This window comes from Oryctolagus cuniculus, chromosome 14, assembly GCF_051225735.1.
Source record: "Oryctolagus cuniculus isolate XC-2025 breed Fujian yellow rabbit chromosome 14, ASM5122573v1, whole genome shotgun sequence".
Taxonomy (NCBI): domain Eukaryota; kingdom Metazoa; phylum Chordata; class Mammalia; order Lagomorpha; family Leporidae; genus Oryctolagus; species Oryctolagus cuniculus.
This window is the reverse complement of record NC_142880.1, coordinates 12,223,940-12,296,028: the sequence shown is the minus strand read 5'-3', so window position 1 is coordinate 12,296,028 and position 72,089 is coordinate 12,223,940. Positions and strand designations below refer to the sequence as shown.

General features: G+C 39.2%; 1 long non-coding RNA gene across 2 annotated transcripts; it reads right to left on the bottom strand.

Annotated features, from left to right (window-relative positions):
- Window positions 1-23,911: 23,911 nt before the first annotated feature.
- LOC149122239 (uncharacterized) lies at window positions 23,912-67,398 on the bottom strand. 2 transcript variants are annotated; one of them, XR_016220483.1, is made up of 5 exons: window positions 67,134-67,398; window positions 59,414-59,456; window positions 55,738-55,792; window positions 37,235-37,346; window positions 23,912-24,633 (listed from the first exon to the last, which is right to left on the bottom strand). It is a non-coding gene; the product is annotated as an uncharacterized LOC149122239 (long non-coding RNA). The 2 variants fall into 2 exon arrangements; XR_016220482.1 differs by lacking the exon at window positions 59,414-59,456 and having other exon boundaries at window positions 67,134-67,396.
- Between the last annotated feature and the right edge of the window lie 4,691 nt (window positions 67,399-72,089).

The following is a 72,089-nucleotide window of genomic DNA, read 5'->3' as shown; positions in this document are numbered from 1 at the left end:
AACTTGCTCCTGGTTTAGTGTTCTTCATGGGTGCCGTCATTTTTCTTGTACATCACATGTTCAAATGAGCAGCACTGTGCCCGGAGAAGGTTGCATATCAATTGCATTGGTTTATTCTAGGCATGCAGGCAGGCAGTGGGGAGTTTTGGTGGTGAGGGTATGGGTATGCCTTGCTTCCAGTCGGTTAGGAGATTGTTGGAATCAAAGACAGATGCATGTTCAGGTGCAAGATGGATATAGATTAGCATGGGAAAGGATTGATATTTTGAGCTCCTCTATCTTGTCTCAAGTTCAAAAGTATGATTTTAGTTCACATTCAGTTTTAAGCTTTTTCAAAGTGTAATTTAATTCAAAAACTAAAATCAGGTGAGGATTTGGCCTAAGGGATTGAGACACCCCTTGGGATGCCTGCATTTCATATTGGAGTGCCTGAGTTTGATTCCCAATTATGGCTCAACCTTCCAGCTTCCTACCAATGTGGACCCTGGGAGGCAGAAGTGCTGGCACAAACAGTTGGATCCCTATCTCCCATGTGGTAGACCTGGATTGAGTTTCTCACCCCTGGCTGCAACCTCAGCCCAGTCCTGTGTAGGCATTTGGGATGTTAATAAGAAACTTGGAGTGTTCTTTGCCTCTCAAATAAACTCAAAAGGCTTCCATAGCCTTGGAAACTCATGACTAGAGCCTAGGAGATTACTGACACCATAAAAAAGAGTGTCAAATTGTTAAGTCAACAACAGGAGTCACTGTGTACTTACTCCTCATGTGGGACCTGTCCTTAATGTGTTGTCCAATGTGAAGTAATGCTATAACTAGTACTGAAACAGTATTTTACACTTTGTGTTTCTGTGTGAGTGCAAACTGATGAAATCTTTACTTAATATATACTAAATCGATCTTCTGTATATAAAGATAATTGAAAATGAATCTTGATGTGAATGGAATGGGAGAGGGAGCGGGAGATGGGAGGGTTGCGGGTGGGAGGGAAGTTATGGGGGGGGGAAGCCATTGTAATCCATAAACTGTACTTTGGAAATTTATATTTACTAAATAAAAGTTAAAAAAAAAGAAATAAAAAAGTAACAATTAGGGTCACCTTTTACAAAACGCATAGCTCTACTTCAAACTTTTTTCAGGAGAAGTTAGCTTTCAATACTGACTGAACTTCTCCATATTTGGTTTCAGAGTGTTCACATAGCCTGAGAACTTGGAATGCTTAGGAACCAGGAAAACTGAATATTATTCAAGGACACCAGAATTTTAGTTATCATCAAAATAAGGAACTCACCAGTACCACATTTGTTGTGTCAAGAGAATCATAACCAAAAATCTGAATCTGACAGTCAATATTTATGAACTGCACTTCTATGATGTAAATCATAATATATGTTTGTTTGAAGATTTATTTACCTATTTGAAAGTCAGAATTACAAGGAGAGAAAGAGAGGCAGAGAGAGAGAGAGGTCTTCCATCCACTGGTTCACTCCCCAACTAGCTGCAATGGCCAGAGCTGTGTGGATCCTAAGCTGGGAACCAGGAGCCTCATCAGGGTCTCCGAGGCAGATGCAGGGGCCCAAGGACTTGGACCATCTTTTACTGCTTTCCCAGGCCATAGCAGAGAGATGTATTGGAAGTGGAGCAGGCGGGACTCAAACCGGCACCCATATGGGATGCCGGCACTGCAGGTGGCGGCTTTACCTGCTATGCCACAGCGTTGGCCCTGATATACATATACATATACATATACATATACATATACATATACATATACATATGTGTGTATATGTCTATACATATTCTATGTATATTATATGTGTTCTAAAGAACAATACGAAAATAAATCTTAAAAAAATGAAATAGAAGGGGCTGGCACTGTGTTGTAGCAGATTAAGCTACCACCTGCAGTGCAAGCATCCCAAATGGGTGTTGGTTTATGACCTGGGTGCCCTACGTCCAATCCAGCTCCTTGCTAATGTCCCTGGGAAAGGAGAAGAACATGGCCCAAGTGCCTGTGCCCCTGCATCCATGTGGGAGACTCTGAATAAAGATCCCAGCTCCTGGCTTCATCCTGGTCCAGTCTCTGCTATTGCAGCCATTTGAGAGAGTGAACCAACAGATGGAAGACCAACCCCCTGTTTATCCCTCTTTCTCTCTGTAATTCTGCCTTTCAAATAAATAAAATTAGTTTTTAAAAAAGAACAGTACAGAAGATTTTTTAAAAGAAATAATAGAGAGGCATAAGGAAGAATACTTCATTTGGAGAGATTCAAATTTACAATGAAAGACAGAATTCCATAATATTGTTAATAAAAGAATCAGAGGGAAATTGTATGGTACTCAGAATTTTTCATATATTACCTGCTTGTTTTAAATTATTCTATAGAACACGTCTATTTCTTAAATCCTTACAATTATATAATGAAACACAAATTGTTTTCAAATTTTGTATGTAACATAGAAAAAAGCTAACCTTTCCCTCCAATCTTAGGGCCAATCTCAGAATATATTGGGACTGGTGCTGTGGTGTGGCAGCTAAAGTTGCTGTCTGCAGTGCTGGCATCCCATATGAGTTTAAGTCCCAGCCACTCTACTCTCAATCCAACTCTGTGCTAATATGCCTTAGAAGCAGCAGCGAATGGTCCAAATCCTTAAGCCCCTGCATCCAAGTGTAACACTTGGAAGCTCCTGGCTCCTGGATTCAGACTGGCCCAGCCCCAGCCATTGTGGCCATTTGGGTAGTGAACCAGCAGATGAAAGACCTCTCTCTCTTTCTCTTTCTCTATAACTCTACCTTTCAAATAAATAAAATAAATCTCTTTTAGAAAAAAAGATGGAATACATTGAAAAGACTTCAAGTCTAGGATATATTCCTGTCCACCATCTTTTAAGGAGGCAGGGACTCAGTCCCACTGTGTCAACACTAGGAAAGATCTGCTGTGCCTTTGTTGAGCATTTGTTCTAGCTTTTCTCCTTTTAAAAAATACCAGATTCGATTTCAACCAAGATGGTGGAAACCATCCACTGGTTTACTCCCCAAATGGTTGCAACAGCCAGGGCTGAGCTAAGCAAAAGCCTGGAACCAGGAACTCCATCTGGGTCTCCCACGTGGGTGGTAGCAACTATTCTAGCCATCTGCTGCTGCTTTCCCAGATGCATTAGCAGGGGTTGGATTGGAATTAGAGTAGCCAGGACTTGAACTGAGTCGTCCCTCAGATGTGGGACAACACCGTCACAAGTGGCAACTTAATCCACTGCACCAGAACACTGGGCCTCCACAAACTTTTTTTTTAAGATTTTTATTTATTTGAGAGGTAGAGTTAGAGACAGAAAGGAAGAGACAGAGACCATCCATTGGTTCACTCTCCAAATGGCTGCAACAGCCAGAGCTGAGCCAACCCAAAGCCAGGAATGAGAAGCTTCTTCTGGGTCTCCACTTGGGTGTGAGACTTCCACTGCTTTCCCAGGCTATAAGCAGAGAACTGGATGGGAAGAGGATCATCCAGGACACAACTGGACATTCATACGGGATACTGGCACCACAGGCAGAGGTTTAACCTATTACACCCTCATGATTTTTATTTTTTAAGTGAACTTCAATTTCAGAATGAGTTTAGATTTCACAAATATTGCAAAGATAATAGAGTGGGCTCTCCCAAGCCCCTTGTCCAGTTTCCCAAATGCTGAAATCTTACAGTGTGTGGCACATTGTGAACAATAAGAAGCTGCCATTGGTGCCTTCCTATGAATCAAACTTCATTTAGATTTCATTTTTTTATGATAATGTTATTATTCTATCACACAGTTGTGTCCAGGATACCATCTTGCATTTGATCATCATGTCTTTTTTTTTTTTTTTTAACAGGCAGAGTAGACAGTGAGAGAGAGAGAGACAGACAGAAAGGTCTTCCTTTGCCGTTGGTTCACCCTCCAATGGCCACCACGGCCGGCACACCACGCTGATCTGAAGGCAGGAGCCAGGTGCTTCTCCTGGTCTCCCATGGGGTGCAGGGCCCAAGCATTTTGGGCCATCCTCCACTGCACTCCCGGGCCACAGCAGAGAGCTGGCCTGGAAGAGGCGCAACCGGGACAGAATCCAGCGCCCCGAACGGGACTAGAACCCGGTGTGCCGGCGCCGCAGGGTGGAGGATTAGCCTAGTGAGCCGCGGTGCCTGCTGTTCATCATGTCTTCTTCCATGGTCTTCTCCAATCTGCTTTAGTTTTTGAGTCTTTCTTGATTTTTATAGCTGTGGCACTCTTGAGCACAAACCAGGTATTCTTCAAGGCAGCTTTGATATTTTTCTGATGTTCAGACTGGGGTTTTATAGAGGAGACTAGCCCATAGGTAAATTTTCTTCCTCTCATCTCATATGCTGTATCACATGAAACCACCAGGATTGTTGACCTTGATCATGTGAATAAGGTTATGTCTGCTTGGCTGCACCACTATACCATGTCTTTCTCTTCCAAATATTGTATTCTTCGTACAGGAGCCACCAAATCCAGCACACACTCAAAGAGTGTGTAAGTACATATGTTGGGAATGGGGATTTGTGGAATGAAGATCCCTCTCCTATAGGAGTAACATCTACCTACCCACCCATCCATCTATCTCTATATATTTGGGATTATTTTATAAGCAAGATTTGTTCCTTCTACCACATTTATTTATTTAAGTATTTGTTTCACTGGTATGTACTCATATACATGTTTTGTGCTTTGATCTGACTAGGTTTAGTAGCACCTACCAACTATCCATGTCCACAGGGAAGATGTGACTATGATTTTATTTGGAACGAGGGTCTTTTCAGATTTAATCCAGTTAAGGCAGGGTTATGTTGCATTAGGATGAGTCCTGAGTCCAGCATGATTTTGTTCTTATGAAAAGAGAAGCTTGAAAACAGAGACTGACCCATTCACTGGGGAGAATGCCATGTCAGTGCAGAGGCAGAGAACAAAATGACGTAACTGCAAGACAAGAAATACCAGAGATTGCTGGCAACCACGGAAAGCTAGGAAGAGACAGGAAGGATTCTCTCCTGGCCTTCAGAGACAGCATCACAGACTTCTGCACTCCAGAGCTGGTAGAGAATAAATTCCTGTTGTCTGAAGTCACCCAGTTTGTGGTCACTTGCTCAAGCATCCAAAGCAAATAATGCAATCATGCTGTTCATTTTGTGGTGTGGCCTGTGGAGACATCTTTCAGTTTGGCTACTGTATCTCTTTGACATGCTCCATCACTTCAAGTGTGGGATTTTTATGGGTATCTTTCTGATTACTACATATTTAATCCATATTTATTCACTTATTTATCAATTTTTTATTTATCAATATTTATAATAAATATTTATCAATATGTATTCACTTTTCAGTGCTTATCACAAATACTTCTCAGATGTCCACAAATATCACACAAACAGCTATTACAACTAGTACACAATTTGGAGGCTTACAGATTTCAAAATTATACTATAACCTGAAAACGAACAATAGCAAAACAGGAAAATTACTGAGACGTACATAAAGTTAGAAAAAGAAATCAATTGAAATAAAATCTTCCTTTTTATAAAACTATTATCTTATTCAAGATTTCCTTTCATCAATTTATTATGAAATTTTATGAGCACAATTATTCTGTGGCAAAAAGAATAGATAAAATATTTACTTCTTTTTGTATTGCTGTCCAATTAACAACACAATAGATTTCATTCAGTTGGTAGGAAATTAGCAAATTAAGTGCCATAGGAATAATCCACAAACTAGGTAATTACATAAATTGACTTAAAAACTCTCCAACCTGAGATTCATCTTGACAAGTGGAAAAGTAAACAATTTTCCAAATTTCACCTTCCCAAGAAAGGAACTAAATGTCATAATAGCAGTTTCACTCCAAAGCTCCTATACATGTCATCAGTATTTTAGGGCTTCTGAAAAGATCAGTGTGGCAATGATAAACAGATTTGAAAAAGAGAAGCAATACATTATGAGAAACAAATTAGAAATTATGGAAAAAGAAAAGCTTCACTTCTCATGAGTCCATGCAACTCCTTTATTTAACGATTACTTCTCATATTTTAGCTCCATTGGGCTCATTGTAGACTCTTTCTAATCCACTCTTAGTTAAATTTCTTGAGTACTTGTAGCCTAGGAAACTCAGCTTGTCTGGTGTCTGAATGCCTAAACTTGCAAATGAAAATCTTCTGTATGAATCCCTAAATATGAAAGTGAAAGTCAAATATTTAATAGATATCAAAAAATTTTATTAAACTCTCAGGATCTTTAAAAGTTCACACAAATCTATATTGTCAATCTGCCCTGAATCAAAAAGTAATGTACTGGGGCTGATCTGGTGGCGCTGTGGATTAAGCCACTGCCTGCAATGCTAAGATCCCATATGGGTGCTCACTGGAGTCCCAACTACTCTATTTCCAATCCAGCTCTCTGTTAAGTTCCTGGGAAGGCAGCAGAGGATGGTCTAAGTCCTTGAAATCTGCACACACATGGTAGACCTGGATGGAGTTCCTGGCCCCTGGATTCCACCTGGCCCAGCACTAGTTGCAACCATTTGGGGACTGAACCAGTGGATGAAAGATATCTCTCTCTTTGTGTCTCTTCTACCTGTAACCGTGCTTTTCTAATAAATGAATAAGGATCAAGAAAAAATAATATACTTTGGAGTAGTTTGAAATTTTAGATATAAAATATTATCTTTACCTCAAATCTATGTTAATAATGTCATTAATATAATATATACAAATAATTTATAGATCATCATGTAAAATATTTATAAACTATGACATTAACTTAGAAGCACAAGGAACTTTTAAATAATATGTAAAAGAAATATATTGCTCAGAGTTTGTTACATTCACCATTCTATGCACTGGCAACCTTGCATTCAAAGAAAAAGGAAGGACAAGTGGTATTTGCATACATTCTAATGCCAGAAAAATGAAGAAGCATGCAATAAACCAATTTTCAGAGTAGAAAAACAAGAATTGCATTATATATGCTATGTAGATATCTGGAGTTTATATTATGATTCAATGATCCAAGTACAAATATAATCAATGCATATTAATAGTTATAAAAAATCAGTACATCTTGCCTACAAGCTGTAATTCATTATCTTATGGCTTATGATGTCATATTAAGCCTGAGCCCAGGTGACACCAGATATTCAAATCCCCCCCCACCAAACAAAGCTGCCAGCACTTGGCATCTTAGTTAAATGACGAATTCCATATGACAGGGAAGAACCACAAGGTACAGGGTATTGATTATGACAAGTATTCTGAATTATCCACCGTCTTGGCCTCTAATAGTATGATTATTCACTCTCCCTCTCACCATGCATCTGGACAAGTAGAGAGCTACTTCTCTGCTCCATTGCCAGGGTTTATCATGTGACTTGCTTTTGCCAGTGGGTGATATATGCAGTCTCTGAGAAGAGTGTTTGCAGGGTTTGGGTGGGCATCTCACTTCTTTCCTCTGCCAAAAGAATAGCGTATCACAGAGAGGGGCTGTTCCTCCAGCCTGGATTCTGGGATAAGACTTGTGGAGGAAGCAGAGCTAACCCGCAGCTCTCCAAGCAAGAAGTAAATGTGTACTGTTGTGTCACTAGGATCTTAGGTTTGCTTGTTAAAGAAAGGCTATTTGACTAAAAGGAATGCAAGAGATACTTTCATACTTACTATTGATCTTTTAATCATCCATAGTCTATCAAAGTACTGTTAACTTAAATAGAAAGAAGTTCGTTACTTTTAGATTCAAGTTGCTAACATGTCTATACTTGCACTCAGAACTTCAGCAATTGGACTCTCTATTGCCATTGGTTACCTCAGCTGTCAAACCATGCAAGATTTTCATTTCTTTATACCGTCCTTTCTCAGATGTGGTGACAAGTGAGGCTGAAATACTTGGTTTTGGGACTCCCTGTTTGAATTTTCTGTATTTATCCACTGTTCTGGAAGGATAGCAACACCACTGACATTTAAATGTGTTAAACCTCTGCTTTTGCCAGAGGCAAAACCAAAATTCTACCTGGTTCTGTGTTTCTCTTTATTGAAAGTGCAGGAGAGCTACTTGGACTGTAGGTAAGACCATCTGTCTAATCATAGTTTGAGGCAGAATTCAAGGCCATCATACATGCAACTCAAAAGTTCTGATACTCAAATACGAGAGTCTTTAAGGAAGGGAGTGACATCATCATGTATGTTGTTTAAATCCATAATTGTAGTAGTGAATGGGGCAAAAAGTGTGGTAAGATGAAAATGATGACAAGAAAATTAAATAGAAAGCCCTTGCAACGCTAAAACTAGGCAAGTGAGAGTTTGTCGAGGTATGGAGGAAGACAGTAATAGTAATGGAGACAGAAAGACACGCACTGCCCTGGGGACTGTGTTGTCACCTCAACAAATGGATCAGGTACTATCTGATGGCAGCAGTGGTTTGGTTTTAATTAAAGATATTACACACTTGACAATGCAGTAAATGACAGGGATTCAAGAGAGACAGTAGAGATGATGTTGTTCATCAACCATTTGTAATGTGTGCGAGGTAACCCAGTGAGAGAAGAATGGGAAAATAACTTCAATCACCGAGGAAGAGAAAGTACACAAAAGGCAAGCAAAAGCAGCTGAAAGTTGACTAGAACGGCAAATGACATGTGTGTGACAGGGGTACAGGCAGTCCTCAACGAGGAGCTATTGTTTGAACTATTGAGTGTTTCCTTCACTCATAAAGGAATTTACCTTAATTTGACTTATTCATTATGGGCACTGTGAAAAATAAGTTCATCCTCCCTCATAAAATTGGATGACACATCCAGTTCTGACTCAGTAAAATTGTCATTTCCAACATTTTATGACTGAGTGGTTACACATGAATAGAGCACTTCAGTAACTCAGCCAACAAAGGTTAGTAGCATTTGGGAAAAGGGTGTTCTTATTTCTCTTTAGAGGCCTACAGCTCTTGGAGAGGCTGGTATCGAAGTGTTCAGTGAGAGTCAGATTCTGTGGGCTCAACATTTGTGATATGAACACTAATACTAAAGAGCGAGTTCTTAAGGAGGATGAGAAAACAGCGAGACAGAATGCAGAGGTTTTCAGACTAATAATCACAGTCAGCAAAGGTTAACATCCTGAATCTCTGCTTAAGGGAGAGGATGACTCATTAATTATACAGAGCAACTCTGAATACAGTTTTCACACATTTCTTCATTCCAACCCATTTTCCCCCTAAGTGAGGAATGAACACAAAATGTAGACATAAATCTTTTTTCTTGTAAAAAAAGAGACCCTGCCTCCATAATTAACATTGTACATATTAATAATCTTATGTGGAACGTGGCTTTTTGATCACTTTATTAGTTGAGATATCCTTTTTCTCAAAATCAAAATGAAAATCTTAAGTTTAACTGAGCAGCAAAATGAGAGAACTATTTAATACAAAATAAGGTTGATATTCAAAATTGTATTCTGGGCACTCTTTTCAATTAACTATTTGTTGATAATTCTGATGCATGCCCTAAAGAAAAGAGGTAAAATTTACCACAGAAAGCACTGTCTTGATGTTATGAGACCCCTGCTGTTCTCTAAGACTTCATGAGGTAGCAGCCTGCCTTCATGGAAGAAAAAGGCATTTTCTTGTATCATGGTCTCAAAAGGAATTACATTACCAAACTAGGATGGGGAATACAGAAAGGAGTATTGTAGAACTAGCTATACTGCACTATTATATAAAGGTAAGATAATTATAATGGGTGTGGCAAGAAATGAATAGATTTTCATTATAAGCATAGTGGTTTTCTCCAAAGACACAAACATAACTAAATCTCCTTTTTCGTATTTCTCTCTAATATCCATGAAAAGACATGCTAAAAAGGAAAAAAAAAAGCCTCAACAATTGCTTAAAATAATGAGAGAAACAAGCAAATTCCTAGTTCTCACAAGAATTTCTGCAATCTGTCACCTAATGAACTAGGACCCAGAACGCTGTCTTTGGTAAAGAATGCCCCTCGGCAGTCTCGCCAGAGGCATCCTGCCAGCAGTCAGGGCGTGCCATAAAGGGGAGGGCTGAGCAGCAACAACGCAGCTACCGCATGGATTTACAGAAATGGGATCAATAGGATCACTCTATTGTGTGCAGCATAGAAAAGTTACGTTGATGGCTTTACCATTCTAGCCCTGCTGTGGCCAACAATGTCAGGGCTCAAAAAAGAAAAGAAAAATGCAGAAATCAACCTGATTACAAAACTCAATCTGAAGTTCTAAAAAGAGGGCAGGAGTCCCATGCTCATCTCCAGCTTCAAATAGGGAAGATATACTATGTGATTAAGTTGAGGAGTCTTTATTCCAGAGAATGGGCAGAGAAAAGAAAACATTTTTCCAAGATAGTACATCCCCAATCCCAAATCCTTTTGCTACATCATGCTGATTCTCTTTCTCTTTCTCTCTCTTTCTTTCTCTCTTTCTCTCTTTCTTTCTCTCTTTCTTTCTCTCTCTCTCTTTCTTTCTTTCTTTTTATTTGACAGGTAGAGTTATAGACAGTGAGAGAGAGACAGAGACAGAGAGACAGAGAGAAAGGTCTTCCTTCGTTGGTTCACTCCCCAAATGGCAGCCACGGATGGCGCTGCGCTGATCCGAAGTCAGGAGCCAGGTGCTTCCTCCTGGTCTCCCATGCAGGTACAGGGCCCAAGCACTTGGGCCATCCTCCACTGCACTCCCGGCCAGAGCAGAGAGCCTGGAAGAGGGGCAACCGGGAGTAGAACCCAGCACCCACATGGGATGCCAGTGCCGCAGGTGGAGGATTAACCTAATGAGCCACGGTGCCGGCCCCATGCTGATTATTTCATGATGAATATAGAATCAGCACATAAGGACAAAATTTTAGGACATAGAAATAAACGTCATTCTAAGGTCCCCACACTAAGTCATGCCTTGAGTTTATAGCTAAATCTCGGAACTTTCCAATTTATAATGGCACTAGTGGAACTTCTTGCAACACAAAACACAACCATAAATGAGTATTTTCCACAAAATCTCAAATCTGCCCACTGCTGGACTTAATTCCTAAGGACTAGTTAAATAATCAAAGAGCTTAATTCAGCAAAATTTTGGAGACCAAATTAAAAGAAAAAGATGAGGAGAGCAAATGTCTGTGTTTTCCAAGTTCTATAACACCCATGTGAAAGTAGATTTGTAAACAAGTACTACTCTTTTGTAAGGAAGAAAAGAAAGCATGATAGTTGTGAAACAAAATTGATTTGCTTACATCTTTTTAAAGAACAAGAAGTAAAACTCATTGGTTCAGAGAGCTAATGAAATAGGAAATAATATTGAGAAACATGCGAAATGTGGCGGAGTCATTAATTTTCTGAGGTAAAAAAAGTGACAGTGGTATATAATGGAAATGTATCACCATCTTTAAAATTTGATATTGAAATTAGATAATCAAGCAATGATTGCCAGTGTGAACTGACATTACAGATTGAGATACCTACAAATGTCATGCCTCGTGCAGGAAGCACACATTCCAGCCATGGAGAACTACTGAAGCCAAGAATTCAGACTTGAATTTAGAGGAACTTTATATGATCTAATTTCCAATGTGTTGAATAAGAGGCGCATATACCATAGAGATGCAGAACGAAAAAGTGGATTATAGAAAATGCTACAGGAGAAGGATTTCACTTTATGCAACAGGTCAATGAGAGGGAATAAACAAGAGAAGCAAAGTATAGATGGAAAAGATGAGGGACACAGAAAGCAGATATAAATCTAAAATGAGCCTTAAGACAGTATAAATTCAATGTCAGAATACAATGGGGTCTAGATTCAGAATGTTTAAAGCATAATGTTAAGATGTAAATGTCATGCAAAGCCAAATTTTCTCTCTTGTGTCACTGGTGTGAGGACAGGGTGAGAATTATTGCTGTTCTATAGGGCTGTGATCCATTTGCCTTAAACTCCTAGCCTCTTTCCATTCTCCGGCTAATAAACAAGAGGATCTGAAGCAAAGATTTCATTTGGAGATAAAAAAAAAGTCACTAAGGGTGAACCTCGAAGTCTTTATAGCCATAGGATATGAACATCAATGTTTTTAAACAAAAAATAAAATAAATAAAATAAGTTTCACTGACTCCAATAAGATATTTGTCCCTGGAAAAATGTATTAGTTCAGGTAATTCAACCCCCATATTGCATTCAATACCAGGAAAGAAAAGATGAAGAGAATTATCTAAAATTTTTTAACTTTTATTTAATGAATATAAATTTTCAAAGTACAGAATATGGATTATAATGGCTTCCCCCCCATAACGTCCCTCCAACCCGCAACCCTCCCCTTATCCACTCCCTCTCCCCTTCCATTCACATCAAGAATTATCTAAAATTAATCTAGCTTTTGCATAAGATTCAAGATTTATCTTCTACTGTATCATCACATGGTATTTCTGATCTGATTAATTATGGATGAAGAGGACAATTTCCTTCACAGGTGTATTTCTTAGACCTTGACACTTCCATAACAAGAGGCAATGGAGATATTCACATTGCCTGAGACTCTTATGGGTTCTCTGACCCAAACTTCATTGGATTCAATTTTGCAATGCAGAAACCTTGAGCCAAAGTGTAATACAGGTATTCAGATGTTGAAAACATATCTTGAAGGAAAGAAAGAACCTTATAGTCTGAATATTATGAAGGCACATTTATAAACTTATAGAACTAGGATGGCTCAAATGGAACTCAGAGAGAGGAGGCATTTTGCATGTGTGGATCATAGCCCGGCCACGTGCAAAATGCATGGTGCTGAAATTAGCTTTTTTGTTGGGAGCATTCTTCCAACTGAGTGTATTTACCTTAACTTCTTTGAACTGTAACTCACAAGGGCAGTAGAATTAATTCACATATATTTCTTGTTCCAGAGCTACTAGGTAAGTGAGTATGTCTAAATTTGAGGTCAGGAAGCATAACATACAGATGTAAAATACATTCTCCCCTAGAGGCTTCCTATCAAGATGATATTCTGGTGCCATCTCTATTGTTATTCTATTATTTCTCAGTTTGTTTATAAATAAGGCAGATAATAGAGATGCTAAGTGTCAATTTCAACCACTAACCTATGTGAATGTAAAAGAAGAATTTTCTCTCAAATATACTCTCAATTAACCACATCAAAATAAACAATTCTTATGACAGCAGTAAGGTCATTGTCCAGCAATCAATCAACACAGGTGCTTCTTATAAGGGACTACTGCTATAGAAAATAACTAATAATTATCAGTGAAACCAATGAAAAATATCGAAGATAATAATAACAGCACTGGGGTACATTTTTGTTTGTTTCAAAGGTTTGTTTATCTATTTGAAAATCACAGTTACAGAGAGAGGGAGAGACACAGAGAGATCTTCCATCTGCTGATTCACTCTCCAGATGGACACAATGGCCAGTGCAGAGCCAGGCCAAATCCAGGAGCCAAGAGCTTCATCTGGGTCTGCCACTTGGGTATTAGGGGCCCAAGTACTTGGGCCATCTCCATTGTTTTGCTCGGGCCATTAGCAAGGAACTGGGTCAGGAGTAGAGTAGCCAGGACACAAACCTGCACCCATATGGGATTCTGGCATCACAGGTGGCAGCGTTACCTACTATGCCACAGCACTGGCCCTTGGGGAGAGTGTGTAGCCTAGCAGTTGAAGTGCAAGTTAAACCTGTATTCTATAATAGAGTATCTTGTTTTAATACCTGGTTTCCAATCCCAGCTTCCTGCTGATGCAGACTTTGGGAGACAGTGGTGATCACTCAAGTACTTGGGTCCCTGCCTCCCATGTGGCATTGGGCATTGTGGGCATTTGGGGAGTGAACCAACAGATAGGGGCTCTCTCTATAAATGTATCTTTCTGATAAATAGATAAGTGTTTTTAAAATATTAAAAAAATTAGGATGCATAGTTTATATAAATACTCATTTATTAAAGAAATATTTATTAAGCATAACCATACTAGGCAGAGGATGTACAATAAACATCCATATAAATACCTATTCTTACAGATTTTAAATTCTAACTAAGCAGAAGCAAAATAAAATAAAATGAAAACACCAGGCGAAGATGCTAATAGTCTATAAGTTTGCACTGAGAAACAGAAACACCATCAAACTAGCTGCAACAAACAGAGTTATGTGTTGAAGAAATGGGGGGCTGGATTTCTATTTGTGTTACTGAGCTTACATAGGATTTCCACTCTGAAACTCTTTGTGATGCATTTAAATTTTTCTCTCTCCAGCATACTCCAGCTTCTTTAGGAATGTGGTAGGCCATAAGCACCCCAGCCTTGGTTCTGAAACCTAGCACCCATACAGGTCATGTCTGTGAATCACGATTCCCAGTTGACACATAGCAATTAGGTTTGGGCCAAAGTTGTGGGTCTACCATGCAACTAATCATCCCGGGCCAGGGCATGAGATGAGGTTAGAATCCCATGACACTAGCATGGATTTAGCCCCTTTGACAGGCTTTGCTAATTGCCTGTGCAGTCTCTTCTCCCTACAACTTTATGATTTCAATTAAACCTTAATTGTATACAGGACAACAATGTCTTCAGTTGAAAATACAGTATTCCTTAGCCTCTCTTGTGGACAAGAATAGCCATTTGGCAAGGGTTTGGCCCAATGAAATATAACTGGGATTTTCCAGATGGGGCTCACTGATAGCTCTTTAAAGGGAAACATGTAGAAGGCACACACCTTTTGTACTTCACGTCAATGGTCTTCCCCAGAACTTAGACACAATGCTACTGGTGGCAAGGCAGCATGGAACAGCAAGCACAATGGCAAAGTTCGTTCTAAAGCCAGAAGAATAAAAGCCCTGAAGGAGACATCTTTAATGTCATGGAAAAGCTACCATAAGAACCCAGGGTTTCTCATCTCTCATAATGTGACAAAAACAAACTTTCCACTTGATAAATTGAGTTTTCAGCCATATGCAGCCAAATGACTTCAGCAGTGCCCCTCTGGGACCAGCTTGTGGCAACAGTTGTGTCAAAGAACTGGATTTTGACTGGTTAAGCAGCCCAAGAAAACTTTAACAACTCATCAAAATATCAAAACACAAAAAGAAAAAAATAGTAAGGTCCAAAATGTAGATATAATTAGCCAGAAATTAGAAGAGAGCACTCCATAGAATACTCCATAGAAGTTTAGGCTAATGTACACAATTGTGGAATAAAAATACTGGCCAGCCTAATGTGGACATCAAAGCCATGGCATAAAAGGAACTATCAGTTAAGCCTAATTAACAAAAGTGAAAATTCAATCTGAACACAGATTGTTGATTACTACAGGCTGGCAGGGGTGGAAGGGAGATAAAAGGGTTTGGATTAAAAAATAGGGGAAGCTGGGTGTGATTCATTAATTGAGACAAATATTCTAACATGAGCTGTTAAGATGGGAGGAGAGGTAGGGGTGTGGGTGAGGAGTCACTTCACAATTTTTGTTTTGTAAATTTAAAACTATTTTGAAGTAAAATGGTAAAAAATAATTTTAAAAAGTGTGTAAATGGAAGGTTGTACAAACAATAATGAAATATCTTAAGTTGAATTGAGGGAGAAATGCTAATAAAACTCGAGCCCAGGACAAAAAAAAAATCCACAAATTTAAAAATAAAATGATGACAAATATTTGTTAATAAACTTTGTATGAACATCAAAACATAATGTGATGGCTACTATTAGTATTAAGAAATCAGAAGTTAACATAAAATAGTATATTAGCTAGTCTATTATTCAATCTAGATTTAATAATGATAAAGGTCAAACATTAGCAAACATTCATGCACCAAACAATGTAGTACCCAAAAGCAGAAGACAAATGTTTTCAGAATAAAATATTCATTATAAAATAACAGAAGAAAGCCTGATTGTTATCATTCTCAGCTTGCCAGGCCTCTGGTACAAAAGCCAGAGGAACCTGTAGAGGAATCTTGTTGGAAAGAAGTGTGATTTGGGTGTATTAGAGGGCCTCACGTGAACTTTGGATCCAGGCCGAATGTTTTGAGCACTGAAGGCTCAAAACCTCTCTGAAATTGAAGAAGAAGAAAGAGTGAGAAAAAGTCAGAAGAAGATGTGGAGGAGGAGGAAGAAGGGTGGATGAAAGCAGAAGACGAGGGAGAGGAGGAGGAGAAAGCAAAGGAGACAAGAATCTGTGTGTGTCCTTTGGTATTGCCCTTATTCGCATTATTTCATTCAGTTCTCACATGTGTCTGTGCAGACAGATGGGCATAGAGAGTTTCCCTAAAATCAAAAAAAAAGCTTTTGTTTTGTTTTTGATTATCATAACTTTTTTCTTTACAATATTTGAAATTAATTGTGGGGCTCTTCTACTTTCAAATCAAAAAGATTAAATTTGTATTTGGGGGAAAACAAAATTTTAAAGTGTGTAACTATGCTTCTTGACTGAAGAGTCAAAATGGAATATGCTTATTAATTGTTTAAAACTTGTCAGACCAACAATCAGTTTACCTTTATAATGGTCAAACAACCGAAGCTGAGTGTCTTGGGAGAAACAATAATGTCTGAGAGTATTCACATTTGTTTCCCGACCTCAGAGTCATGAAGCACAGAGGGAGAAATGGTTTGAAATAAGACATAGTTGTGCTGTATACGCACGAATTATTTGATCCACGTCAAAATACACTGCAAGATAGGACTCATTTCACTTTTATAAAGAGTGATTTGAAATCTTGTAATGCATTATTCTCTTCAAACATTTTGAAACAAAAAAAATTTGCCTTTTGATTGGAATTATGTGTTTCATTATAAAGATGGAACGCGATGTTCTGGCTTACATATTCTCTGCAGAAGGAGGTCCTTTTTTGTACTGAATTTTTAGCATATAGTAAAGATCCAGATTGTAAAAAATTAATTTCAGGCATGACAGACTGGAAGTATATATTGAACAGATCTGGGAACAGAAATGATGCAAATGCCTTTCTCCCAGCTTCTGAAAATTATGTAATGGACCAGAATTTCAGGGTAGACTTCTGTTAGAGCGCAGCATGGACTCTCAATCAGAGGCCAGGACCAAAAATGACTTTTGGAAAACAAAAGTATAAGGCTGTTTCCCACAAATGGTAGTTCCATGGGTATTGACTTTAGAGAATCCGTTATAGCTAAGCACCGAGATACTTCGGTGCATTTTAATTATTAGTGATGGTAATAGAACCAGGATAGAAAACATCTCTCCTGAATGAGCAGGAGCAGTAAAAGAAATTGACTCACGAAAGGAAGAAGAGCAGCGATGCATTAAGAGCTAGAAATAAAAATCAATGAAATTGTTTTTAAGTCTTCTTTATGTTGCTCTTATGTTTAAAGTATTACATACTTTGTTCAGTCTCAATGATTATGGTAACATTCGCATTCCCTATACATTTCTTTAAATATGATTCTGTCTTTCTGTCTTGAAGCAAATAAGAATACCGATAGGCTCATAAAAAATAATTGAAAGATTTGTACTTTCCTATCATTAAATTATTTAAAATATGACAGTTGCAAAGAGTACAACTGATTAGTGCTAGACATGAATTAGTATGAAAATTTTGCCATAATGTTTTTGATGAATGACATATATATCCTCAGAAAAACTAATAGAAATTGGTAATTCTAATAGATGAAGGAATGAGATAGTTTATATTTGTATACATGTAACTAGAATTAGGATAGTAGACTATCAATAGAGCAGATGGATGGACTTTTAGACAGGGTCTGTTAAACCAATCTGCTTACAAGTTGTCTACAAATTCAATTCAATTCATGCAACTCAACAAAGGGTTGTCAAGAGCCTGCTATGTGTAATTTTTTTCTTTAAAAAGAGTTTCTAGAAAGAGAAGAAGTAAAAAAGAAATGCATGCAATTTTTCTTAAATAAGCCTTGACAAATCACATCATTCAAAAGGTACAGACGCAATCCCTGTGGGAATCTGCAGGTATCTGAAATGTCTGCAGCAGTGGCAGCGACTTCCTGGTAGGGCTCATGTTTGGATGGTGCTGTTGCAAAGGGCAAGAATTCAACAAGCAGAGCTATGGAAAGGGCGTAACCCTAGGGTGAAGGCCGGTGTATGTCTACTCTCCTAAAATCGCCTGTAGAAAAACTCGAGTCATTTGCTCACTTTGACTCTTAAGTCGATGTTAAAGGATCTTTGGCAGAGGAAGTAGGGAGGGTGCTTGGCCTCATGGTAAAATGCCCATTTGCCATACCAATTTTCTAGGTTCAAGTCTCAGCTCTACATCTGATTCCAGCTTCTTGTTAGTGTACACCCTTGGAGGCAGGAGCAATGCCTCAAGTGCTTGGGTCCTGGCTACCCACATGAGAGAATTTTATGGAGGCTCTATCTCCTGTTTTCAGCCCAGCTCAGTCTCAGCCACTGCAGGACTTGCAAATTGAACCAGCAAGTGGGAACTCTGATTTTAAGACAGATTTTCAGTGAACACTGAGGGGGTCTTAGTAGCCAGAGCTCATCTATGCACATCTTGTGCAAGATGGATTTTTAGTCCTATCTCCATTACTAATTGATCACCTATTTCTAAAATCTATTCCTGTTTTCAATGTATGTTTGTGTGTGTGTGTAGTATTTCCTACCTGATTTTGTCAAAGGGTAAGTAGATGGTCACACATGAATGCAGACATGCATTGCACCTGCTATTCTCAGAATATCAGCCCTTCAACCCTTCATATGATTACCAAATAATCTACAATTCTCCAAAGCTCATTCTATGAAGCACTTTTATCAACATTTTTATAATGACACTGCCTAAATCTATGCCAAGACAATGTGTAGGTTCAAATTTTGTACCACAAAGATTCTCAATTTTAAATATTAATTATCTGTAAGAAATTGCCTCAGTTGTGTTTTTTATGAAAAACACAATTTTAAAAAATAAAGACAAATTAAAAGCAATGTGAGATAGCAGTGAGAATGTGTGCAGTTTTCTAAATTGTTTCTATAATCTATTTAAACCAGACTATTTTAGTATTTTAACCACAAAAATTGTATCTTTAAAATTTGAAATTAAGCTTAATACCTTAAATTCCTATTATTTCTTCACCTTCAGTATGTTCTCCTGGATAAACATTTTCCTCATTAATTATAGATTTTTTTTATTTCTCCAGTGTCTTCTAAGTAAGAATCCATCTAACATCTTTATTTCAATGTGAACATTTTGATTTATATTTTTTTTAAATGTGATTTTTTACTCCTGTTATTCTCTTTCTGAGTAAATGGAAGTGTGGATGGCCATTTTCTATCTGGTAGTGATCAAAGTTCAAGCTCTCAAATAACTTTCTCTTTCTCTCTGTAGCATGCAGCACTCTCATGTTAGCTCTCTTTTCTAAGAGTTCTCGTATCTTTATCTCTCAGTATCTGCTGATGTGCCCCTCATCAGAGAAGTCTCCCAGAAGAACACACAACAGTCACGATTGCTATAACCCTTTATTATTTTTATATGACAGGCACTGGGCTAACTGCCTTGCCACTGTCACCCCTTTAATATTCTCAGAAATCATAGAAGGAGACTGACTGTTCTGAACTCTATTCACAGATGAGGAAATCGAGGTTTAGCATAATTCAGGTAACACCCTGAGTGAGAGTCCAAAGATGGGTATGAGATTAATGTGTTGCCTATCTTGTTCTGTCCCATGGAGGTATATGCAAATGTTCATGTGTGGACAGCACATATACATGTATGAATGTTGTGCAAATATATGTGTGCACAGATATGGATGGATGGAGTGAGTGTGTACATATTCCTTTGATTTTTGTCTGAGATCACAGTTAGTCTTTTTATATCTGCCTGCAGATTAGATGATAACATGGTTAAAAGCAATGGTAGTTGTATTTATGATCCTTGCAGAGTCTATACAGATTCCACATTTGTTTCATTATCTAACACGGTAACCAGCATGTAGTAGTTATAGTGGTTACTCAATTAGTATTGATTGACTAGCAAACATCCCTGTACGTTTACCTGGAGAACTCTCTGGCATGCTTTATGTTCTTACATCTTCATTCATTAATACCCACACAGCTCTTTATACCAGGAATAATACTTTGCATTCATTTTGTTTTCCCATATTTAAGCACGCTTTAAGGAAATTCTTACAATAGTAAGAATAATATGTTCTGATCATGTCAGATTTTATTTTGCATAGCAAAAATGATTATGGATTAACAATTTTACCACAAATGACCTTTAAAAAAAAGTAAGAAAGAAATTTCTTCAGGGAACTTCTTTTTCAGTTGATACTAATTAGATTTTTTAAAACCAAGTTTAAAGCTCACACAGTTCTGGCTTGAGCAGTGCCAAGTGATAATCCAACGTGACATACATTTCCTATAGCAATAACATTTTGGCAGATAAACTCCCCAATGAGAAACAACCATTTCTATGCTTAGATGAATTTTTGTGATAGTACGCAAATGGGGGGAAAAAAGAAAAAGTAACAGAATTAAAAAAAAAAAAAAAGATACTCCACAGAATCTGTTTTCCCTGTCTAAGTCCATAGAGGGTAACACAACCAGTATCTGATAAACAATACATCACAGATTCCTCATTGTCTTTGGAACATTGATGGAATAACTGGTTATTATTTACCCCAAAATTCATTCCTAGAAATCCTGTATCCCTTCCCTTCATTATGCAATGCTATCTTGGACCTGGGAGTCTAGAAATGTGGAAATTATAACACTTTGACACACCATGTAAATGAGGTAGCACTGTAACATGCTATTTAAATAAAGTTTGGAACAAACATTCAGTGGGGAAGTTTGGAAAACTTATAACGAGATTACCTCATAACTTTTTTTATGAGCGTATTCTTGTATTCCCCCCCAGCCATCTTTTAATTCCAACAAGAAGACAGAGTGTGCCAATTTAACTCTGCAGCAGCAAAGCCGCGCCTTGTGGGACTGTGGCAATTAGTCAGGAGGGCAGCTCGGCCTTTGAGTCCCGCCGTCTCTTCTCCGACGTGTGGATCTTTGTCCCTCTCGTGCAAATACCTGAAGTGGAGATCCTCAGTCTCCAACAACAAGGCAGTTCTCACTCGCAGTTCTGAAGTGGAAGCTAGGATGTAGGGGAATGCGTTTCCATACTCCTCGTCTATGCACTCACTTTCCACATGTTATCTTGAAGATTTGTTGTAAAACTTGGGCAACTGGATGCTTGTGGAAAACTGTAGGAGACACACAATTCAAAACCTTCTTTGGAAAATGTAGTAAGTTTATTTTTAAGGCTACACAATTGTAGCAGCACAAATGACTGGCTGAAGTGAGGGATCGATCACCTGTGGGTATGAAAAATTAAGGCATGAAGAAATGAAAATCGCCTATGCTCGGAACTTGAGCCCATTACCATTAGGATGGTGCTGTTTCCAAGGCCATTTATTTGCTAATGAGTTACAGAGCAAAAAAAAAAAGTAGTGATATAGAGATATAAGTCACAAACATAATTAAAAATTTAGATTTCCTTATTATAACTCTCTGCCAGACAGGCTAAATACCACTGAAAATATTTATTTATTAAAATTAAAATGCATATTCATTTTTCTATAATCCATGAGCTGCTGACAAGAGGTGGCATAGAGACCCTCCCCGGTGTCTGTCTCTTGTCCAATTGGCGGCAGCCTGAGCTCTACATTTTTACACTGTCTATATTTTTTTAATTCCAATCACATCCCCAATCCCTTCTTTTTCAGTTTTTCCCTTTTACTCCTTCTTCCAAATTTCTCATTGTAAATAAGAAACCTGTTTCTGTTAAAAAAAAAAAAAAAAAGGAAAAGGAAAGGAAAGCTAAATCTAATGGCACAAATGAAATTCCAAATGAAAGAGCAGAGAGAGCCCGAAATGATCCGCAAAAGAATCTGGCCAGGGGGGCCCAGACAGTCCCTCCCTGCTAGGCAGTCCGTTCCTCTTCTCAGGGACTATTTCAGTCGCTGTGTGTTCTCTAAATAGCCTTCCCAAGAATTTCCCAAGGAGATTTCTTCCCAGGGTACTTGGGAAAGGTTCCTTCCATTAGGGTGAGCTTTGGGGAAGGAGTGGATGGAAGGGACCATTAGGTCAGCATCCTAAAGATAGCCTGCCATACACTTCACTCCTGACAGGGGAAAAAACACAAAACTTCATAATGGGACAGTGGACAGGGTTCTGCAAAACGGGGTGGGGGCTTCAGATCCACGTTGGCCTGCCCAAAGCAAGGGGTGCTGGTATTTACGTGGAATACGGAAACCTCTATCTTACAGGCAGTCTACTTTCTAATAGTTTCATTCCGGAAATGATTTCCCAAAACAGTGCCCTGTCTCTTTTGAGACTGACCTTTCTTATTTACGTAACTAGAAGAGGAACAGGCAAATTTTCATTTCATAGCTGTAAGGCATTGTCAGCGGAGAAAGCTGCCTGTCACTTTTCTCTGCCCAAGTACTGAAAATTGATGAGTCGTTTGGGAGGAAAGCAATAGAACCTAAGTCGAGTCTCCATTTGTGCTTTTTGTCAGTTTCCAGCAAAGCTGGCAGAGAAAAAACTGAAGGGCACTGGTGTAAAATCAGAGCAGATAGGGCACGTACTGTCACTTTCTTAGCAAAGTTTGGGAAACCATTCTAAGTTCTTATGTTTATCATGTACTTACCAATACAAAGTTAATTGTGCCTGGCTGCTTGCTTTTTTGAAATGCACTGGAAGCTTCACTCACATATCAGTGAAACAGTTTCACACGGTAATATCGGCTAAACCCAGGTTTTAGTGACTGACTCTTTAGTTTTTATTTTGCTTTTATTATATCTCTGGTCAAAGAGATAGTATTAGATGCACCAATTTTCTGTTGTTTTGTTTGTGTGCATATGTTCAAATTTTCTGAACACTTCTATATTAGGTAATTGCTATTGTCAAATGTGGAAATAGATTCTTTGTAGCTCTGTCTGCTGCTTTCTAAATGTACATAAACATAACCACTGCACACTGAACACATTTTCCGATGAGAGATGTTTAAATTACAACTTAGTCTCTTAAGCCAACAAATGGTCAAATTTTTGTTTCTTGTGAGAGGAAAAAAAACTGTCTCTTTCTCCACAAACATCCACAACAAAGTGCTGGTTCATTTTTAGTTATCTTCTGAGTAGTTTAAGGACAATTAACAGAAATCGGTTCCTCATTTTTGACCCATTGATTAGATGTTACAGATTTATTGGAAGGACTTACAGATTCTGTAATAATTTTGTCTGATTCAGTCTTTGAGGTGACAAGTTCTGAAAACATTTTATTTTCTTTATCTCTTTACTGTATATACTAGGAAGACATTTATTATAACCGACATCTATTCGGTTACATTCCTTTTTATTTTTCATGAAAATATCGCACCAGGCTGAACGGATTCCAGCACCACCCCATGAAGATGAGAGGAGTCTGCCACTAAAGGTACATGCAATGCACCCTTACCCTTAACAGCTTCAGAAGAAAAAAAAAAAGTTCTCCTAATAGTGCTTGAATTTTGACAATAGAGTAGATCTGATTTTTTCTTTTGAAAATTTTAATTCATGAAATCATTATCATTTACAGTCTTCACTGTAAGTTAATATTGTCAAAAGGATTAAATAAAATATAAGACCTTTAAATGTATTATGTAACTTCCACCTTAAGATAATCAGATGATAGCATAGATTTTAATAGCTGCTATCAGTTTGTAGTTTCAGCAGTTCATTCTAAGAAAGGATTAGATATTATAAATCAGAAAATATTAATGACTACTATAATGGTGTTTTGCTGCTAAACCAAATTTGTGAATGGAAATCTTGTAAGTTTAGTATTAATTCTACACACTGAAAGTTAATGCAACTAGCTGATTTTCAAATAAATTTATTCAGTTGAAATTCAATTTAACAACAATTGACTAACTGGGAAAAAATTACCAAAAATTTGACAAATGAAGAGTTAAAACCTTTTGACATGAAGAACTCAGAGGCATATGAAAAATACTAACACTCTAGGAAAACAAATAGAAGGTAATTTGAAATAAAAGCAAGAATCACACATATTATTGGCAAATGCATGTGTGTTGTGTGTGAGCATGCAACAAATATGAATAACAAGAATATGCAAAGTAGAAGAACTCTTTGGGAGAGAAGACTTTTAAATATATCTCCTACATTCTGTTTCAAAAATAAATGTCAATAAATCAAGCTAATATTGTAATAACTAACATTTGTAAAAGTTTACATGCTGCTTCAGGACTGATCCTTTTCTATACCTTTATTATCATCTTTATTTTAAAATAATTTCTACGTTGAAAATAATTATAGAATTCATAAGAGAAACACTAAAGATGGTCAATAATATAAAATAAGCATTATTGAGTTTATTGACATTATAAACAATCAAAAATGCATTAAATTGATAATTAACAATGGCAAAAAAGCTGTCAGATTTTTAAGTATAAGATGCTCAACACTTACATGGGTAGGATGACAGAGTCATATTCATACAATATTGTGGGAGTGTAAATTGGTATAACCTTTCAGAAAATCCATTTGGCAGTAGGTATAAAGAGCAGGAAAATGTTCAATTCATTTTGATCCAGTAATTCCATTTCTGGGAATTGAGCTTAAAAACAAAAGACAAATGTGAAAAAATATGTAGGCACGAGTATGTTGACCATTTATTCATTTACCTATTGAATGCCTAAATACAGGTCTTACTATGTGCCTGATATCATATTAGCCACAGAGTCTAAAACAGGCATTTAGACTGACAAATTTCTCGAAAAATTAGGCTGTGGAATTGATCTTAACTATCCAACAATAGGGGACATACACACATACACACATACACACAGGAGGAGTCTCCAGAAACTTCACCAAAAAAAAGTGCATTACTATGTTTGGGTTTCAAAATTTTTGTACCAAAATAAACATCTCTTTTTAAGATTTATTTTCATCATTCATTGATTTATTTGAAAGGCAATGTGACAAAGAGAGAGATCATTCATCCACTGGTTTTCTCCCCAAATGCCTGCAATACAAGTAATGGGCTAGGTTGTAATCAGGAGCCTGGAGTTTAAACTTGGTTCCCAGTGTGGGTAGCAGGAACCAAAGCACTTGGGATGTCATCCATTGCCTTTCCAGATGCATTAGCAGGAAACTGGATTATAAGAGGAGCAGCATTCTGATACCGATAATGGCATGTTAAACAGTGACTTAACTTGCTGTGCCTATTCTCAACTCACCTACTAACTCCATTTCTCCATGAATGTTTTGAAGTAGCCTTATATAAGTCACACAATGGGATAATCATGATTTTAATGCATAAATTTAAGTGTAATATGTTTTGTTTTACCCATACAATGAAAGAACAAAGTTTCACATATTTTCATATAATTGCATGAATTCTCTCACTTAATACTTCAACAATCTCCTGAGGTTGTATATTACCATTATAACAAATTACCACAACCTTAGTAGTTTCTTATCTTACAATTTTGAAGGTCAGACATCCACAACATAGCTCCCAAGGCCAAACTCATGGCTTTGGCAGGGCTACATTCCTTTTGGAGGCTCCAGGGATGACCTATTGTCTTTTCTTCTCCTAATTTCTTTCTACATGGCAAACCTCAGCCTCTGGCCCCATGTTTCCACTTTCAAAGCAAGCAGGGTCAGGCTGAGCTCTTCTCATAGTGCCTCATCTCTGGTTCTCTCTTGCTTCCCTCTTCCATTCATAAGAACTCTTGTAATTGCATTAGGCCCAGCTATATAACCCAGGAAAAATGCCCTATCTCGAGATTAGCTGAGCGACAAGCTTAATTCTGTGTTCTACAGAATTCCTGCATCACCATGAAATCCAACACGAGGTTCTGAAGAGTGAGATGCAGACATCTTTAGAAAGCTATATTCAGGGCTGGCGCTGTGGCGCAGCAGGTTAACGCCCTGGCCTGAAGCACTGGCACCCCATGTCGGTGCTGGTTTGAGACCCAGCTGCTCCACTTACGATCCAGCTCTCTGCTATGGTCTGGGAAAGCAGTAGAGGATGGCCCAGGTCCTTGGGCCCCCACACCCACATGGGAGACCCGAAAGAAGCTCCTGGCTCCTGGCTTCAGATAGGTGCAGCTGTGGCCATTGAGGCCATCTGGGGAGTGAACCAGCGGATGGAAGATCTCTCTCTCTCTCTCTCTCTCTCTCTCTCTCTCTTTCTGCCTCTCTTCTCTCTGTGTAACTCTGACTTTCAAATACATAAATACATCTTTAAAAACAAAAGGAAAGCTGGATTCTATACAACACAAGTAAGCACTGCTTTTATCTTCATTTTATATGAAATAAACGCAAGTAATAGTTGCTTAGTGACAAATCTGGTCTTCAATACCCAGCGAAACAAACCAAAACCTAGACCCTTAATTACTGTCTTGGTTCATGATGAATTCCCTAGAACAAGAGAGAAAAGTTCCCAGAGAAAAAGAAATGAGAATCTGCACAACTGTTCATAGCGTTGACCTCTCAATCTTGAGCTTTTGAGCAATTTTTATTCTCCCGTTTTGTATTTTTTTCATAATTTTACATTTTCCTCTGAATATAGTTATGAATTATTTAACCATCAACTTGATAAAGCTGAGGGGAAAGCCTGCATCCCTATGTGCTAGACTTTAGCTCATGGAAAATAACACAGCAGGTATGAGGGTACTTCAAAAAGTTCATGGAGAAAAAGTGGTGTTAGAAGATAACGCACATTTCCTACCACCTTTCAAATACTGCTTTTATCCTAGAAGGTGGAAGTAAAGCTGAGTCATTACACACTAGTAGTCACCATCCGTCGGAGGCCATGGGAGATGGCTGCAGGCAGTTTCCAGGGTATCCTCATTTTTGTCCCACCTGTGTCTAGCTCTCCTTCTTTACCAACAATCCTGATAGTCAACAGTACCCCATGTTCATTACCATCATGGTTCATGACCAAATGCCTTACCACCAACTGACAGAGCTTTAATAGCCATGAAAATAAATGAGCTTCCATCTATTTCTGTACCTGCCTCCTTTTTTGACCCCATTTCTGTAGCTAGATGTGTATTGCTTCCAGCTTTCTACATAAGAACTATATCAGAGTTGGCTAGTTAAGTTTCCCAGGCAATGTCATCCCCTCCCCACTCCTTTTTTTTTTTGACTTTTACATACCTAATTTCCCTCACCATTGTGTAAGTTCTAATTCCTATGATAAATCTATTTTTCCTAATAAACATAGTGTTCCTGCATGCTTAATTGAATCTTTCTTGCAACCAAAACTGAATTGCTTCTATAATAAAAACCTTAAACACATCACATTCACCTTGTGAATTATGGTCAAAAGAATTAGTATATCCAATAAGAAGTGATTTCAAGGGGCAGGAACTTGGTGCAGCCATTAAAAATCCACTCAGGATGTCCACATCTCCTATCACAGTGCCAGGGTTCAAGTCTCAGTTTGTCTTCTGATTCCAGAATCCTGAAAATGTGTACTCTGAGAGGCAGCAGGTGATGGCCTAAGTCCTTGGGTCCCTGTCACCCACCCATGTGGACTGAGTTTCCAGTTCCTGGCTTCAACCTGACCAACCCCAGCTCCAGCTGTTGCCAGCATTTAGGGATTGAACCAAAGGATGAGAGATCTCTTTGTGTCTTTCTGCCTTTCAGATAAATAATTAAAAAAAAAATTAAGAAAAGGACCATCAAGGTAATAATCAATCTTAGGGACCTGATATTAATATAGGATCTCAATTTAAACATGGAGCCAAGAATACAGTATTTACCCTTTGTTGAGACTACAGATAGGTTTAAGGTCATGCTTCACAGACCTTCCACTAGACAGAGGAAAAGCTTTGTGGCACACCAGCTGAGGTCCAGCAACACGCAGAAGTGGTAACCCATATCTACAGTGCCCTGCCTGAGCGCATAAGCCATCAAGTCATGAGTTCAAAAACAAGTTTAGGGGTACAATAAACTTACAACTGAAATAATCTGAAATACATTGAAAAATGTACTAATTTGATCATATATAGAAAAATGCGTAGATTGTGAATGTCCCACTTTTCATTGGCCAATTTGGCAACTTAAATTTTAAAAGAGGGCAACAAACAGCTTAGTGTTTTGAATTAAATGGTGGCAATCCATCTAAAACTTAATTGCTAACTTCCAAAAGATTTATCTATGTGTCTTCAAACTGAAGTGACCTAGCCCTCCTTTTGTTTGCCCATAACTGTTAATTAAATGTTCTATTCATCTAGGGTTCCCAAACCCTGGCTAGGAATATAGTTATCCATGATTTTATATGACATTACAATGGTCAATGCAATGTATGGCTGGAAACAGAGTTGTTTAAGCTATTATTTCTTCCAATGAACCCAAAATCTTACAAGCTATTGAGATGACTATTCAGATAAATAGATCCTATACATGATTGTCAGAATCTGGCTCCAAAAGAAAAATTCAGAGTATTACAAGTTCTCAAAGGAAAAAGCTTTTTTCCTTTTTCCTTTTCTTTTCTTTTCTTTTCTTTTCTTTCTTTCTTCTTCTTCTTCTTTTTTTTTTTTTTGATTCAGGAATTCTGCAGAAGTCCTTGTCTTTTTTTTTTTTCATTTATTTATTTGACAGATAGTGTTAGACAGTGAGGGAGAAAGACAGAGAGAAAGGTCTTCTTTCCATTGGTTCACCCCCCAAATGGCTGCTACAGCTGGAGCTACACCGATCCAAAGCCAGGAACCAGGTGCTTCTACCCGGTCTCCCACACGGGTGCAGAGGCCAAAGCACTTGGGCCATCCTCCACTGCCCTCCTGGGCCACAGCAGAGAGCTGGCCTGGAAGAGGAGCAACTGGGACTAGAACCTGGTGCCCATATGGGATGCCAGCGCCGCAGGTAGAGGATTAACCAAGGGAGCCACAGCGCCGGCCCCAAAAGCTTCTTTTCAAAAGGTATGAGAATACTTCAAAAAATTTTTGGAAAATAGAATTAAAGGATGTTTGTTTCGGTACAAAAAATTCTGAAGCCATGCATAGGAGAGGTCTTGCAAATGTTCATGGAAGTGGCTATAAAGAAAAAGATATGCATAGTTTCAAAAAATGTTTGCACCAAAATAAAGCTATCTTTTAATTCCATTTTTGATGAATGTTTTGAAGCACCCTCAGATATGCAGTCAATATAACTGGGATTATAAAGGCTTCGGTCCAAAGTAGCCTCCAAGCTTCCCAAGAGTAGGAGTACCATGATCTTCATGTCTGAATTCCTCACGCACCTGTCAAACAGTTTTGAAAATTACAGAAGCCCAATAATTGTTTGTTGAACAAATTATTGGATGGATTTCCAATTGCTGTGTACTGTATTGTCAGAAAAGAATCACTTGATTATCTTTTGTTCTAGGATAATAATTTGACAGTGTCTTTTTTACTACCAATTTCTGTGGGATGCAGAGATGCTTGCAGATAAAACGATTGTGACAGTTTTAGATAAAATAACTCTAAAAGCCTAGATTATTGTTAGAAAGGACAGAATTCACTAATATTCCTTAAGCAGTCATGATTTTGCTTTTTTTTTTTTTCCTGGAGTAACAAGGGTAAATGCCCCAACATGGAAGCTCGTGCAGTTTGCTCAAGACATTTTGACAGGTTCTACATTTTCTCAGATGTCATAAGGGGTAATATTTACAATCATCAGCTTATTACCTGATTGAGCAAAATGAGAGCAAAAGAGGCAGAGAAAGACAATCTAATACAGAGAAGAGCTATAAAAACAAAAGATTAGAATAAGGTCCTTTATGTCAGTGAGATAAATGGTTACAGCCATTTATGTTCTACATCATGGACTTCTAACACATTCACAACTTGTATGTGTCATATGGGCATGAGCTACTTCTCGTCCTCCCACTCACACTTCCTTCCTAATAGCAAGTTGTTCCAGAATATCTTGTCAGCAAGCTTTTGCCTGTGTTCAAAGATAAACCTGATTCTGAAACCCTGTGCTCTGTGCGAAAGAAAGACAATGAGTCTTGTTTTATTTCCAGGGTTGGAATATAAATCAATATCATAGGAAATATCAGTACTTTATGAACATTTAAATACATATAAAGCACTATATTATTTTTTTAAAAAAAGATTTATTCATTTATTTAAGAGGCAGAGTTACAGAGAAAGGGAAAGACAGAGAGAAGGGTCTTCCACCCACAGGTTCACTCCCTAAATGGCTGCAACTGCCAGAGCTGAGTTGATCTGAAGCCAGGAGCCAGGAGCTTCCTCTGCATCTCCCACGTGGATACAGGGGCCCAAGTACTTGGGCCATCCTTTGCAGCATTCCCAAGCCATAAGCAGAGAGCTGAATTGAAAGAGAAGCAGTCCAGCTCTTTGTTGTGGCCCAGGAGGGCAGTGGAGGATGGCCCAGGTGCTTGGGCCCTGCACCTGCATGGGAGACCAGGAGGAGGCAGCTGGCTCTTGGCTTTGGATCAGCGTAGCACCAGCTGTAGCAGCCATTTTGGGAGTGAACCAACGGAAGGAAGACCTTTCTCTCTCTCTCTCTCTCACTGTCTATAATTCTACCTGTCAAAAAAAATAAGATTTAAATATAAAATAGATGCTACATACATGTTAAACATTCCTTACATTCTTGCTTTATTGGCTTTTTGATCCTTTTTTCTTAAAACCTATTTGTGTGTTCCTACTTAAGAAAAACTATTAAAAATTCTAATTACTTCAACATACTTTAGAGAAAATGTTAATTAATACAACCACATGTTTAAATCACAGTTTGGTAAAAAGTAAAATATAAATAAAACTCACCAATTCCGTCCTCAACACCTTGACATTACAAAAGGCATGTGATAAAACTTCAGTCTGGAAACCAGATGTGGCTTATCCAGGCTAATGCTTATCCTTTGGAGAAGTCCCTAACTCAAACTTCTGGAGTGGAGACAACATTCCTCCGATGTTAGCCCTTTATGCCTACAATCCACTGTGGGGGACCGGTGTCTACTCAGAAACTTGATCAAAGAGTTAGGTAGAGTTAGAACTAATAAGCCGTCACCACAGTTCTGGCTAATGTCCATACTCCACAGTTGCAATACCAACTGGAAGGTTCAGCGCAAGGAAATCGACTACTTAAAAACTGCTGTGGTCTTCATAAAATATCACTGGACCACAAAGAAATGGTAGTCAGGGGGTGAAAACTATATTATTCCTTCATTTATATATACACATACATTTGTGGTTTCAATATACCATATATGCACTTTTTGTTGGAAGATCAAAAAGTCAATGGAAAATTTGTGATTGAAGGTCGATCAAGCAAGATTCTGCAAGTAGTGAGAAGAGAGAATTCTAACTGATGGTAGGAAATGTGCAAAGAAAGTTTCAATATTGAAAAAGGTTGAGAGTACTCTTAGAGACAAGAAGGGAGAAAATCTGGAGAAATTAAAGAAAAAACAAGTCTGACATGCAGAGAGTGAAAGTTGAAGGAATTTGTAGAAACTAACTCTGACCTCGCAAAAGAAGTGTTTCTGCAGTTAAGATACTTTCATATCAAGAGTACCTGGGTTGAATTCCTGGCTCTAGCTCCTGCCTATACCTTCCTGCTAATGCAGATCCTGAGAGGCAGCAATGAATGCTCATATAAATGGGTCCTCACCACCCATGTGCAAGACCTACACTGAGTTCCTGGGTCTTGGTTTGGGTCTCTGATCCGGACCTGGCCTTTTGCTGAAATTTGGGGAATGAACCAGTGGATGGGAGATTCTCTCTCCCCCACCCCCTCTCTCTCTTTCTCTCTCTCTTTCACACACACACACACACACACGAATAAATGTGTTTTTTCTTAATCAACAATGAACCTGACTGTAGAACAAAGAGATACTAGGGCATGGTTTTGAGACTTGAAGATAGTAGATGACATTGGAGAAGAAAATATTGAATGGCCATTTGGCATGATGGATCCATATAAAGGCAAATCAGAGGTTTTGTGAAGGCCCTGCTGAAGTAGATCAGGATACATAGATATTTTGTAGGCATATGTAGTGAATTTTTGACTCAAAACTTTTCCAGCAATGTAAATCAGCTTGAAAGTGAAGTTGAAGAAAATAGGAAAATTTCTTTCAAGGAAAGGGAGATTGAAGGACTTGAATAGACTTTTCTACAAGTAAAACACAGCAATGGTGGTCAGGTATGATAAAAGGTATTTGACATCACTAATCATCATGGAAATGCAAATAAAATCACATCCATGATGAGAAATGACCCCACATTCATTAGAAAAGCCATTATCAAAGCACAGAAAAAAAAAACTCAAAGGATAAAATGTGTTGAGGAAGATGTGGAGACAGAAGGACACTTGTACATCGTTGGTACCGTATGATGTAGCAATCCTATTTCTGGATCTATATCAAAAGAATTGAAATCAGAATCTCAAAGAGGTATCTGCTGTTACATGTTCAGTGAAGCATTATCCACAGTAGTCAAGACATGAAAACAACTCAAATGTCTATGAAAAATGACTGCACAAAGAATATTTAGTATGCATGTATAATGGAATATTAGCAAGCTTTTAAAAAATAAAGACATATTTTATGACAACATGGATAAACCTGGAAAACACTATGGTTAGTAGAATAAGGGAGTGGGAGATGGGAGGGTTGTGGGTGGGAGGGAAAGTATGGGAGGGAAAAAGCCATTGTAATCCATAAGCTGTACTTTGGAAATTTATATTTATTAAATAAATGAAAATAAATAAATAAATCTTCAAAAAGTAACAAAAAAAGAATAAATCAGTTTCAGAAAAATACTATGGGATTCCACTCATCTGAGGTTTCTAAAATAGTAAAACGCAGAGAAGCAGAGAATAAAATGGTGGCTGCTAAGGGGCTGGGGGGAGTGGGAAATGAAGAATGTTGTTCAGTGGGTATTAAACTTCAGTTAGTTAAGATGAATATGTTCTTGACATCTGCTGTTCAATATAGTGCCTGATGTCAACATATACTTGTGCACTTAAAAATGTATTAAGAGGGTAAATCTCATATTAAACATTCTTATCACAAAAAGCATGGGGGAATAAGAAGATTTTAGAGGTCATGGATAAGTTGATTACCTGAATTGTGGTGATAATATCACAGTATGCCAACGTGTCCCATCCGCATGACACACGTGCAGTTGCTTGTGTATCAAAATCAATAAAGCTGATTGAAAAAAACAAGCACCAGGGAGACTCTAATACTGGTGTTGTGACAACAGTAAGGGGCTTAAAGTGGAAAGGATTAATGAGGCCATTTTAAGATGATGGGCATTTCATAATAAAAAAAGCAAAAATTAATCTTGATAGACTTTTTATGAAAAAATAAGGAGTTCAGTGTTTGTTTTCAGAAATTCACCCCTTGCTGACCTACAGTTTTTCTTTGGGGTTAATTCCATCTTTGACTTCCAACAAAACCTTGAGCCTCCCAAGCTTTGCTCACCCTCCCATCTCTGAGATTTAATTCTTAGTCCTCTGTCCCTTTACTAACTTTTGCTTGATGTCACTTTTAAATAACTACCACCCACATTTGGGTCCCACCCCAAAACAAAAGTAAGTATCAGGGACAAAGTAAACTCTAGTATTAGAGGTTAAAAATGAGTCACAATTGTCAGAGTTAAAATGGATCTAAGGAATTAGGTGTTGTTTATATATTAATTCTTATATCAGAGCATAAAGCAAAAAGTATTCGATTTTCACCTTTGGTGGTCACTTAAATAGAAGACTGACAGATGTTCAAGTTGGGGAATAAACTAGAAGATCTAGCAAAACGAGAAACAGAAAATGAAATCTTTGCTGCTGGCAGAATTTGCAACTTTTGAAAAGTGCAATGGCCTGAGTGGGGACCAGGATTTTGGTATGATCTTGTGAGCTTGCTTCCTCTGCCTGGTTCTGTTGCTGATAACAGCTTCATGTTAGAACAGTATTTGAAGGAGTACTGTCCCGCAGCACATTTGCCTTCTACATGCTGAGCTCTGAGGACAGTGAATGAAAGAGACCCCAGGCCTACATCCTCCAAGAATTATATTGAAATGACGAGGCTTTGTGCAGCTGAATAAATTGGTAATCTATTGGTAAAGTGACGATTGAAGGACAAATTTTAGCATCAAAGCAAGAGGTAGAAATAGGGCCTGTAATTCTCAGGACAATATTGCACAATTGCTGACTCAGGAGGGCCCCAACTATTTCCTTCCACTAAATGGAAAAAAGCAGCATCTAGTTTTCATCCTTTACCCAAAACATGAACTGTAGCAATGCATTTCATGCTGATCATTACATTTGTCTTCTGTTTTAGAATTTCACTTCATGGTATATAATCTAAGGAAGACTACTGGATAGGAAGTTAAGAGTCTGCAGGTCTACAAATCATTAAATTATTTAATATCTCCATGTTGCTGTGGAATCAGTAATGGGATGATCTCTATAACTCTTTAAGGGTAAACATGATTAGATTTTGGTTTAGAAAGATTATTTTGACAGTAGACTGGTAAGGACAATGGGAAGAACAGATAAGATAAATCAAGTAACAATTCTCAGAATCTAATGAGAATTGATAGTCTATAAAGAGGCAGAATATGGGCTGGGTAGTTGGTTTAATGGTCAGTCCACAATTTGAGATGCCCACCTTCCAGGTCAAAACTCACGCATGGGTTTTGGTTGCAGCTCTATTTCAGAGTCCAGCTTCCTGATAATGCACACCTTGGAAGGCAGCAGGTAATGACTCAGGCACCTGAGTTGCTGACACACATGTAGGAGACCTGAGTGCATCCCTGGCACCTGTATTTGGACTCACTCAATCCTAGCTGCTGCAGGCATTTGGATGGTGAACAGGTGGGTGGGAGCTCTCTCTGTCTCTGTGAGCCCATTAAATAAATTAAGTCTCTTTTTTAAAAAGAGGCAGAATTTGTTTAGGGGATTCACATTTATTAACTAATAGTATCTGAGGAAAGTGATGACATGGAGAAAGGAAGGTAACTTAGATGAATGACGTTTCTAGTTTGGATGAAAGTGCTCTTTCTGAAAAAAGGAAGGCAAGAAGGAGGGTGTGTATAAGAGAAAAGACACTATACACAGTTTGGGCATGTTGGTTTTGGATATTCAGTTTTAGACATGATGGAGACATTTCTTCAACTACATATGCAGGCATTGTATTGTACATAGTTATTGAGATTGTGGGTCACTGAGAAAGATAAAGAGGCCCAGGGTAAATGTACCCCGTGTAGGGGTATGTATGTGGAGGTAACAGAGTAAAGCAAAAGTAGAACATGTGTGTGTGTTGTGTGTGTATATACATGAAATTTTGGAGAAGAAATACATATGAAGAAATATAAAAAAATTGCTCTTAGAGAATAAGAGGAACCCTGGTGTTGTAGGATGAGGAAGGAAATGTCTGTAATGTGGGTGTGATGACTTTGCTTACAGTTCTGCTTCTTGTTGGTGTAAAGTTGAAACCACCCACAGAATCCTGACTCCCTAACATAAAGGTCAGAATACATGCTTCCCCAGGGAAGACTTTGTCACCAGCAAATCATTCTTTAATTATCCAATTATAATTCATATGTTATATGCAAATACACATAAACATAGATATATACACATGTGTATATACATGTTTTTGTGTGTATGCACAAACATACACAAAACATTCTACACATATGCACACAAAATGTTTTGGGAGGAAAAACAATTTTCAAAAACACAAACATTCTAGAAGATCACTTAACAATAACCCCAAAAGTGAAATAAATTATTATGGTAAACAATCCATTTAAAAATTAGTTATGTTTCTTCTGTAACAATATTTTCCAAAATTTTATTAATCTTGCATGAAAAGCTTAATTAATTTTTTATGAATTGGAAAATTTCATATTGAAAATGGCATTTAAAAAACTATTATTTGTTCTCTGTGTCTGTGGTACTTATATATTCTCGATATTTCCATGAATCTTATATTTTTATAAAAAGGTGTGGTATTTCCACCCTCCTTTTCATAAGCCCAGACTACATACTGATATAATCTTGACATTACCTTAAAAATATCATCTTAAGTGTTAAAGTGATCATATAAATAGGATTAAGTGTTAGAGGGATCATATAAATAAGATCAAGTATCTAGTAATAATAATAGAATTAAAACAGAGAATGTTCCAACATGGGAAGCAGTCCACACAGCAGACTCATAGAATGAAAATCACTGTAAATAGCACTCTGACCTCAGAATCAGCCCTTAAAGCATTCGGGTCTGGCTGAAAAGTCCATGAGAGCATTTCAGGCATGGAAAGCCAAGAGACCATCGCAAAAAAAAAAAAAAAAAATGTCCTATGTGAAGGATCTCTGTCAGAGAGACCTCAGTGGAAAGAAGTGCCCATCAAAGAAGGCTATACTTTTCTCTGAAGGGAGGTGAGAACTTCCACTTTGCTTATGGCCTTGTCTAAATACTGACAGAGATTGTGGATTCAAAAGGCTTCCATAGCCCAGGAAGCGCATGTCAAGAGCCTTGGGTGGTCACTGACATCATACATAAGAGTGTTAATTGTTAAATTAACAACAGGAGTCACTGTGCACTTACTTCCCATGAAGGACTTCTATCCTAAATGAGTTGCATTATGAGAATTAACTGTAAAACTCATTATCAAACAGTTGTGTGTATGTGGGTGTGTGTGTGTGCAAATTGTTGAAATATTTACTTAGTATAGAGTTTGTCTTCTGTGTATAGAGTTAATTGAAAAAAATGAATCAACAGAGAATGGGACTGGGAATGGGAGCGGTAAGAAGAGGAAGAATGGGAGTAGTGGTGGGAGGGCAGGTATGGTGGGAAGAATCACTATATTCCTAAAGTATTTATGAAATTTGTGCTCATTAAATAAAACAAAACCAAAAAAACACAAATGATTCTTTTGCTAATTATAAAAAAAACTATTTAGAATTTCTCTAAAAATGGACCTTCCTAATTCCAGCAAACTATTTAAGCATTGGAAGTGTTTTAGAGGTCCAATAAAACACAACTGTTTCTGTCCCCTTCCTTTTAGGCTTATAACTAATTGAGAAATGACGAGAGGAGCTCGAAGTCCTAATGTTATTTCTCACAAGGTTTATCAGAGGGAATGGCTTTCTGATGTGTGATCAATTGATTCATCTATTAATCTTCTAAATTAAACAGATTTGAATGGAAATAACAGATGCCCCCTTGCGGGCTGCTCTCACAGGCTTACCCAACAGTGTGGAGAGCAGAAAGGAAGATCCACAGCCAGCAGCAGGTTGTGCTTGGAAAAAGGCCACCGGAGTCTGAGTCAGGCACAGTCAACTCTTTCTCCCAAAAGGATCCTTTAGGTAAATCACACCATTACCAGTGGGAAAGAGAAAAAGAAAACAAGGACAGAAATTGAAAGTATAACTTCCCTTTCCTTGGGGGAAGTGAACCAGTAATAGCTTTCCTCTATGCAAGCACAGGCAGTGTAAAATGCATCCCTACTTCACAAATGATAAAGAGGAGGTACACTTCCATCACTTCTTGTGGATGCAGAATCCTCTGTGAACCAGATGACAGAAACCAATGAAATGTGAGATAATTGGATCAATGCCATAGCAAGATCCATGATCCCTTTTACCTCTCTTGTCTTTCTTTTCATTGCTCTGGAAAAGTAGAGTTTTGAGGAAATGAGTGATTCTCATCTGGTCTAAGACAATCAGAAATATTTTGTGTGTCTATTTGTAGTTTTTATTAAGCCTCATAATCCCAATAAGTATTTCAATGAATACACTTAGTTTATCAATTTGCATTTTTCATATACCTATTGTATTGGATACACTTGTAGAATGCTTGCTTTAACCTTTCTGCCCTCCTTTATTCTATTTAGAAAGTCACTACAAAAACCTGAAATATGTCTTTACAATACCTTTATGAAAAAGAGTGGACAGTCTGACTAACAATCAACAGATTAATGAAGTTAATAGGTAAAAGTGAGAGGTGTGTTGAGAGGGAAAGTGGTGGGGCTGGCACTGTGGTGCAGCTGGTTAAGCTACAGCTTGCAACATCAGCATCCCATGTTGGATACCAGTTTGCATCACAGCTGCTCCACTTCCAATCACAGCTTCTTGCTATTGTATCTGAGAAACCAGCAGAAGTGGGCTCAACTGTTTTGGCCCCTGCCACTCATGTGGAAAACCCAGATGGAGTTCTGGGGGCCTGGCTTCACTCTGGCCCAGCCTTGGCCAATGCATCCATTTAGGGGAGTGAACTAGTGGATGGAAGGTCTCTTTCTTTTTTTTTAATAGAAAACTTTTATTTAATAAATATAAATTTCAAAAGTACAACTTTTAGATTATAGCAGTTCTTCCCCCCATTACCACCCTCCTACCCACAAATCATCCTATCTCCTACTCCCTCTCCCATCCCATTCTTCATTAAGATTCATTTTTAATTATCTTGATATACAGAAGATAAACTCTATACTGAGTAAAGATTTCAACAGTTTGCACCCACACAGACATACAAAGTATAAAGTATTCTTTGAAGATTAATTTACCATTCATTCTCATAGTACAACACATTAAGGACAGAGGTCCTACATTGGGAGCAAGTACACAGTAACTCCTGTTGTTGATTTAACAATTGACACTCTTATTTATGATGTCAGTAATCACCCAAGGCTCTAGTCATGAGCTGCCAATGCTATGGGTGCCTCCTGAGTTCACATTCTCCGACCTTATTTAGACAAAGCCATATCAAAGTGGAAGTTCTCTCCTCCCTTCAGAGAAAGGTACTTCCTTCTTTGATAGCCCGTTCTTTCCACTGAGATCTCACTCACAGAGATCTTTTCATTAGGTCATTTTTTTGCCACAGTGTCTTGGCTTTCCATGACTGGAAACTCTCATGGGATTTTTAGCCAGATCAGACTGCCTTAAGGGCTGATTCTGAGACCAGAGTGCTATTTAGGGCATTTGTCATTTTATGAGTCTTCTGTGTATCCTGCTTCCCATGTTAGACCCTTCCCTTCTTTTTAATTATATCAATTATTATTAGCAGACACTGATCTTACTTATGTGATCTCTTTGACACTTAATCCTATCTTTATGATCAGTTATGAATGTAAACGGATCACTTTATCACTTTAACTAGTAAAGTGGCATTGGTCCCTTCCAATTTAATGGGATTTTGATTCACATGGCAAGTTTTTAGCTTTACCCTTAGGGGTAAGTCTGAAGGAGCATGTGCCGAACTGTACATCTCCTCCCTCTCTTATTCCCACTCTTATATTTAACAAAGATCACTTTTCAGTTAATTTTAAACACCTAAGAGTAATTGTGTGTTAATTAAAGAGTTCAACCAATGGTATTAAGTAGAAAGAAAATACTAAAAAAATAAAATTGTAAGTTGTTTCTCAACAGGCAGGACAAGGGCTGATCAAGTCATTGCTTCTCATAGTGTAAATTTCACCTCTACAGGTTTCCTTTTAGGTGCTCAGTTAGTTGTCACCGATCAGAGAGAACATATGATATTTGTCCCTTTGGGACTGGCTTATTTCACTCAGCATGATATTTTCCAGATTCCGCCATTTTGTTGCAAATTACTGGATTTCAATTTTTTTTACTGCTGTGTAATATTCCATAGAGTACATATCCCATAATTTCTTTATCCAGTCTTCTGTTGATAGGCATTTACATTGATTCCATGCCTTAGCTATTGTGAGTTGAGCTGCAATAAACATTGAGGTGCAGACAGCTCTTTTATTTACCAATTTAATTTCCGTTGGGTAAATTCCAAGGAGTGGGATGGCTGTGTCGTGTGGTAGGGCTATATTCAGGTTTCTGAAGAATCTCCAAACTGTCTTCCATAGTGGCTTTAACAGTTTGCATTCCCACCAGAAGTGGGTTAGTGTCCATTTTTCCCCACATCCTCACCAGCATCTATTGTTAGTTGATTTCTGTATGTAAGCCATTCTAACTGAGGTGAGGTAAAACCTCACTGTGGTTTTGATTTGCATTTCCCTGATGGCTAGTGATCCTGAACATTTTCTATTGGCCGTATGGATTTCCTCTTTTAAAAAATGTCTATTGAGATCCTTGGCCCATCTCTTAAGTGGATTGTTTGTTTTGTTTTTGTGGAGTTTCTTGATCTCTTTTTAGATTCTGATTATTAATCCTTTATCAGTTGCATAATTTGCAAATATTTGCTCCCATTCTGTCAGTTTCCTCTTCATTTTCCTGTTTCTTTTTGCAGTACAGCAGCTTCTCAATTTGATGTAATCACAGTTGTTAATTTTGGCTTTGACTGCCTGTGCCTCTGGGTTTTTTTCCAAGAAGTCTTTGCCTGTGCCTATATCTTGCAGGGTTTTTCCAATGTTCTCTAATAATTTGATGCTGTTGGGTCATAGATTTAGATCTTTAATCCATGTTGAGTGGATTTTTGTTTAAGGTAGGGGTCTTAGTTCATACTTCTGCATGTGGAAATCCAGTTTTCCCAGCACCGTGTGTTGTATAGACTGTCCTTATTCCAGGAATTTCCTTTAACTCCTTGATCAAATATAAGTTGGTTGTAGATGTTTGGATTGGTTTCTTGTGTTTCTATTCTATTATGTTGCTCCCCCTCTTTGCGGAGGAACGACACAGGACCCTGCGCTGTTCTTTGGTCTGCTCGGCCCTTCCCGGGTTTGCTGCTGGTTCTTCCCGGGTTGGCTACCGTCCCTTCCACCTCCGTGGAAGGGCGGTTCCCCCTGCCACTTTCCCCACTTCCACGGGGGAGCGGCACACCGCCGGCCGGCTCTCTTGGGGGCTACACAGGTGTTCCTTCAGATAGATGTTCCTCGTGCATGTTGTCTCTCTCCTCCTTTATAGTCCTCTTCCACCAATCCCAACTCTGCTACCCACACGCCAAGTACGCTGCTCTCCTCCAATCAGGAGCAGGATCAGCTCCTGCAGGTCATCACTCAAGTTGGCGAGAGGCAGCTGCGTAGAAGTTGTTACTCCCTTCTCAGCGCCATATTGTGGGAGAGCAGATGCACAGAATAAGTCTTAATTCCAGTAACAGTCTAGTCCGAGTTGCTCCCCACAGAGAAGAATTGGAGTTAATTCTTTAAATGTCTGGTAGAATTCAGCAGTGAATCCATCTAGTCCTGGGCTTTTTCTTTGTTGGGAGGGCCTTTATTGCTGATTCAATTTCTGACTTGGTTATGGGTCTGTTTAGTTTTTGTATCTCTTCATAGTTCAATTTAGGTAGGTTGTATGTGTCCAGGAATCTATACATTTCTGCTAAGTTTCCAAGTTTGTTGGCATACAGCTCTTTGTAGTAATTTCTGATGTCTCCTTTTATTTCTGTGGTGTCTGTTGTTACATTCCCTAACTCATCTCTAATTTTATTGATTTCAGTCTTCTCTCTCCTTTTTTGGTTAGTTGGGCCAATGGTGTGTCAATTTTGTTTATTTTTTTCAAAAAACCAGCTCTGGAAGATCTCTTTCTTTATGTTCCCATCTCTCTGTGACTCTACCTTTCAAGTAAATAAATCTTTTAAAAAAAATAGAAAGATGGAAAGTAGAGTACCATTTGAAAGCCAGACACAAATCAACCAGAAGAGTTTTGGTAAGAAAATAATTAACTTTGAAGTAATGTTTATAATTATGTTGAAAGTAATCAGTAAACATAAAAATACCTAACGATAAGCAGCCTGGTCATATTTATCTCAATTTCTGAATATGTATCCTAATTACTAAGTCAAAATCAGATTTCATACTACAGTAAATCAGTAAATGTCTTACAGTTGATCCTCCTCTAAATGTTCCTGGATTAACACTGTTAGTATTATATGTAACTTCAAACCTACCCAGAGAGAGAAGGAAAATGCCATGAAAAACTTAGTTTTGTGACTGAATTGCATCATTAACATATAAATTTATGATGCAAAAAAGGCAATTTTGATATGGATCAGTGCATTGTCCTTATTAACATTTCTGTTTAAAACTTTCATAAGATTATTAGAGCTTTTTATTACTATAACTTATAAGGAAACTTAGAAATTCAATGATAGTCACATGCTTTCAGATTTCATGAAACTTAAGATAGCAACCACTCATTTTTGCCACCAGAGTATTATTTAAATGACATAGAGTAAAGTTGCATTAATATTTGGTTGAGTACATAAAGAAACCAGAAATATCCAAAAAAAACCCCATAATATTAGCCTCAATCTTCTTGAAAGGCTTATTAATTTGGAATGGGGTTGAAAATTTTTAATCTTAAAAAATAATATAGGAAACACAAAAATACTATATTTTTACAAAGCACTTTAAGATTTATTTCTTTCTTTATTTGAAAGGCAGACTGTCAGAGGGTGGGGAAGACATAGAAAGAGAGATTTTCCATCCACTGGTTCACTCCCCAAATGGCTATGATGGCTGGGACTGGTCCATCCAGGAGCCTCGAACTCCATCTGTGTCTCCCATGTAGGTGGCGGGGACTGAAGTACTTGAGCCATCTTGTGTTGCTTTCCCAGGTGGATTCGCAGAGAGCTGGATCAGAAGTGGAGAGTCCAGGATTCAAGCAAGCGCTCTAATATGGGATGCCCACACCACAGGCAGCAACATAACCCACTGTGCCATAATGCTGACTGCTTTACAAAGCATTTTATATATATACTTTTTCTAACTCTAAATAGAGTAAATTTGGTGCTAACATAAAATCATGTCTCAGAAAATTCTCTTACCATTCTTACTAGAGGATATTTTAGATAAACTAAGGAAGAGGTGAAGTCTTTCCAGGCATGAAATTAATGCACTGTTGACTCACTGTTGTGGGGCGCAGAGACATTTCATCCGTGCTTTGATTCATCTAGATTGGCAATGTCCAATAAGAAAAAGAGCAAGACAGGCAAGGCTGGCTTTTTCAGGCTCCAGATTTAGAAAAGAATAAAATGATTATTTAATATAAATTGGGAGATTTCTTACCTTTGACGATGGAAAAGATATTGGAAGTATAAGCATAATGACCCCAAGGTAATTTGCAATTTAGAGCAATTCAGAAAATGGGACAAATTATGTAGCAAAATAGTGAGAAATGAGATTTAAATCTCAGTTTATTTGCTTTTGAGCCATGCAATTTTATGAAGTGACTTAATCTCTCTGTATCTTAGTTACAGCATTTGTAAAATGAGAACGGCAATGCCTATCTCTTAAGAGATATTGTGCGGATTAAGATAACTTAAATGAGGGACCAAAACAATGCTTAGTGTCCACAAGTATCAGCCTGTTTTTGTTCCTTCAGAAATGTGGGAAAATTTTGCAGGAAATCAGCAGAGAGTGTCCATTAAAAAGAATGAGAGATGCAGAGTGGCCCATAGACCCAGTTAAATTTTCTGTAGCCAAGCCTCACAGTGAGGGTTTGCGTGGTGGAAAGCAGGTGTGGAAAACGCATCATTGATGATCTCTGCCACATAAGGAGGTTTTGACGCAATGAAAAATAGACACAAATGCTCCTGGGTACCACTAGGTCCACTCAAATGAATCGCATGCCTCAATATTGGTTCTGCTCCTGTTTTAGAAGTGTGATGTTCAAAGCTTTGGGTGAAATTTGTTTTCTGCCATATGAAAGTAGCAGTGGCCCAGGAAGATAGTGCTCTGTGTGAGCATGTGGAAACGGCACTGGTGATTCCACTGGGATGGTGAAAGCCACATGGCACACCCTGGATTAGAAGACAGCTCCTGAACCATGCCTGAGAGAGCTTTCTTGACCTGGGAACGAAGTCCACTGAGCCATAGGTCCATTGCAGTACTTTCCAGTGTGCAGGGATTGGCCCAGTCAGCATCAATCTTGAGCTTATTACACTCTGGGCAGGGGCCAGATCTTGGTTCTAACAAGCTCTCCAGGTGATTGTTCTGTGGAGTAAGGTTTTAGATGCACTTGTCTCCAGGATACATTTTCTGAGGCCTAAAGCCATCTCTACTTTTTCTGAATGCTGCAGGGAGCACTCTGATGGGTTGAGCTTCTGCTTTGAAAAGGCAGAACACTTTCCTCCTTTATTTTTCCTTAAGACTTAACTTCAATTTGGTGTAATTATATGTAACCGACAACTGGAGAGTTTTTTTTTTTTTATGTTTGCCTATTGAAAGCCCCATCCTACAATTTTTCTCATCTTCTAAGGATTTTGTGCAGCTAGGAAAGAAGACTTAAAGATAACTGAGCTGAATCCTGAATTGTATCTAAGCTATGAGCTGGAGTCTCCAACTACTTTGAGTTTAAATCACGTGTTCCAGAGATCTAATGCACAACATGGTAACTGTAGTTAACAATACTGGATTGCATAATTGAAAATTGCCAAGAGAATAGATCTTAAATGATCTCATCATAAAAAAGAAGATAACTATGCGAGGTGGTTATATGCTAATGATCTTGATAGTGGCAATCACTTCACAATGCATACATGTATCAAAACCTTAGACCTGGGCCACCATTTTCAATGCCAGTATGCTATATAAGTGCTGGTTCACGTGCTGGCTGCTCCACTTCCAATCAAGCTCCCTGCTAATGCACCTGGGAGGCAGCAGAAATGGTCAGAGTACTTGTGTCCCTACTACCCACGTGGGAGATCTGGATGGAGTTCCAAGCTGCTGGGTTCAGTCCGGCCCAGCCCCGGATGTGGCCATCTGGGGAGTGAACCAGTAGATGGAAGATCTCTGTCTCTCCCTGTGTAACTCTGGCCTTTCAAATAAATGAATAAATCTTTTTTTAAAAACCTTATATCATATACCATAAATATATATACTTTTCATTTGTCAAATAAAGATGAAAATAATGAAAATACAGCTTTAATTTTTTAAAACATGAACTAGGACTGAAGACAAAATTGTTGATATTGGTGTGGGCTCAGGATTATTTCTCCCTCTTCATGTCCATCAACAAGGTACTTTTCTTGTATAATTGATGGATAGGCCTAATGACTTGGAGATTGAGTTCTATTTTTTAACTGTTGGTTTAGCTGTTACTCTTTTACCAATTCCAAGGTCCATTCTCGTGCCATTAATAACGCCCAAGAGCAGCTGTGCTAAAGCTGAGACTATCTCCGACTTTACCAGCCTTTGAGGTCACCAACTATAAGTAGTTCAAAGGGATTCTGTTCCCTTCAAGATCTGGTGTTTCTCCCACCTGTTGTATACTTAGGGCTATTCCAACTTAGTTTGCTAATGTAACCTTTCTATAGTTCTTTCTCCATACAGATGCTGTTTTCCCAATGACTATTCTCATTCTTTTATCTTTCTAATACTCATCTAGATTAAATTTTCTTTCCAGGATTCCACCTTGCCCTTCTAATCTGTATGTGAGTCTCACCTAATGGTTCAATCAATGAACTGTCGCGGTCCTGTACTGATGAGCATGGGAGGCTACCTGATAGGTAACATCAGTTCCTTTTCCATCTGTCCAGTGCATTCCAGCCTAGACATAAATTCCTCATTGTCACTGTGTGAAGAATGCCAGGCACAAGGAACTAGTAAGTAAGTACATTTGATATGGCATATAAGAGTAGAGAACCAGTGCCCTGATCTGGTCTTCATGAGTTTGTTATCAGTTATAAAATTCTGATGTTCTAAATCAGAGACTGGCTGAGATCACAGCTACCATGGAGACCTCAAAAAGAATAGCTGACCTTCAGTGAGTTCTTTGTAGCTCTGAAAAAGGACACAGGAAAAAGAGAGACCTTTAAGTGGCCAAGTATTTCTTTCAGAGAATTTCTTCTTTTTAAAACTAAGAATTTGTAAGGTCTTGATTTATCTTCTTTTGTGCCAGACACAAATAGCCTCTTCTTATTATTAAATGGAACTTAATATTGAATAATTCATAATACTAGAAAACTATTTTGCTTGCCTGCATACTTCCTCAAGCCTTCAAAGTTTTATAATTTGGCTGCAAATTTGAACCAATTTGTTAAGGCAGTCAATCAATGGTGCCACAGGTACAGAAAAAGGGAGCAAATTGTACTTTAGTATTTTGACTTGATAGCACTTTAGACTGGGAGGAAAGGTCACTCAGAGTGAGCTAGGCTGCAACCAGAAGTGCCTTTGGTAGGGCCTACTGCAAAGTATGCCTCCGTATCTCAGGACAGAGACACATGGAAGATAAGAACAGAAACCCAAAAGGATCAAATGAGAAACTCACAATAAGAAGCCAATCTGAGAGCAAAATTCTAGTCCTCATCCTTGCCCTTACAGAAAGTGATGTTTCTGACTCAATCACCCAACTCAATGAGGGCTTCCAACTTCAGCATATTATGCTAGGGAGAGAGTTGATTCGTCCTGTTTACTAAACTTGCCAGAGACACCCCCCCTTGAGAAGCATGCCTGCCACTTTTCCTCCACACTATCCTCACATCCTAATGAATTTGTCATATATGTACCTATCAATCACAATTTCTCTCCCAATATCTGTACTTGCACAACAAGTTACCAAAGACTGAGCACCTTAAACCAGTGAATGTTCATCATCTCACAGTTTCTATGGGGCAAGAGTTTGGGCCGGGCTTACCTTGTTCTTCTCGGCGTCACAAGCTTTCAGTCCAGGCATCAGCAGGCCTAGGTCCTAAGCTAACAGGTCAACTGGGGAGCAACTGGCCTTCAAAATCCTTCAAGACCTGGCAGAACTCATGTCCTTGTGGCTGTATGATGGAGACAGGCAGCTCCCACAGGCCACCTGCACTTTCTACCACATGGGCCTCTCCATAGGTGGTTTACAACATAACTGCTTCATTAAAGACAGCCAAGAAGTAAGAGTGGAGAATTTCGGAATTCTCTATGCTCTGATCTTAGAATACTCACCAAAAGATTATCATTTGCCACCAGGAGTTTTCTCCCAATTAGGCTAAACCAGGAATGCTCAGACTCCAGTCCTATACAGCATACATGTCTGTGGATTTGGGAGGCTACATAATTTAATAACATAAATTTCGGTTCAGCAGCCTAGAGTTGTTAATCCTTTGCTTCCTGAGGTAAGAGCTCACTGGGTCACCCACTGGGCTGTAACACCTATAAAGGTACAAACCAAGCCCCTCTCCTCATTTACTATTCTAACTCTACCCTCCCTCCTAACAATTGTGTATCACCAAGGATTCCCAGAACTTTTTAAGTCCCAGAGCACTCTAGGGATGGTCAGTCCTACATGACAATTGATCCCCCAGCGTTTAACTGGAACATAGTGCTGTGGGGAGCAACTCGGACTAGACTAAGTTACTGGAATTAAGACTTATTCTATGCATCTGCTCTCCCACAATATGGCGCTGAGAAGGGAGTAACAACTTCTACACAGCTGCCTCTCGCCAACTTGGGTGATGACCTGCGGGAGCTGATCCTGCTCCTGATTGGAGGAGAGCAGCGTACTCGGCGTGTGGGTAGCAGAGTTGGGATTGGTGGAAGAGGACTATAAAGGAGGAGAGAGACAACATGCACCAGGAACACCTGAGGAACACCTGTGTAGCCCCCAAGAGAGCCGGCCGGCGGTGTGCCGCTCCCCCGTGGAAGTGGGGAAAGTGGCAGGGGGAACCGCCCTTCCACGGAGGTGGAAGGGACGGTAGCCAACCTGGGAAGAACCAGCAGCAAACCCGGGGAGGGCCGAGCAGACGAAAGAACAGCGCAGGGTCTAGTGTCGTTCCTCCGCGAAGACGGGGAGCAACAAGTGCAGTCATTTGAATTTAAACAGCTCCATGCTGAATTGATCCATCTGCCCATCATCTGTCCTCCCCCACTCTCAACTGATCCCCTCTTCCTCTCATTAGATAACAACCCCACCCTTCAGTGGCTTACGTCACCAGTACTGATTCCTCACTCTTCCTTTTCTCTCACCATTTACAATCAACAAACACTGACAACTCAGTTCCACAAGGTTTAAAAAGCTAATGCCAAACAATGTGTATTTCTTTCTATTTATTAATGGTTTCTGTATCTTGGTGGTCTGTTAGCACAGACAGCTTCTGTATACTGGTAGTCTGTTAGCTCTCTTCTGTTGGTGTATGTTATGTTCTTAATATTATACACTTATATACTTAATATCAAACACTTACGGTTTTATCATATATGTGGACATGCAGTAGAGCAAGTCCTCCCACACTGTAAGGAATACCTAACTGTATTGTTCTGTTTTCTTTCGCATATACATTTTAAAAACATTTGCCATAATTGATAACAAAATATCCTGTTGAGGGGACTAGTGTTTGGTGTGCTGGTTAAGAAGCTGCTTGGGATGCCCACGTCTCATATCTGAGTACATGGCTTGAGTCCTGGCTCCACTCCTGATTCCAGCTTCCTGCTAATGCAGACTGCTGGAGGCAGTAGGTTATGGCTTCAGTACTGCTTCAGTCTTTCCCAGCCCTGGCCATTGTGTTTTGGCCTTTGAGAAGTGAACCAATGGATGGAAGATCTCTATCTGTCTCTCCTTCTCTCCCTGTGTCTCTCTGCCTTTCAAATAAATAAATAAACATTTTTAAGAATTTCTTTTGAGGTTATAATTAAGCTTACATTAAAATGTAAATCTATATGCACAAAATTGATAATTTTACAATATGGAATAGCCAGTTCTTTGAGCATGGCGTACTTTTTTATATGTGACAACTAGCTAAACTCCTAATAATTCTAATAAATGGCATTTTCAGTTTGTATATAGTCATGGAATCTGCTAACTGTGATAACTTGGCTTCTTCCTTTCCAATCTTTAAAACATTTATTTATTTCTCTTATTTTATAGAGTTCTAGTAAAAGGTAAATGAGAACAGTATTAACTTAACAACGTTTTCTCATGCCTCCTCTCTTATTCAACTTTGTCAATCTGATTTGTTTTCTATTTCATTACTATCTGATTTTTTTGTTTTTGTTTTGTTTTATTTAATAAATGTAAATTTATAAAGTACAACTTTTGCATTGTTGTGGCTTTTTCCCCCTTAACCTCCCTCCTACCCGCAGCCATCCCATCTCCCATCCCACTCTTCTTCAAGATTCATTTTCAATTATCTTTATATACAGAAGATCAACTTAGTATATGCAAAGCAAAGATTTTAACAGACTGCACCCACACAACTGCACAAGATATAGAGTACTGTTCGACTAGTAGTTAATTCTCATAGTACAACACATTAAGGACAGAGATCCTACATGGGGAGCAGGTGCACAGTGACTCCCATTGTTGATTTAACAATTGACACTCTTATTTATGCTGTCAGTAATCACCCGAAGCTCTTGCCATGAGCTGTTGAGGCTATGGAAGCCTCCTGGGTTCACCAACTCTGAACTTATTTAGTCAAGGCCATATCACAGTGGAGGTTCCTTCCTCCCTTCAGAGAAAGATGCCTCCTTCTTTGATAGCTCATTCTTTCTACTGGGATCTCTTTCACTGAGATCTTTCATTCAGGTTGTTTTTGCCACAGTGTCTTGGCTTTCCATGCCTGCGAGACTCTCAATGATCTTTTAGCCAGATCCGAATGCCCCAAGGGTTGACTCTGAGGCCGAAGTGCTGTTTAGGGCATTTGCCATTCTATGAGTCTGCTGTGTATCCTGCTTCCCCGCAGGATCATTCTCTCCCTTTTAATTCTATCCTTCATTATTTGCAGACACTGGTCTTATTTGTGAAATCTCTTTGACACTTAACCTATCTTTTTGATCAATTATGTCCTTAAACATCAATTAACAAGAGAGATGGCATTGGTACATGCCTCCTTGATGAGACTGAGTTGGAATCCCCTGGCACATTTCTAGCTCTTCCATTGGAGGTAAGTCCAAGTGAGCATGTGCCGAACTGTATATCTCCTCCCTCTCTTATTCCCACTCTTACATTTAACAAAGATCACTTTTCAGTTAATTTTAAATTCCTAAGAATAATTGTGTATTAATTACAGAGTTCAACCAATGGTACTAAGTAGAACAAAAAAAATACTGAAAGGAATAAAATAGTAAGTTGTTCCTCAACAGTGAAGACAAGGGCTGATCTGCTCATTGTTTCTCCTAGTGTCCATGTCACTTCAACGGGTTTTCTTTTAGGTGCTCAGTTAGTTGTCACAGATCAGGGAGAACATATGATATTTGTCCCTTTGAGACTGGCTTATTTCACTCAGCATGATGTTTTCCAGATTCCTCCATTTTGCTGCAAATGACTGGATTTCATATTTTTTTTACTGCTGTATAGTATTCTATAGAGTACATATCCCATAATTTCCTTATCCAGTCTTCTGGTGATGGGCACTTAGGTTGGTTCCAGGTCTTAGCTAATTGTGAATTGAGTTGCAATAAACATTGAAGTGTAGACAGCTCTTTTTTTTCCAGTTTAATTCTCTTTGGGTAAATTCCAAGGAGTGGGATAGCTGTGTCATGTGGTAGGGCTATATTCAGGTTTCTGAGGAATCTCCAAACTGTCTTCCATAGTGGCTTTACCAGTTTGCATTCCCACCAACAGTGCATTAGTGTGCCTTTTTCCTCACATCCTCACCAGCATCTGTTGTTAGTTGATTTTTGTATGTAAGCCATTCTAACTGAGGTGAGGTAAAACCTCATTGTGGTTTTGATTTGCATTTCCCTGATGCCTAGGGATCCTGAGCACTTTTTCATGAAGTCTGGAATTGTGATGCCTCTGGCCTTGTTTTTATTGTAAAGGATTGCTTTAGCTATTCGCGATCTCCTGTTTCTCCATGTGATTTTCAGCATCATTTTTTCTAGGTCTCTGAAGAATGACTTTGGTATTTTGATTGGTATTGCATTAAACCTGTAAATTGCTTTTGGGAGAATGGACATTTTGATTATATTGATTCTTCCAATCCATGAACATGGCAGATTTTTCCATTTTTTCTCTCCTTCTATTTCTTTCTTTAATGTTTTTTAATTTTCATCATAGAGATCTTTGACATCCTTGGTTAAATTTATCCCAAGGTATTTGATTGTTTTTGTGGCTATTGTGATTGGGATTGATCTTAGAAGTTCTTCCTCGGACACCGCATTGTCTGTGTATACAAAGGCTGTTGATTTCTGAGCATTTACTTTGTATCCTGCTATTAATTCTATTATTTCCTTATATCTTTCCCCTAACTTCTTAAATTAGATAAGTTGTTTCAAATCTTTCTTCTATCCAACGATAGGCAGTAAGAGCTATAGGATTCATTGTGCATAATTTTTTGTCATTGTCATTGCATGATATTTGAAATATTCCTTTTTATTAATCATATCTAAATATTTTCTAATTTACATTTGAAATCTGCCTTCAGCCAGGAATTGTTTAGATGTATGATTTAAAGTATTTTAACATATATTTTGTTCTGTTGACTTCTAAATGTATCTAAATTTTAGCAGTTTAGGTGTTAAGCCATTTGGTGCTAAGAAATCTTGATAGGTGGGCATTTGGTGAAGCAGGTAAGGCCTCCTTGGGATGCCTACCTCCCATGCCAGAGTCCCTGGTCTGAGCCCCAGCTCTTCTGCTGCTTTACAATCCAGCTTCCTGCTAACGTGCACCCTGGGAAGCATTAGATGCTGTCTCAAGAACCTGGGCTCTGCCAACCAGGGTGGGTGTCTCAGACTGAGCTCCAGGTCCCTGGCTTCAGCATTGCCCAACCTTGGCTGTTGTGGGCATCTGGGGTGTGCTAATGGGTGAAAGATCTCTCTGTGTCTCTGCCTTTCAAATAACATGAACAAAGATAAATTTTGATTATGATTTTAATTCTTTGAAATTTGTCAAGACTTCCTTTATGAAACAATATGTTCAATGTATGCCTGAAGATAATATATTATCATAAAAGAAGGACATGCATTTCTTTAAATGTACATTAAATATGTATTTATTAAATAAAATCTATTTTATCATGTTGAATAAATCTTTCCTATCTGTTCCTATCGTTTCATCTTCTTGTTCTCGAAACTGAAGAGGCCTATGCTGGGAAGTCTGGATTTGAAGTTTAACTTTGTCTGTTGTGAAGCTGTAGTACTGTTTATAAGTTTAGAATTATTGCATCTTCCTGATGCACTGAAACACACTTCATTATATTTTTACTTTATTCATTTCCAGCAATAGGGTTTTAGTTCTAAAAATTATTTTTCTGATATTAATGTTGCATAGTATAGATTTATAGACTGTTCATTTTTGAGACTAACTCTTTGTAAGTCCAGGATTCATATGGGGGTTGAAGGACAGGGAGGATGGAGAACAAGGCTTTGTCTTTGTGCCACCTGTGTGGCACTCATTAAAGCTGACAGACTCAGGGTCAGTCCCATAGCAGATACTAACCTCTCAGCAGAACTAACACACCAGGTCCATCCTGCGCTGCATTTCTGTTTCTAGTATTTACATTTCCCTTGTTTGCTTGAATACTAGCCTATTTTCAAAAATTTATATGCTTACAGAGATAGATACAGACACAGCTACATGAGCAATTTTGTGGGTAAGCAGCAGAGTTTTAGTGTTCTTGTACACCATCCAGAAATGGACATTCTGCTTCCAAACATCATGTAAATACATGCAATTCTAGAGCAGGTTTTTAATCTAACAGTTAAGAAAGTCACATCTCAAATCAGAGAACCTGGCTTCAATTCCCTGCTTTGGCTCCTGACACCAGGTTCCTGCTAGTACAGACCCTGGGACCAGTGGCAGTGGCTGAAATTGTTAGATCCCTGCCACCTATGTGGGAGACCTGGATGAGTTCCTGACTCCCGGTGTCAGCTGAAGCCCAGGCCTGGCTGTTATGCACATATGAGGACTGAAATAGTAGGTGGGAACCCTGTTGTCTGTCAAATAAATAATTAATAACCCAATTCCTTTCATCTCCTGTGATATTAGCCACATTCTGTTCTCTCCTTTCTGTCCTGTCTCTATCCCATAACAGCCATTTCCCCTGCAGCTTGTGTGTCCTTTCTGAAACCCAGGTCTGGTGGTGTCACTCCCCACTGTTTGTAGCATAAACATTGATTTATTGAATATGGCCCAAATGCTTTTGACAATTTAAACTTCCTCTCACTCCATAATTCTTGTCTTGTATGAGCCCTCACCCATCTTCCATGTGTTTGATTCTGCTTCAATAGTTGCCCCCTACTTTTATGGAAGAATTTATATTTATGCCTTATAAATATTAGTTGATCCTTGAAAAATCCCATTTGTTATTTATTACTACCCCCATTTCACAGAAAGACGTGGACAGGATCAATGACTTCCCCACGGTCACTCATCAGTTAACTGGAAGACTTAGGGTTTCAGCGCCTGCTGGCTGACTTTGGAGAAGTTTCTACTAACTCCTGATGACCCTCTTGATCCTTTCTCAGATCTGGGCTTTTCTGTCTCACTTCCGTCCTTCTCCATCCTAAGTTGTACCTCCTTTGGGTCTTCCTTGACCATGTGCTCTCGTATGGACCTTTTCCCTGTGTGTCTTTCTTCTCCCGCATTCCCCATTAGGCTGCAGGCTATGACAGCAGAGACCAAGTCACCCTTGTTTTCAGTGGCCTCCCAGTCCTGTGGCACAAGTCTCCAAAGTTATTTGCCTGGTCCCTCTTCCCACTCACAGGAAAAGTCCATATTTCTGAAAGTCTCATATGTATAGAGTCATGACCGTTTTATTTTTTTTTTTAATCTCTCACACACTGGTTCCAAAAATTCTGACGTAATTTAAGGAAAGGGATCTTGCTTCATGGTAAATCAAATCATGGGAACATTATTTTTCCATTTCAGGAAAATCAGTCACTAGTTCCCCGGGTCAGGGAGTACTGAGTTGATTTACTGTTTTTAGTATAAAGCTTCCCAGACTTGAACTTTTATAAAAATGAGCAAGTGAAAGTTATATTTTAAGAGCTTGCTCTTTAATAAGCCCAAAGGATGTTTGGTTAATTGTATGTTGGGCAAGACTTCTAACCTTTTACTATTAAGAAAGCAATGTGGTTTAGGCATTCATACTTTATGTTTTATTATGAAATTTGTCAGACTATTCAATTATTTACATGTGAAATGTGCAATACCAGATGGAATTTATCTGAAGAATTTCTGAAACTTTTCTTAAAGATTCATTTATTTGAAAGGCAGAGTTACAGAGAGAGAAGGAGAGACAGAGAGAAAGAGACAGCGTGACATCTTCCATCCACTGGTTCACTCTACAAATGACAGCAATGGCATGGGCTCAGCCAGGCCTAAACCAGGAACCTGGAACTCCATCCAGGTCACCCACATGGGTGCAGGCAGTCAAGCATCCGTACCATCTTTCTCTGCATTCCCAGGTGTATTACCAGGGAGTTGCAGCAGCCAGGACATGAATACCATGCATATGTATGGGATGCCAGTGTTAAAGATGGTAGCATAGCCTACTATGCCAGAACGCTGGCCCCAGAAACTTCTCTTAAAACTAATTAAACTGGGGCCAGTGCTGTGGCACAGTAGGTTAATCCTCCACCTGCGGCGCCGACATCCCATTTGGGCACCCGTTTGAGCCCTGGCTGCTCCATTTCCAATCCAGCTCTCTGCTATGGCCTGGGAAGGCAGTAGAAAATGGCCCAAGTACTTGGGCCCTGGAACCCACGTAGGAAACCTGTAAAAAGCTCCTGGCTCCTGGCTTCGGATAGGCACAGCTCCTGTCATTGGACTCATTTGGGGAGTGAACTAGTGGGTGGAAGACCTTTCTCTCTGCCTCTCCTTCTCTCTGTAACTCTACCTCTCAAATAATAAAATAAAATCTTTAAAAAAAGTTAAACCAAAAGAATCACTTTTCAGAAATTTTTAAAATTTTCTTTCTAGGAAGTTGAGGATATATTGTAAGAGATTCTCTTACAATTAGACCTCTTACAAAAAGACAAGCTTACTTTTTATGTAGGCCCAAATACCAAACCATTCTTGTTTTTAATGGGCAAAAGCTTAAGCTTAAGGAATCAAAATGTTCATGAGCAATAAAACAGAATAAGTAAAGAATATTCATAAAAGGAATTATGGACTGGTAAATACAATGAGTGAACTACAGCCATAGTTAGCAACATGGATAAATCTTAAAAACCTTATACAGAGTAAAAGAAGTCAGACAAAAGAAATAGATACAAGCTGATTACATTTATTTGAAGTTCAAGAAAGGAAATATGAGTTATAGTCTGTAGTGGTGCACTTTCACATGGTAAATCTATAAAGTAATGTAAGGGCATGATCACACGCAAGCACAGGACCGGGTTTCTACTAGTGCAAGAAACGGTGTTACAACTTAGTGGGTTGTTGGCACAATTCTGTTTTGTAACTGGGTGGTAGTTACATAGGTTTTTGATGTATCACAATTTATTAAATTGTGTATTTATTTTTTTTTAAGATTTATTTATTAATTTGAAAGGCAGAGTTACAGAGAGGCAGAGGAGGAGAGAGAGAGAGAGAGAGAGAGGTCTTCCACCTGCTGGTTCACTCTCCAAATGGCAGCAACAGCAGGAGCTGTGCTGATCTGAACCCAGGAACCAGAAGTTTCGAGTCTCTAATGTGGGTGCAGGGACCCAAGGACTTGGGCCATCTTCTACTGCTTTCCCAGGCCATAGCAGAGAACTGGATCAGAAGTGGAGCAGCCAGGACTTGAACTAGTGCCCTTATGGGATCTGGGCACTGCAGGCAATGGCTTTACCTGCTACACCACGGTGTTGGCCCTGCCTGTATGCTTTCTATAACCTTTCTTTACATTTCTGTATGTCATGATAAAAGAAGGAAGAGATCATAGCAGAAATTCATTCTATTTGCTTCAAACTGAAAGTGTTATCATGAGACGTGCTACACTTACCAGTCCCCATCAGTGTGTCAGGCTCTGCTTACCACCCAAGGGGGAAATGACTTTTCTGAGGAAAAAAAAATAAAGTTTGTGTTGGCTAAAGAAGAGTCAACATTCTTCTTCAACAGAATGTATAAAATACTAGTTCTCCATTTATGATAATAGGCTTGGTTCAGTCAGCCAAAAATTTGGTTTTTTTTTCCCTGTGAATAGTGGTCACTTTTGCACTGAAACTAAGGCTGCACAATAGAGCTTTGTTTTACATCAAGGTAACAGAGCTAGTCACTGTGTCAGTATAATGCCTGATATTCTTTCTATAAGGAAATCTGCTATCCCATGGGACATTAGTAGGGCTGGTTTGACATTTTCATATTATCATCCAATCAATACACAGAATAAGTTATAGGAAATTTGCTGTCATGTGTGAATAACTTGATTGAGAACCTGGTGGTGCTTTCTACTTTTCTGTCATAGTGAGGAACAAATTAAGTCATTAGATAAATATTAAGTGACCAGTAGCTCTGATGTAGCTAACAATTCTGAGAGTTAAGAATACAAATACAAACATAGGTATGATACGCTTTCAATCCTTAATGTCTATTTGAAATATTATTTCTTATGAGGTAGGCTTTTGAAATTTAGGAATTTAGATATTATTTATTCAACTGCTTCAAGTCAATTGAAAATTGGTATATTGTCCAGCCATTTACTTTTAATTGTTTGCTGTATCCATCTGGATTATAAGTTTCTGATTCTACAACATATGTCATAAATTGTATGACTTCCTTAGTTTACCTTACTCTGGACTGGTAAAATGGTGTTCGAAAAGAAAAAATGTCAAGGATTTCAGAAATGTATGCTCATATTTAGGTTATTTGGGTAAAAGAAGGAAAGGAAACAGTGCCTCCAGTTTTGGACTTGTGATCTTTCTGATGTCTGGGGGCCATCCAAATGAGAGAGTAATTATTTAAATACACAGGAATGACTAATGCTCAAAAAAGGCATTAAAAATGTATTCCTTGGATTGCATTATTCCACATGTTGATGGTAAATGAAGCTGCAACAGATAAATAGCTGAAGTTATAAAGTATATGCTTTAGGAAGAATATATAGTATGATAAGAACCAAAGATTTAGGAGTTCTGAAGATACTAATGTTCAAGGAAATGGCAGTAGAAGAGAAAATTTGTGAGTATGGAGTTATTAAGGCAAGGAAAAAATTTTCAAAGAGGAGGGATTAGTCTGCAACATAAACTCTTACAAGTTAAATAAGGTAAGAGTGCCCATTAGGAATTTAGAAACAAGGCTTTCACTGATGACCTTAACAAGAACAATTTTAGGAAATTCTTGGTGATGTTTCCCAGATTGCAATGGATTGAGAAATGCATATAAAGCAAAGGAAGGGTGGAACAATGACTCAAGGCCATTTTTATCAAGAAGTTTTCTTCTGTGAGGAAGAAGACAGGAGCTGAAGAATGAATTGAGACAGAGGTGTGGCTTTGATTTTAAAGTTCAAGAGTCTTAGGTATCCTTACATGTCGCTCCCCCTCTTCGTGGAGGAACGACACAGGACCCTGCGCTGTTCTTTCGTCTGCTCGGCCCTCCCCGGGTTTGCTGCTGGTTCTTCCCGGGTTGGCTACTGTCCCTTCCACCTCCGTGGAAGGGCAGTTCCCCCTGGCCACATTCCCCACTTCCGCGGGGGAGCGGCACACCGCCGGCCGGCTCTCTCGGGGGCTGCACAGGTGTTCCCTTAGATGTTCCCCTTAGATGTTCCCCTTAGATGTTCCTGGTGCATGCCGTCTCTCTCCTCCTTTATAGTCCTCCTCTGCCAATCCCAACTCGGCTGCCCACACGCCGAGTACGCTGCTCTCCTCCAATCAGGAGCAAGTCCTACAGTTTATTGGTCGAACTGGAGGCAGCTGTGTAGAAGCTGTTTTCTTCTCTCCCAGCGCCATATTGTGGGAGAGCAGGTGCATAGAATAAGTCTTAATTCCAGTAACTCAGTCCAGTCCGGGTTGTTCCCCACACTTACACAATGTTTTTGAGAAAAAGACAGTATAAACATAGAATTCTATGAAAAGAGGAAGAAAGATAGGATTTTCAAGGAACTATGCTCCTTGAAACCCAAGGTCAGAGAGGGAGAGGGGAAAATCCATAGCATAGATCAAAGGATTGACCTCATGTTGATGGAAACAGACCTCTCCATTTGTGCTTGGGAGAACCAAAGCAGTAGGTGCTGTTGTCCATTTGCTGATAATCCTTGGATGATTGTTTCCATTTGCATTGTGAAGAGCTAATGATCTGAGAGGCAGAAGCGAGCTACCATAGACAAAAGTAAACATGAAAATAGTTTCTTTGAATGTTGGGGAAAAGAGCTAGAGAAATAAGGATGCATTGATCAGTTTGCTTTTTTTTTTTTTTTTTTTTCAGGAGAGTGTGATTGGGGCAAGAAATTGGAAGAAGGAGGGAGACTGGGGCAATGCACTAGGGAACAGAGTTTAGTAAGGAATTAAATCAGTCAGCGCTGGTGGAGACAAATTGGAGAATAAAGAGATTAAAGGTCTTGATCGTTTTGAGGAAGAACAATGAATAAAAGAAACTTGGAAGGCTAAGAACTTGTTGGAGAGAATTTAAGATTTAGAGTTAAACAATGACCAGCTTCAAGTCTAAGAAGCTGATCAACCAAAATGGAATGATAGTAAATCTACCACAATGGCCTGTATATCCCTTGATCTACCATATTGGTTTTATAAATCTTTGTCTCCAAGTATTTGTTGATCACATTTGCCCACAACATTCAATTATTTCTTTATCTGTGCATTTAAAATCTAGAGGCATAGAGAGTGAGGCCACTGCCTGTGACTCTGGCATCCCAAATGGGTATCAGGGAGAGTTCTGGCTGCTCCACTTCTGATCCAGCTCTCTGTTAACGTCATGGGAAAATTCTCAGAGCATAGCTCAAGTGCTTGGGCCCCTTCACCCATGTGGGAAACCCAGAAGAAGCTCCTGACTCCTGGCCTAGCATGGGTGTTGCAGCTATCTGAGAGTGAATCTGGAGATCTCTCTCTCCTTCTCTCTGTAACTCTGACTTTTGAATAAATAGGTAATTCTTAAAAAAAAAAAAAAAAACTACCCCATACAAGCCTTTATTACTTCAGCTCTCTGGATAACTTCCTACCATAAATGAACAGAGTAAAGAGGTTCCCCTCACCAGCCTATATGAGTAACCAGGGTGTGCTGAGAAGCTACATTCCTCAGTTTCCCTGTGGTTCATGTCACTATATCTTTGTTCTTGCCCATGCCTTTGCCAGGACAAGTTATATCCACATCCCTTTCTGTCTTCCTCTGTAAAAGAAGCAGGATGCAGGGGAGAAATAATATCTCAGAGTTGATTGATTGAAGCATTAGCAATCCCAAATGAAGAGGAAGCCCCCAGACAGCAGTATCTGGTGGATAGAAAACTGTAGTGAGTATTTTCCAACTTAATCTTAGTGTACTTTGAACCATCCTTGTATCTTCTAATTGATATTTAATACATGAATTGCTATCTGATATTTTTATAAGACTATCTTACCTAATCAACTACATATTAAAGTTTCTTGGGCATAAGGATGGCATAATACATATTGTTTATCTGGCATAACCTAGTATATATATATGAATATGAATAAATTATTATTAAATATTACCAAGCAAATGATGCATTCGTAGATTCTGTTTGATGCCTTAGATCTGAGAAAAACAAGGTGGGAAGGTTAAAAATGTTTCATCTTCAAAGAAGGATAGTTTTAAATAAGTGTTTGTATTCAATGGCACAATTCAGACAAAACCAACCACTAATTGAATGGAGGTTGAAAGCATGAATTGAAAGTTTCTCTACAATGAGCAAAATATCTCCTTTCATTCCATGAATACTAGCTAAACCACATGTAGTCTAGTTTATATTATTTGTGATCCAGAAAATTTTTTTCTGGGCTACTCTTGTCATAAGCAGACAAGGGCAACCACATGAGCTGAAAGGCACCAGGTATGCAGGTACAGATATTTATACCTAGATCATTAGAACTTTTCCCTATTTGGAAGAAAACACCAGCTTCATATAGACATGCTATTCAGCTGTACATTGTGTTGAAAATTAAAGTAGACAAAAGCCTTGATATAGATTACCCATATCAAAGTGTCGCTTTCTCATAAAAATGAGTATCATTTTCATTAGAATGTATTCTTAGTGATTTCCTGATGAAGATGGGAGAGTCTGTGTGATAACTGTATAGAAGAAAGAGGGAGAGACTGTGAGATAAACTGTATAGAAGATTTATAGTCATCTAATTATATAGAAAGAAGTAGCAGCAGGAAAGACTATCAGAATAACTGAGAGTAAATGTATGGACATACACCTGTTCCTCACTTGTAGCCATTCAGAAAGAAGACAGGCATAATCCTCATCCATCAAGTCCACTCCTTTAGTCTGGCAACTTAATTCGGCACTGATCAGGAAGTTTTGAATAATATGCATGTCACAACCTCAGTGTGGAGAGCTCATTTGACTTGTCTATTTGTTTGTACATATTTTGAATTTTTTAAAATGACACAATACAACTTGAAAAGGAAACATTTGATTGCAGGAGTTCATATGTACTCTTTAGATGTTTTCATAAACCTTCTTCATCTATATTTTCAGCAATTTTTCTTGGACGTCTAACACTGAAATCAGTTTGCCTCTCCACTTACCCTTTCATAATGTTCGTGACACAATCCTGTGTAATTTGACACCTTGGAACTTTCAACAGACTCGGAATCTTTTGGACCTTCTAGCCATCATCAATTCACATAGTGTGCAGTAAATCCAGCTCAAAATAAACAACACAGATGGAATCGAAGCTTATAGTACAATGTCAGCAGTATCCACAGATTGACAGAGCTAGTTAGGCTGCCAGATGCACAGAATGTTGTTCTATCTACTTGTTCTTTATAACTGGACTTGATGGAGTACATCAGTGTCAAACTCCTTGCTGGTTTCCACACGCACACGCACAGAAACGCACCCGCATAAACACGCACATTCCTGCGCTCTGTATCAATGGCACCATCTGCTCTCAGCTTTATATGTGGTAGCTAACTAACTATCCTACTGTGCCTGGTCTCACCGACTGCTTTCCCTGGAAACAAATGACAACAGTTTTTATCTTGTGCCCTCCTTGGCATTATAAAATAAGGCTCTTAACATTTCCATACGCATATATTTTACATGCATTTTTTAAAAATTCTGTTCTCCATTTTATTTACTGATTCCCAAGAGAATGGCAATATCTCTTTTTACATCTCCCTCAAATTGAGATTTGCCTATGCAACTTCACATAGCAGGATTGTTTCTTCTAAGATTTACATTAAAGCAGTATGTATAAAAGCAATAGATCCTGGGCTGGTTGTCCTCCATCCATGTCATTTTGTAGGGTGTTAACTACTTGCAAAATGGGGATGCAGAAAAATGTGGAGGTGCAAGACCTGTGTTCCTTTCCACTAGCCTCCTATGCAATTGCACTGGCAATAGTGACCAGACTGGAACTCCTAAGATGTGGGGGCTGTGTAAACATTCATACACAAGTATCTTGCCTACAGGAGGAAGCGCGTGTGTTTTTCTGTCTCCACATACAGAAGTTTTTCTCTTACCTCTTTGCCATCTCGTGTGAGACCTAGACACATTGTCAGATCTAAAAAAGGGCTAAGCAGTTTTTTAACAGACAAAATTCAATTGCAAAGTCTCTTCAAAGCAGTACATTCATTTGAACTGAGAGTGTGAAATGCCATAAAGATGATACACACAATGAAACGGTAGAAGGCTGACCTAGGTTTTGGCTATACCAGATCTCTCTCCCTGACCCATTTCTGTGCCTGGCATCTGTCTTTATGACAATCTCTCTGAAAGATCTACAGGAATTATACTTACCTTCTGGTAACTAGGTAACATCATCTCCTGCAGGCTAGCTAATTGCAAGCCCACGATAACCTCACATACTGTAACTGTTAAATTTTTCATTTCTTTCAAATTATTATGGATCAGTGGAGAGGGTATTGATTTGATTCATTAACGGATTCCCAGTCTGTTCCAAGGTTAATGATTATATGTATCTCAATTACACCCTTAACAGGTTAGACTGTATGATTTGTTTTAACTGCTTAGTGCATTGTGTATCTTTCTCAGCTGAAAGGCTTCTTAGCATTTCATGATTTAACCAGTCTTCCTCCTCCTCATAAAACAATGAACCCGCATTGATGCAACCTATCAAGGCAGGGCAAAAGTGAACACAGCTTCCCACAGAATCTTTCAAGAACCCCCGCAAAAACAGTTTATTTAAGCCAGGTGCACACCCTGCAATTCATCAGCATCTGAAGTATTGGTAAGTATGAAGCAGGGAGTGGATCTGCTCTCCCGGTTTTTGATGCCTTGTTCCATCTGTAGGAGGCTCTTTCTGGACTTTCGTCTTTGGGATATGCACATAATGCAACTCATCTTAGAAAAACACAAGCAAAATACATATTTTGAAATCACCTATAATCCTTCCAACAGAAGCTAGCCTCCTTTTAACTGCTTTGAAGACCCAAAAAACATTACATAATTCAAAATAAAATATGCACATGATCCTTTTGAAGATGATAGTGAGTCAAACTCAAGTGATTCACAAGGACACGTTCCATATCGGCCAGGACGAGCCAGGTGGGAGGAGAGAGGGACCCACTGCGGGGACTCCAGAACCGAGAACAGGTCTATCAGTGAGAAGACAGCACGTTGATTTTGACAGCAGAGAACAAGGTTATTGATTCTAGCTCTCCGCCTCCCCCCTCACAGTTGCCTCCAGGCCTCTGCTTCTGTATATGTAAGCCAAGGAAAGTGCTACTGCATCCTGGACTAGAACTGTTTGAATCTAGGGTCCATCTGATCAGGCCTTCTTGTGACGGGAAAGCTCTGCCCCTTGCATGCAGTACTATGGAGTCTGTAGCAGGGACTGCATTTTTAAGAATGTCACTGCTTTCACTAACCACTTCTGTTTGGAACAAGCAAAGCACCAGACTCCCCTCCCTCTGGAACCCCCAAGATTCTGACAGAGTTTGGGGCCTCAGAAGCCAAACGGGAATCATCAGGAGGAGAAACTTCAGTTATACAATCCATTAAAGAAAACAATAGAGCTTGCAGCTGAGCTATTAAAAAGAGTAGAGCAATTTTTATTTCAATGGCTACATTTTATTTCCTCTTCTGAGTGACTGTTAACAAAGGGCCGCTGAAAGGACTGGATAAAAAGCAGGCGTCAGATGCAGGATCCATGAGTTAAACAACATTATTAGATACAATTTCATAAAATCTAGTTGCTTTTTTGCTACTAGAAATCATGTCCTTTTGTCAACTTGTGGTCACATCAGCACTTCTGCTGATATAATTTGCTCCAGCTGCAGAGCATAGCTGGCCTGCAAATCAGGAACCAGAATGAGGACAGGCAGGAATAACTCAATGGCTTGGATAATGTGCAAATCACTACACTTCTCGCTATTAGTCTACTTTTTTTTTTTTCAGAATATTTGGAAGAAGAAACATTTATCTTTAGCAAAACAGCCAATCAGCCACCCTCTTAAGAACTGGTTTGTCTGGTTATCTCCTGAAATTTAACCTTCCCTGTAATAATACTTTATAACCCTGACATTATCTATTAATTGTTTTCTCTTTTGCCCACCATGAGGTGGTAATTTAACTACCTAATGTCAACTGCCTCCTGCTTTTATTCACCACTCTCTATCAAAAACAAAGTTCCTTGATTGTAAAAATATTTCTTAGCATTCCTGTTTATAATTTTTTTGCATTTCAAGTGCTTCTATGCAGCCTGGGATGTACAGATTTTCAGTAATACATGTCGTTCTGTCAACAAACTTATAAATGCTTCAATTCCAAACACAAAATGGATCCAGTCAAAACTAAGAGAATACTGCTTACTGATTCGGGCATCGGTTAACAGGGTGGAGGCTTACCTAGAAATTTAGCGTGGAACCTCAACCTGCTCTGTTCCCCTGATTGGTAACTCTAGTGACTGACACTGAAATCAGTGAGACTTGGATCCCAACCATTTAAAATTCAGCTATTACTGAATATTCACTAGGCACTTTGTAAGTTCCTGAATAAAAGCAAACACCAAGCGTCCTTCTACGTCTGAAGAAATCATTCTACACGGTGAGCAAAGACGAGCAAACAATTGCAGATAGAACTGGGACGCGGAACCAGCATCTGCAGTAGCAAGCGCGACGTGTCCAGCGTGCAGAGGCGGCAGCGCCGGCTGCGGCGCAGGCGCACTGAGAGGCTGTCCTCCGCATGGCCGCCTTCCAGGGACAGGTGCATCGTTGCGGCAGACCCTTTATGGAACCTGTCGCCTTCTGATAGTCACCGCTGCGGCAAGCCGGCGCCTCTTATAGCTAGGGTTGGAACAGTTCCCTTTCTTCTTTGAAAACTAGCCGAGACTTAGGACTCCTGAGCATGCTTTTAGATGCCATTGTTTTAGAAGACAAAAAGAAGAAAGATGTCGTGTACCTGCAGCACTGAATCTATTTCCCATTTGACAGATTGGTAAACTGAGGTTGGGATCAGTCCTAAGTCCTATTCTGTTCTTTTGCAACACATTATAGAGAGAAATTTGCCAAAACTCTGGACTCGGCTTACTCCACAGATCAGAAGGGAAGTGATAATATTTTCTCAAATGTTTGTGAGTAAACCTCACTCTTCCTGAGAGCTTAGAAGTCTGACACGGCTAGATGTACCCAGTAAACCACATGGACTTTAAGCAAATAGAAGTAAATTTTAATTTCAGAGTGGAGAAAATGAGAGCTGAGCCTTCACAGTGCTTGGATATATAATGTGTATGCTTTCATTACTGATCAATTTTGGGTGGGTGGGAAAACTGTGGTTTATTTAAAATGCAATTGAAGTTTGTAGATATTGACAAATTTGCAACATTTAACTACTACATTAAGCAGTTCAAATGAGTGAAAAACTAAATGAGGGAATGGCAAGATGTCTTCACCTCTCTAACAAAATTAAAACACTCCATTAACAGGAGAAAAAGCAGTTATGAAATAAATTTTGACACCTCCAATCGCTCTTTCAATTTTGCCCTTAACAGGCATCCTTACAGGTAGAGCTAAGTCCATAAGGTAGACCACAGGGAGCAAGCTTAGCATCCGTGTTCTCTTGAATAGGAATGAGATATTTAATGGTTCTATGCCCATAGCCAAGAACAAATCTTTCTTTTATCATCATTAAACTTTAAACTGGTTCTAACAGTCACCAAAATGGGCGAGACATGTTTACTATGATAGCACAAACACACTTTTCAGACCACCAAATCAATACATTTGTCAAATTTCAAATTCTCTGGTATCTTGAATTTGTGTCTAGATGGGTAATAACAACAATAACAAAAGCAGTAAGAGTATTTCTAGAATTTTCTTTAACTTTTTTGAAAGAGAAGATTACTTATTCAAAAGGTAGAGATACAGAAAGAAGGAGAGGTAAAAAGAGATCTTTCATCCACAGGTTCATATCCCAAAAGGCTATGATGGCAGGGGCTGGGCCAGGCGGAAGACAAAAGACTGTAACTTAACTCCTTCCAGGTCTCCCACGTGGGTGGCAGGGGCCCCGGTATCTGGGCCATGTTCTTCCAGAGCTGAAGTGGAGCAGCTGAGACTTGAACTGGTGTCACAGGCAGCTGCTTAATCTGTTGCGCCACATCAGCCCCTTGCTTTCACTTAGCAAAATGGAAAATGTCATTTACTCTGTCCACATTGAAATTAGAAATGCATTTTTCTTTCTAGAACTGCCCTTTTTGTTTCTCATGATCACGTACATTGTGGCAGTCTGGAATCAGGCAGAACAATCTATGTGACATTGAGTCTACTAATATTTTAATGATGTGGTTTCAATAATATTGCCCTTGGAAGTCGCTTCATCCCGCAAATATATAAAGAATATTTTGAACCCTGAATATGCTGTTCTTCAGACCTGTTTCACCAAGTATGAATACAACATGGAGAATTAAAGTATGTCCATTCCACCAGAGTTAAGAACTCATAGTTCAAATGTTAATACTCAACACCTGCCCAGCTCCTGGGTGATTTTTGTCAATTGCTTTCACTGGCATTTGGCCTCACAAAAGATGAGGACTTCTAAAACAATAACAAAGCATCTCAGATGTCATTTTATTTCCTTCTCAGTCTCTTTATGTGCTGTTGTATTCAGTAAGTCTGTGAACACAAGATGATGAGACAAGGATGTCTACACTGGTACGTTTTTAAATATTTTAATGATTAAGAGAGATAGTGAACTTCAGTATATCACAAAATTATTGAAGTAAATGTAATTGAGAAAGAGATCTGAAAATAAAAAAAAAAATAAAGAAGAAAGGAAGGAGGGAGGGAAAGGGGGAAAATCAAAAGAAATAATGAGAGAGAAATCAAACAAGAAGCCTTGGAACCATTTCTGTTACTTTATCGAATGTTTTGTCTGCTTTAAACAGATTAGTGAGCCACTGTCTTTTTGTTTTGTTTTATAAAGAAGTTCTGTTGACTTAAAGCACTACTGCCAACATAGGCAGCAATACCACAAGTATAGTTTTCTGACAAAAATATTTAAAGCAAAGAAAAAAATATTCAGAGCCGTTCATGGTATTGAGTACTCCTGAGTTTTCACAAAACACTTCCAAGGACTCAGCGAAGAGCCCCAGGAGTTTCCCGTCAGCCCAATGCAACCCTTCTGTGCGCTGCAGGGACACGCCCACTTGGCTGAGTCCACTGGGAAGGCAACAAATGATTATTATCTGTGTCTCTTCACCATGTGGGTTTCCTTAGAACAATGTGTATTTGTAAAGCTATGGAAAATTCACACACACGCAAGAATTATGAGTACGGTGTTGTTTGCATTTCACTAACCGTGAATCTGATCATTTTGTCTAATGCTCAGACTCTCATTGTTGATGATGTTTATTTTTCCGTTTGGATGCAGATCTCATAAAATGGATGAGAACTCAATTTATTTGTGATATAGCATGTGCTGTAGGAAGCAAGTATTTGAGGAAATCTCTTGTTCCCCTACAGAACTGTAAGACTGACGAAGTCACAGATTGTGTCCTGTTTAGATATTCATGGCCTGGTGAACAGCAGAGTTCCTTGCACATAGCAGAATGAGTGAACATTTGCAGAGTTAAAGTGGAATCCAATTGAATTATAATGTAAGACAGCAGTTATTTGACAATTTTCTAAAACAGACACAGCTGATAAATGGACAGTTTCTAGCATCAAACGTTAACTGGCTATGAATTAAGATCTTGCTGGGATTAAAGGGAAATGAACTTATATCTTTTTGTTAGAAAATCTTACCTTTAATTAATTTATTTCTGTGACAGAGATAGAAGGAGTTCCCATCCACTGGTTCACTCTACAAATGCACTCAATGGCTGGGGCTAGGTCAGGCCAAAGCGGGAACTTATTCCAGGTCTCCGACAAGAGTAGCAGGGACCCAGTTACTTGGGTCAACACCACTATCTACCAGGGTTTGCATCAGGAGGAAGCTTGAGGCAGGAACGAGGAATTGCACCCAGCTGCTCTGATGTGGGATGTATCTGTATTCAACCCTAGGGTTAACACCTGCTTCCACAGAGCCTCGTTTTTCACCTTGAATTTTCAACTAGCTGTGTAGTTTCAACATCGTTGATCCTATTGATAATAGTTTCTCCGGTAACAGTAAAAATTACACTCATCGGGTGTTAATCCTATTCTAAGCATAAGCACTATGATACATGTTTTATATTTTCTATTGTTTTACATCATGCTACACTAACCCCTTGAAATAGTCATACTTATTCTCATGTTTTAAAATGAAGAGACAAACCTAGAAAGAGTTTGCATGACTGTTCACAGTATGTGGTAGACTGAAAAATGTCCCCAGAAAGAACAGTGAGTAAACCCTTGGAATTTGTGCACGTTACTTTATATGACTTCTCGCCCCTCCCCCCCGCATCCCTAAAAAAGGAAAACTAGAGGATCTTTGCAGATGTGATCAAGTTAAAGGCCTTGAGATGGGGGCATTACCCTGGATTATCCAGATAGACTCTGCATTGCAATGACAACGTAATGTTCCAAAAAGAGAGGAATAGGGCGATTGGACAAACTCTGGGAGGTGTTGGGGGGTGGGTGAAGAGGAGGGAGGTGCTGAGAGCAGCAGCAGGAGGCAGGCAACAATTGGAAAAGAGATGCAAATGAGGGTGATGTGGTCACAAGCCACAGAGTTGCAAGGCAGCCAAGAAAGGGTGCATGAGGTAAGGGAATATTTTCCCCTGGAAACTCTGAGGAGCCCACATCTTGATTTCGGCCAAGTGGTACTGACACAAGCAGGGAGTAGCTCACAGAAAAAAAAAATAATCTGAGGATTACCAGCAGCTGCACTCTGGCCTCTCCTGCCCTGCAAGCCCCACACGAACCTCCCCAACCCCAGCCACTTCCATGCAGACTGCAACTGCACGAGGTTGCCTCTTGAGACCTGGCCCCCAACTACAAATACTTAGCACAGCTGCTGGCTTCATCCCTGTGATGTCCTTTAGCTCATTATATGGTCATTATAATAAAATTAACATGGTCAACACCCCCACTCCCTTCATATACCTGATGCCTTGTAGCAAGGAAATAGGCAACACTCAAGCCCTGCTTCAAATCCCACCCTCCATGAAGCCTCGATTCAGATACCACACCCTAGGCATCCAGATCCTATAAAAGGATCTTTAACCAGCATCCATTGCGGCTTGTTCTTTCTCTTTGGAGCTTGTCCTCACTGGTTCCTGAGCGTGTGCTTACTCTTCAAGTAAGACTGCTCAGCTTTCTTTATGTCTTGTTCTGGAATATTCCTTCCCTTGCTAACGTCTACTCATTTTAAAAAGATAAACAGAGAGCAGCAGGAGGAGGGGATGGTCGGGGAGAAGATAAAGAAATGGGGCAGGGATGGGGGTGGTGGGGAGAAAGAGGAATCTTCAATCTGTCTTGCTCGCTCCCCCTAAACACCTGAATCAGTCAGAATTGGGCCAAGACAGAGGCAGGAATCAGAAGCTCGGTCCTGGGTTTCCCAGGGCGGTGGCAATGGACCAAGTACTGAGGCCATCTTTTACTTTCCCAAGCACATCAGTGGAAAGCTGGTTTCAAAAGCAGAGCAGTCAGGACCCCGACGGCAGAGACCCAGGTCCTGAATTCCTTCTGTTGAGACAAGAGTCCAGACCAAACCTAGCCAGGAGCTCCTCAAAAATGCTGATTTTTTTTTTTACTTCAAATCCTAAAACTGAAGAGGTAATTTCTGTCTTAGAGCCAACAAGTTTGTGGTAGCTTGCTTCAGTGAACTTAGGAAGGGAATACTTACAGCCCCTCGGCGGTGAAGGTGTTTACCTTGAACATAGCACACTAATACTTGGATGCACAACCAATAGCTACAAGTCTAGCAGTTTTTTATCTCCCAGTCCTGTAGGTCAGCCATGCAAGGGGACTGAAGTGGGATTTTTGGTTTGGGGTCCGGTCAAGTTAAAATCAATGCGTTAGCCACAGTGGTGTTCTATCTGCAGGCTCTCAAAACCATTTGGCTAGATCAGATGCACCTGAGTAATCACCCTGTTGTAGGGTTAACTCAGGAATCCTACTTCTGTGAAACTTTATAGGCAACGTGATCAGTGGGGGGTACACCAGGGGGTTGGTTATGAGTGAGAATTCTGCCTTCTGACTCGGAAACCCTTGCCCTTCTACCTGCTGTGCCACTCTGTCTTCCAAAGCCACTTTGTCCAAGGTTCCTTGGAAAAACGCCCACAATGGCTCATTAGTGCACAGAATAGCCATGTGCACAGCTTGTGCTTATAGCCAAAACTTCTTCACACCTGTTTCTCATTACTAGTAATGATAGCGTGCAGCACAGGTTCCCGTCACAGAACCCATGAATTCTTCCCCACTTACCTGCCTAAAGGTCTACAAAATAGAATAACTCCCTAGGGGGATAGTAAGGCGAGTTGGGGGAATGAGGAGAAGGATGGACTGTGTGGGAGACAGCTGAGTCTATCCTGAGACCTACACAAAAAAGATAACCAATGGCTCCCGGCTGGGTCTCCTGCCAGCTCTTTCATGATATATGCCCCACCTGCTGTGTCTTCTGACTACTTCTGCATTGCCTGGGGTTACTGAAGCTACTTTGCTCTAATGGAGGACTAGTTAGAGAAGTGCCTAGGGGTTGTCTCCCTGGGGTGGCTGCCAAGTTTTTCCGGCCTTGAAACATGACACGTTGACTGTTGACTCGCAGCTCATGCTCCACAGCTCTTCCTAGAATCTGAGGTTGGGATTTTATCTGAACTTTAACCTGGTGTTGGTTCATTTCTTCTGTCCTGCACTCCACTATTGGCTTCTCCCAGGAGTATTGCCTCCCTATACCTGTGGCATTAGAGTCTCTGGGTTTCTTTCTGGGAACACCTGACCCTTAGATCTGTTTTGACCACGTTGCTGGAACCAGGCACACTAGGGACTGGCAGCTCCCAAAATCTGGCTTGCAAGAGTGGAAAACGTCCAGGCTGTCTCACACAGATAGTGACTACTAGCCAGTCAGTACCTGGCAGCCAGGTTTTCTGTCAACCCAGTGTCTGAAAGTGAGATTATATGCTAAACACCCTGGCTACTTCTCTTGGAAAGAACTGCTGAAGGCCTTTTGAACAGTGCAACTCAGACTTTTCTAGCACCTCTGAAAAATACTCTTGTTTCTGTCTGGCTGTGTGAACCTTGCTGCCTAAATCTGCATCTAGCTTTCTTCAGATTGGCATTTCCTGGTGTGTACACGTGTAATGAGTGATTAAGTGCTTGTGGAAGCTACAGTGATGAGAGCATAAATTCAAGGTTAATTCTGAAAACTACTTTGAAATTCTAGTTACAAACATACCACTTGTGAGTGAATGCAGGACACAGACGAGGATCTTCTGGGTGTGCTTCGCTGCATACTCGGGTGCAGTGAATAAAGCAGCCAGGGTAAGGAGGACTCGGTAAGAGCCAGCTACAAAAGGAGGGCGGGAGGGTAGCGACTATGCCAGGCTTGCTCAACAAAAAGTAGAAATACAATGCAATTGTCTAAAGGCTAGAGGAGGGCTGGGCTGTGTTTGGAGAGGGTTCCAAGAATTCTGTCCCAATACCCTTAGTGACTTCTAAATTGAACACAAAAAACCTCTTACAGGGCAAAAGTGATACACAGATAAAATCTGGGTTTCTTATCCATTGACTTTCAATGAATGAGACTGTCCTAGCTGAATTCCTCAAAAGATCACTTGAGAAAGGATATAGGCACCTGTGTTCTGACTTGGGACTAATTAAATGACCATTCCTTAGTGCCTGGAGACTCTGAACAACTTAGATCATCGAAGGTCATCCTTTGTGGTCAACTCTGTTCCACAGGATAAATTTTACTAGTGGAAAGTCTCACCTGTTATCTCCAAATAGTTGGTCATTGTATACTTGCTGAGTTAACATGCTCTACTTCAATCACTTCTCAAATGTTTCCCAAAGCTCCATCTACTTGAGCAGGGCTGGGAAGCACCCTAAACACAGATGAGCAGAGAAAGAGGACAAAACTGAAACTAAACAGGCAAAAAGAGCTGAATGTTCAGTAGATCAGAAAATCCCATCCGCTAGTGTCAATTATACAGCTGCAGCCTCAAAGTCTGCAGCCTTCATGGCAAAATCTCCAGTGAGTGACCCTTCACAAGGACAAGAATGTAACAGTTCTGGCAAGATCTCGTTTTCTGGAAACCTTAAGGTGCTAGAATCCATCCCTCTATAGCTTAAGTGTCTGACCAATTTTTGGCATTGTGCCTTCCAGTAACATGCGTAGAATTGGGGAGGGAAGCAAAGGCAAGGAGAAAATGAACTCCTTTGAGGAAGTAAAGCAGAAAAATGGCTCTAACTGTAGCCTGTTGAATACTAAATGGTGTTGAATAGCAACTTTCCTAAGCATCTATCATGAGTCATACTTCCCCTCATCTGGGCTCTAGGTATCTCCAAGTTTTGTTCACAGTTCAGTTCTGATTTGCAGACCTGATAGCAAATGTAACTTGGTGGAAAGACCTCAGAACAGTAGTGATCTAGACCTTCCTGGGCAGCTCACTGGACCCTCAGACTTAATAGTTCCAAGTTTTTCATAATAACACATGTATCAGCTTTTAAGATATCCAGATTCTAGATGAACTGAGAACTGTGTAGTCTAGGAAGTAGTGTAGTAATGGAGTGTGGGGAGCAATTCGGACTAGACTAAGTTACTGGAATTAAGACTTATTC